Consider the following 72,089-nt stretch of genomic DNA (forward strand, 5'->3'; position numbering starts at 1 on the left):
AGCTTCTGTTGCTGCCTTTCGGGCTGCGAGAAACAAGGACAGCTGATGGCACATCGCCCCGGTGTGATGTCGTTTGATGGGGATGGCATGGAATAGTGGGATTGGAAAATAAATTATGCTATTATTGGAAATTGGCAACTTGTGTGCGATTTTTGTTTTCAATGTTGCTTCCTTTATGCATTCAACTAGTAATCTTAAAATATAATTTATACTTAGTCCACACTCCACAGACAAACATATTTTCGTTAAGAATTTTTTATCACTCCTCAACACTGTTTACCCGCAATCCATATTTGATTTTGGAACTGTTTATCTCATTTTAGAGCTCATGTTCCATTTTTGTGAGAATAGACAGCTGTTATTTGTCTGCATGAATTATTCAGTGTAAATATCAGAATGATGTTTTTGTTATTTCTGCGAAGCTTTAATTTGTCACTGGAGGCTGGTGAATTGAAATTAATTTTGAAGCATTTTTGCTTCCCCAACCATTTTTCATGTACCTATAAGTTATTCATTTTGAACTTTTTTTAACTTACTTATTTGATGTTAAGGTCAAACTCTTGGATATACCTGAAAATAGAAAAAAAAATATTAGATTAATTCTCGTACGGGTTAAATCAATCACTTATTTGCAGATGTATTATCAAAAAACCAAGTTAAATTTTCTTTGGGGTGGTTAAACTTGAAAAACTCGGTGGAATTTGGCTTTTGAAAACGCATGAAAAAACAAAAAAAAAGTAAATATAAGATAACTTATTTTTCAACCACGTGTGATCCTGACACGAATAAAAAACTTTTGTAGCAGACTTCGTTGTCAATTGCCTTCGATTTGAACCATTGCCAGAGAAAGAAGAAACTTAAATTGATTTCCAAACCCCAGAATAAGCTTCATTGATTGTGCCATCCTGAGCCTGATGGAATTGGCTGCTGCCGGAAACGGTAAACCCACCGAGGGCAATAAAATAGATAAAATCCTGCAGCTACATCCATGCTTCCATTGCAAGAAAGCTGGACCCGAAATCCTCACACGGCTTCAAGCTTCCCGGTTCTTTGTGTGACCTTATGGGCACGAGCCAGGCCAGAAGCCTAGCAGCATCATTCATTTCGATACGGTGAAGAAAAGCCATTTTCCCCGGAAAATAAAGCCGCCAAAGGATTACAAGCTTGAAGCGAACCAAATAAAAGTGGACGTAAAAACAAGCTTCACAAGAAAAAAAAATCGAAACACTACCCACTGGTTACTAGAAAACGAATGGGCTTCGGTAGGTTCCGTTTGCGAAAAAGTGCGCCTATGTTCCCCAAATCTGAATCCCGGGATGGTTGTAGGATGAAAACTCATTTCACAGTCCCATTGATAACGAGATCGTTTCGGGTGTGTGCCATGAATAGCTTCCTGCTGGAACCACATAAGGCAGTGTAGACTGTAGGCAGGTATGTAGTTGAATGAAAATATCATGATTTATTTCCTATGGTCAGCTGGAAAAGTGCGTTTCGGACAGTAAATTACACTTTGTTGAGCACAGTGAACAAAAATGTGGCGGAATTTAACAGTTTTATTTACAATCAATCTGACTGGTTCCAGAGTCTAAAAAATCGGAATTTTTATATTTTTACATATGACATATTAGAAGAAACCTTTTTAATAGAACATTGAATATTTTTATACCTCCCATAACTTTTTGTTGTTGTTTTTTCTACCAAAAACACTATGAAAATTTTAGAATCAAGTGTTTCGATCCTAAATTAGCACAACAAATTTTCATTTTGAATGTAAAACGAATTTTTTACCAGATAGGTACAGGAACTGCAATAAAAGAGAAAAAACACAAACCTTATGTACTTCCCAAGCAACCAAAAGTCTCGTTTAAAAGTTCAAACACAACTTAATAAGCATAATCAATGTGCTGAAGTTCGTTTTATTTAGCCAAACATTAAAGTATTATTGAAACTTTGAAGTTCCATTAGAGATTGAAACGACCTTCTGTTCAGCTCATAAGTAATCGTTTAATCAGCTGAATCAAAAAAAAACCTCTTCTCTCTTATTTTGGCCCCCACCAGCCCATGTGATGCTGCCGGTTTCTCGGCATCCGTTTTCAACCATCTCATCACTTAAATTCATCTCACTTGATTGGTTTGTTTTTGACTTTGTTCGATACATGCCACGAGGCCACGCTCAGATGTTGCCTTACCAGCAACTAAAATTCGAAGTGATAATTAGCTTTCCTAGAATACCTGCAACGGCAGCCAGCTGCCAGCAACGTAGACGCATATAAGTTATTGCTCAGAAACATTACGAAACGGTATATAAATTAAACAACCTTTAAAATATCGGTTTGAAAAAAATTTGAATTCCATGTTAATAACTTTAAAAATTATACAAATTCTAGAATTCTTTATCTAAAAATAAATTATGAATTTGATTCAACTGACTTTCAATGTGTGATAATTTCGTGGTAAGTTGGATGAAATTTTTCATAGTGGAAAATTTACGTTTTTCAAAAACAATCCTTTGTGAGTTAGCTTTAAATTGTTTTGAGTTGGAATTTCAATATAAATTATACATTTCAAAAACTTCCAAGCGAAAAAAAATGATTTGTTGATTATATGCTGTTTAGTGATGTTCGCTCATATTCATGAAATGGCGGACAAGCGAGATAAGTCACGTAAAAGGCTATTTAAGGAACTTTTTGGAACTTCAAGTCCATAGAAGGCTATTTGAGACCCAATTTGTAATTTTTATATTTTATGGATGCAATTGAATTGTTAAAAAAGGCGATTTGTGGAAAATTCTTTAAATTTCATGCTCGCATTCAAGAAAATTCGGTAAAGGTTCTCGTTGGAACCTTTGTTCAGCGAAATTCAAAATTTTGGGACACGCGTTTAAATAGATATGGGACTTTTAGTTGCTTGGGTTGTACACCAAAAAAGATATGAGGCCCTCAAAGCCAAAGGAGTATTTATACAAATATCGTCGGTTTTGAGGTAATAAGGCCAAACTACTTTTCATAACTAATCGAGGCTAGCTCTGCAATGATTTTTCTCGTGAAATATGGCCAAAAGGTGTTTGGTTTAACCTTTCCGTCGATCGATAACTTTAAAACGAGTCCCGTATATTTTAATGAGTTTCCTGTGGTTTCGTGTAGAAGTGTTTCAATGTGCTTGAGAATATGGAATGTACGATTTCACCTACTGAAATAACTTCACTGGGAGTGAAAGCATAACGAATATGATAAACGAACCTAGATTTTTACAAAACTGCTGCATTTAACATGATTCATTTTCAGTCAATCCAGTCAATTTTTATTTTATTTATAAATGTTGATTGATGTCTCCAGGAAAAAAACAGCTTGTAGTTAGTAGTATGTTATTCACGGAAAATAATATTAAAAATTAGTTTAAGTACGTAAAGAATAAGATCAAACCATTGTAATTTCAAACTCAAATCTTCTAAAATTTGATGATTCACTTAAATTTATAAAAAAATGTTCCGGGTTTTGATTAAAACTATTTGATTTGTAGCAGGGAGTTAAGTATGCGACAAGTTGTAATGGTAACCCTTATGATATCTATTCAAAATTTAATTATGTACACTGCCGGCCAAAATTTTGGGATCACCCGCTAAAAAACATGCAAATTTTGATCGTTCATATCTCAGCCTTCTTAGGACATATTGCAAATCTTCTGAACTCATTTGAAAGATAATGAGCAATAGCTATTTCGGAGTTATTTTGCCCAGAAATAATGTTTTAGTTATGCACCTAAAACTTAACCTAAAGTTAGAGCACTTTCGAAAAAACGCACTCAATCATCAAAGCCGATCATCTCGCGATAGGGTGGACCAAATTTCAAAATTTGAGTTGAATTAGAATCCTTATTCTATACTTCTCAAAACACAATTAAAAATTTTTTGCAAAAATTTAAGAAAGTACTTTTAATTAATAAAATAGACACTTAAGTTATCGTCCAAAAGTTTGGGATCACCCCTAGTATGGTGTATCGACCAAAAGTTTGGGATCATTTTTTCAAAAACATGTAAATTTATCTCATTCATATCTTTCTCATCTAACATCGTATTGCAGATCTGAAGGGTGCATTTGAAAGCTTAGGAATTGTTGTTTTTTCATAAATTCATTAAAAAATTATATTTTAAATCCATAACCATAAAAAATTTACAGTCATATGTGTGAATTTTCAAAAAACAATTAATTTCAAGTAAATTGTTTATGGTTATCACTTTAAAATATAATTTTTGTATGAATTTATGGAAAAACAACAATTCCTAAGCGTTCAAATGCATTCTTCAGATCTGCAATACGATGTTAGATGAGAAAGATATGAATGAGATAAATTTGCATGTTTTTGGCCAATACACCATACTGAGGGGTGATCCCAAACTTTTGGACGATAACTTAAGTGTCTATTTTATTAATTAAAAGTACATTCTTAAATTTTTGCACAAAATTTTTTGATTGTATTTTGAGAAGTATAGAATAAGGATTCTAATTCAACTCAAATTTTGAAATTTGGTCCACTCTATCGCGAGATGATCGGCTTTGAATATTGAGTGCGTTTTTTCGAAAATGCTCTAACTTTAGGTTAAGTTTTAGATGCAAAACTAAAACATTATTTATGGGAAAAATACCTCCGAAATAGTTATTGCTCATTATCTTTTAAATGAGATCAGAAGATTTGCAATATGTCCTAAGACGGCTGAGATATGAACGATCAAAATTTGCATGTTTTTAGGCGGGTGATCCCAAACTTTTGGCCGGCAGTGTAGTTATTAAAAAATGTTAGCTGAATTGAATAATTTCAATACGAAATCACAGGAGCTAAAGATAATAGGATTTCAACCCAGATTGCATAACACTAGTCAAAAGTGTTTCCTGATTATATCCTTTTTACCCAATCCACACAAAAAATTGTTTTGCTAGGATGCAGAGGTGACCTCGGTCCTAAAGCATGAATTATTATTCTTTCAATCCTTTTTCTCTTTTTTCCTCCTATCCATTGACTACTAGGACGTGGCCGGCGCCGTTATTGATGTGTAAAGAGAGAGAGCATCAGTTTTGTTCATTGTGAATGTGCTGTCACTCCCAGATACCATTCATTTGACCTCTGGACAAAATTGACGGCCTCGGTCAATCACGGAGTAGCAACCATTGGCGATGTGGAATTCGTTCTACTGAGCCACGCCTGCGATCATGGAATTTGAAATGCGTTTTTTTTAATACCGATAAAAATACAATTAAAGGTTGACGATGCTTATAATGAACTATTGATTTAGAATATTTTAATGTTGCATTTCAAGTTCAATGATTTAAGGTGGATGTGAGTAGTCAATCAAGCTAAGCTAAGCTAATAAGGCCAAACTACTTTTCATATCACAAACTATGTATGGTAATATCTCTCAGACTTTTAGGATTATTTTAACATATTCTGACGTTCGAAAGAAAAAAAAAGCAAATTTTCGAAAAATATATGAAAAATGACCACACATTACAAATTTAAAGCGTGTTTTCACGAAAAAAAATTTTTTGCAATTACCTATACCTAAGCTTGCCAGATTGCCCGGTTTTATCCGGGTTTACCCGGATATTTGATGCAAAATTTTGAGAAAGTCCGGTCCGGCCCGGTTGCCCGGATATCGTGAAAAAAGTCCGGATATTGCCCGGATTTATTCACAATTTTCACAAAGAAACCAATAAAAATCAAAGTTTTTGAGTAAGTTTCAGCAAAATCAATTAACGGTATGGAAATTTTCAACGGTTGTTTCAAATAATTTCGCTGATTCACTTTTATAAACCTTTAAATATTTAAGTGTTCCAAACAGTTTTTGGAAGTCTGCAATTACATTAATAAAAAATTAATTTCAATTTTTTTGCATTTTTTCTTTGCTTTTATATATAATAACACCTAAATTTTGCCCGGTTTTTGCCCGGTTTTTGGATTTGAAAAATTGAAATCCATGCCCGGATTTTGCCAGGTTTTTTTGAAAAAATGCCCGGAATTGCTAGGCCCGGACGGGAGTGGGAAAAATTCTGGCAACCTTACCTATACCCATTTGGCTCATACTAAATGTTAGTGGAACTTTTTTTTTCATTTTTTTTTTATTTCAGCGATTTTGAATGCATATGAAACAAAATATCACAAAAACTGCATTGCGTAGCTCATTAATTTGTTGATTTATACAAACTTGGCAAAAACAAATAAAAAAACACAAACACATACAGGATCTCTATGAAACTTGATGTTTTCTCGAAAAGATTTCTATCACTTAACGCTAAGCATACAAATTTCGAGGATATCTTCCGAGGATTGCATCCTCATTGCAAGGAACAATCTAAAAAATATATCTTGTATCGAAAAAACCTTTCCATGCCAAATTGGATTCCATTCGCTTGATTAGTTTTCAAATTATGCCAAAAATTTTGATTCAGGGCTCCTCTCCCCTTATCTTGTATTCATTGGAAGAAAGTGATGTCCAAAATAATTTCAAAAAAACTATTTTTAGTGTTTTCATCCTATTTTAAGTGAAATTTGGTTCCATTTATCTCTAATAATCAAAAGAATATTTCTCGTACCCAAATACATACCATCCATTGCCAAATTAGGTTCCATTTGCATGATCGGTTCTCGAGTTATGCAAACTTTTTTTTTTGTATTGGGGATCTCCTCCATCATTTCCAGTAAAAGTGAATATACCTTCACTTAATGATCATAAACCCCCATGCCGATAGACTTTGACACTCGACTAGTTTAACTATCATAAGCCAGGTTGTCTCCTGTAGAAGAATGTAAAATTGTGGGCTTAAGCCCTACCGGAAGACGAGGTGATTTTTTTTCGCATACCTCTCAACCTCAACTTTCTCCTAATCCATGGGTGGTTAAGCTTTTCATTAAAATATCCTTATTTTCAAGCTAGCGGATATTACAAAATGAAATTATAGTTGAAAATTCCACTTCATTCGCCAGTGGGTTCTTCATGTACATTGAAGAAACAATGTTTGCAAAATTCGGGGGTTTTTGATGGGTGAAAACCATTTGGCTCGCGGGCCATAAGGTTTTCCGAAACCTCAAGATCTCTAAACATTTTATCTTTCAATACCTATAAATAACGAGCCTCCAGGCGGATCCATGATGCGAAATTTCTTTCAAAAATCTTATTTTCTGCTGTCAACTAGCTTCAAAATATGTATATTTCGGTGAAAACCTTGGCCATCTATTATCTCATCTATTCTCTGAAATTTCAATTTACACAGTTGGATTCTATATTTTAACTTTGAGCATACATGTGTGCAGTTTTTCACAAATGGTATACTTGAAATGCGATATTCCTTAAAAATTTTCATAATAATTAAATGAATAAAAATACAGTTGTATTTTGGTTTCACCTTTTTGAATACTTATTTTGGATATTTTTTGCACTTTAAATCCCAACATATCATCTTATCACAGTAAACATTTTAACCAAATAATAATCCCTTACTCATGACGGTCTTCAATTTTTGTCCTTATTTTTTGGTATCAGAATTTGCCGAAAAGAAAAACCAGAATTTTGTTTTTTTTTCTTAGCAATTTACTATAACTTTATAACACTTGCTGCATCTTTAAACTCTAAGAGCAAGTTCACTGGTGTTGGGAAAAGTGGTAAAAATTTTGTCACTTTTAGCACATTTTGAAAATTTTGCCATGCAAAAAAGAAATTCAAGATCCATGGCCTTCAAGTTTTTTAACAACACGTGTTGTAGTATCGCATTTTGTGGTGCAAAAATTGCAATATTTCTATCATATATGACTGAAATAGAAAGAGTGTTGTAAAAAAATTACACAGTCAAAGATCTGGAAAATATTTTTGCCTGGCAAAATTTTAAAAAATTGCTACAAGTGTCAAAATTTCTACCACTTTTTCCCAACATGAGTGAACTTGCTTCAACTGTTTTAAATTTGAGTTATTGCACAACTCTATTTTTACACTGCAGAACGTCGTTGTGTTTAGTAAAAGAAAAAGAGACAATTTTGCTTTCGAGTCCCTTTAAATTTTTTTTGAAAATTCAATGTTTTCCTCAAAATCAAATGGAACGAAAAATAAAACTTATGTTACATTTTCCTCGGAAGTCAAAGTTATTCACAGTCAAAATTTATTCTGAAGTCTTAAACATAAAGAAAAAATTTGGAATTTGTAGACTTGGAAAACTCAACATTTTGCTAACTTATGTTTTGAAATGATTGACGGCATGTTACATTTTTTAACAAAGAATGAAAGAATTGCCAATTTTGCCATATGCGTTGTAAAGTGCCAGCATTCTATACATATTTGTTAGCTGGAATGGCTTCACGCTGCGCAAACTGCTGCGTCCTTCGTTGGGCGATATCTGGGAAAGCATATACGGCGAATAATACCTTTCACTTGCTAAATCCTTCAAAAACAAACCTGTCGATTGATTTTCTACGATTTTAAAACGATTTTAATCCGACCAACATGCATAAGACACTGTAATCCGGCATTGTTTCTTGCCATCCAATGTTTCTCAGTGCGTATTTGAGGAATTTTTGTGGACTCTTTGTAATCTTTTAATGCAAACGTTGTAATACGGTTGCCAAACAATACTTGCCTACTCAATTGTTTTACGAACTAATCCAACATACATTTTCACGATAGTAAATGGGTTATTCAATTCATGAAAAATTATGCTGATTATTCCAAACAAAGAGTTTTTTTTGGTTACCACTTCCCAGTAAACAGGAAATCGTATCAGAAATGATAATTTATGTTGTTTACAAAAGTGTTGCAAATTGCAATTCCAGCTGCATAGTGAAAAGATCGTTTAAAATGTCGTCTGAAGTCTGTTTAAATCGGATATGATAAAACGCTCACCATGTTTGTAAATATTGAAATGATTGTGCTCCCCCGAGGGTTTCAAGTGAGAAATACATCGCATTTTCTCTCTGCAACCAGAAGTGCATCCAAAATGGCATTGCTAAAATTCAGATGGGAGTTGAGCAATATTAACCAAAAAGAGAACTAGAAATTATTGTCGCTGGCAACGATTGGAAGACTATGAGAGCAATATCTTGCGCTCTCTTGCATTTTTTCGATAGGTACGAATAAGGAGTCGAATAACACGTAAAAGGTGTAGTTTTCGTCAATTTTGAAAGAAATCAAATTTTTGTATGTATATTGCCTTCACTTAGGTAAATCCTGTATTTTCTTTAATTTTCATACGATCATTTTATAATGTGTTTGGATAAGCATAATAATACAATATGTTTGCTAGGATGTTCTATATGTTTTGTGAAATTTAATTCTCTGTCTAATTCGACTCCAAGATCTTTAACCAATGTCTTCCTGGTAGTTATCAAGCTATTTTCCAAGCGATACAACGCTACACTTGGAAACGTTAATTTTTAGTCCTTGGCTTTTACAACATTCTGAAAACCGGTACAGCGAATCTAGAATTAATAATAATCGAAATATAAAACGATACTTTTCAGCATTTTCCAGCATGATCTTCAGTGAAAATTACACGAATATACTTAAGTTGTATTACTGAAACTATGAGTTATTGGTGAATGTGTAGCGATTACGATTTTCTACACCGGAAAGAAATTTGAAATTCTTCTTTTGTCACTTAAAATTTAAGCATCAATCCAAATTCACAATCAATTGGAACAATTTGGACAGAAGTTTGCATGCAATACACTTTCATACATTTTGAAAAGTACAAAATTGAAAATTAAATTATTTAAATCTAAAGAAAACAAAAATGGATACATTTTCAATCTTCTACCGTTTGACTTTCACTCTTTAATTTTCAAATAATTAATAAAATTTTACATTAAAACACCTTAAACTCATTTTTATTCCCTTCTTCGGGATTTTGGAAAATTTAAAGGAAGGAAGAGGGAGGGGGGTTAATGGGTGACAAAAGATGAATTTTGTATTATTCCAGGCCTTTTACTAAAAATCTCTCTTTTTAATAAAGACTAGTCCAACGTTGTCCAGATTAGAAAAACGCTAAGTTAAAGAAAAATCCAAATTCAGCTTAAAACTCACAGCACTACACCTGTCATCTTCTAGAGCGTTGTAGAAACATTAAATCTTAAAATTAATATTTATTTTCAATATTTCAAGTGTTCAAACCGTGTAAAGAATCAATAAGTTTTAAAATCGATTGTTTGAAAAGTCGATAGGCGCGTATCCCCGACATCAAATGAAATAAAAAGTTTTACTCTGTCAGGAAGCAAAAAAAAACTTCCATTCACTCATTGCATAATATTTCATACGAAACGGGAATGCATTTGACCAACAAACGAACGAACGCGGGAAGAAGAAAAAATCGGCAGACGCATTCAGAATGATCAAACCGAACAGGATAGAGTTCGCATAAATCTTCATTATAAAAGCGCGCCTCGATTTCGGATTCCACCCCGGCCATTCAAATGGCTTTGATGATGAAGGTGGGGGAAATGGGTGCACGTTAGGGAGTATTCAAAGTTGCAATTTTTTTTCTCATTCATTCGGTTGTTGCCAAAAAGCGCGGCCATCTCTACCTCCCAGGAACAGGCGTTGTTGTGTTGTCAGCCACTTCCACACCACCATTGGGGAGCGATTTTTTTTCTACTGTTTCTCTCACGCGGTTCGAAATCACCTGCCCGAATATTTATCTTTTTTGTGCCGTTTGAAGGAACCATACATTTTGGCTACTGTATGGCACCGTTTCATCCTGGTGGTCTGCACTGCCCGGACAGTAGTTGGTGGGTATAATCACCGAAATGGTTTTTTTTTTCTTCGCTAAAACCGGGTGAAAACTCCCTCGCACCAATTGGGTTGGATCCTGCGGAGCTTTTCAAATTGACTATACATATGAAAAGACTTTCCGGCGGGACGAATGGGGTACACTCCCAGCTTTGGTGTGATGCGAGAAAATGCAACAAAAAAACAAGTTAAAAATTTGGCAGTTTTCCACTTCGGAATGAAAAAGGCCCCGAATGATTAGCAAAAAATAAAATAACGTCCAAGTGGAAATTTAGATATTCACAGTAAATATTGCGGGTAAATTGCTGATCGGTTGGAAGTGGGAGGAAGAATATTCATATACAAAACTTTAAGCAAACGTACTCGATGTTTGGCAAGTTGATATTTATGACATGTGGAAAATCAATTCCGGAGTAGACGAACTTAAAATTAAAATAATTTGCATTTCAACAAATATTACCATTTCAATATAACTCTCCAAGAGCCTTCCAAATGTTTAGCATTAGCCATGATATCTGAACTTGTCTCCTACAAAAAATCGGACTTAGGACGATGACATACCGTCAAACGGGGCAACACGCAAAAGCAGGGTTAGATGCAACATTTGTATACCACAACGCTCATTAAATTTTTATTTCTATATACTGTAATAAAGTTATCATCGAATGATAACAAACTGATTATGACATAGTTTTTAACATCGTGAAAGAGTTTTATAGAGTTGTTAAATAAATATTAAAAAATCGAGCAATAGATGTACAAATTTTTAAATTTTTCGATGCCGTAAAAAACTTTACCTAGTATGACGAATTGGCTTAATGATATCACCTACAAACTTTATATTGCTTTCGTTATCCTAACTAAATGTATAAATTATTTTCGGACATTAACAATTTTTTTTTAAATAAATATTTTTATAATTCAGTTAGCTGTCTGGGGCAAAATGCAACAAATTGCAAATCAGAACTAAATCTCATAAATTAGTGTTCCATATGCTAAGATTCTATTATGCGTTTGTTAGCATTGAAATTTCATCCATCCTAAGGTTTATTTTCATGATTTCAGCTTATAGAATATTTTGAAGTATTTTTTACCCCTAAATGTATGCAGCAGATTACCAATTTTTTCTGTGCAGAAAAAAAACCGTAAAATTTAATTCGAACAGAACCAAAAATTACTACAATTGGTGCTTTATGCATTATGACATCATAAATGTATCAAAAACTTAAAAATTTCAAACGTTTTCATTTGATTTTTTATTAATAACAGAGTTTGTTGAAACATAGCCCTTTTTCTCAGTAGGGTGAAAATTGCATGTTTTTGTTAATTTAAAAGTAACTGGTGGAACCAATTACTTTTCCTGATTACGTCAGTTTGGTGTCCCATCAACCTTAAAAATTTTGATGTATTAGAGGTATGATTATCTGTAAGCATTAAGATTTTAGAAGCCATTGAGGTTGAAAATTGTTGCATGTTGCCCCAGTTGACGGTATCCTGACTTTTATCAGAAACATCTTTTTAACCCTTCGAAGCAGTTCTGGTTAGAGTGTCTTAGTGTTACTTTTATCAAATCAAAATGCACACCTTTTTGTCTAAGACAGCAAATGTCTATCGTAAAGCATTCGTTAGTTATAAAGTTTTTTTTCTATCAAAAAGATGCACTTTTTGTTTATTTCTGGAATTAATCCAGAGACGTTATTATTCGAACTCGAGAAATAAAATGCAAAGTTTGTTAATTTTCAATACAAAATATCATATTACTTCCCAACCGGGAATTCGTGGAAGTGAAAATAATTTGAGAGTTCCCGGATCTCGAGAAGCGCTTAAAAATCGCGGGAATTTTCGTAGCCAATAAAAATGCTGAGCAACTAAGAGCTAACACGCACTAAATTGGATACAAGGATCAGATTAAGCAAGGTAAATAATATATGGCTTAGACCAATTTTTTTTTAATTTCAAATTAATTTTTAAAAAATAATTTTTTGGTTCGAAAACTTTGTGTAAATGTGAAAAACTGCAAAACCAAACCAAACGCTACGAAAAGAATCTCAATGTTCTAATTTGCTACACTCATCATTTAGAACTTCCGTTTTGTAAACTGTTGACAATAGCAAAATCATCGGAAAAAATGACATATTTCGAAACAAAAGGATAAATATCCGAAAATTAACATGATTTGATGAATAACATGATGTTGGAAAATCTTTCTAAATAATTTTAAAATTTTTGCATCAACAATCAGTCAGGTTGTCGGTTTAAGTACTTAGTTTTAATATCTTGGGTTTTATAATAGCTAAGAATTTTAGAGGCATTAAAAAAGTTTTGAATGTTTAAAAAAAATGAAAACACTCAGGTTGAGTGACCTTACTTTGGACCTAGAGCCTACTTCAGTCCTAAAATGCCAAAAATAGGAAATATTTAATTTCGAGGGCATGGGATTTAGAAACCCCTATGCAAACAATAAATTCTTATTCTTCCTACATCATTTCATTTAATTTTTGCCTAAAAAAAATTCTTTAAAACTTTTAACAGTTTTAAAAATTATAACCTTTCTTTTGTAGTAAAACAGGAAGCTCAATGCACAGTGGTCCAGAAATGAAATTTAGCGGGAAACAATTATTTGCGCTCCCGCCTTAGGTTTAAGACATTTGGTGACCAGGACAAAGTTATACAACTTTACAAAGCGCTACTTTTGGATGAAACAACTTTAGGGTGGTTCATAAAACTCTTTAGATACGAAAATTAATTTTTGACTGTAATGAGATAGTGCTGTATAATGTTCAGCAATTATGTAGAACAACATAATTGATGAAACTTTGTAGAAGACTTTGAATGTCTATCTATTACCGTTTAGGTTTTACGATGATTTTTCGTGTACAAGTTAGGGTGGTCCTATAAAAACCAGTTTTTTTGTTATAACTTTGTTGGGTATGAACTTATTAAAATCATGTGTTCGGCAAGTATTATGCGCATCTTTTGCAGAAAACAGATATCAAATATCTATTTTTGATTCGCAGTTATCATGAATTTTGTGTTCAAAAATGGCCGTTTTGTATGAGCCATAACTTCAAATGGAGCAAACCAAAAAAATCAAACTTTATTAAGTTTGAAACAACGTGTTAAAATCTACATTATATCAAAAAATTGGAGAGGTGTTTTTTGTTTAAAGCTTTTTATTTCCATTTGACCATAATTGCCATTTTTCATATAACAAACATAATGTTTCTATATCATTTTTGGCTATGTTCGACTGTGTGAGGAATTACTGTACACATCGTAACATTTATATCATATCACGATAGTTAACAAATCTGAACAACTTTTTAAAAAATGAAAATAAAAATTGGGAAAACAATCATGAAATTCATAGAAAACAAAAAAAAAACACTTATTGCTAGAATATAATGAAACTATTAAAAAACGCATTAGGGGTCACAGATCAAATGATGGCTGCATTCAAGAAGGCTGATTTTTGAATATTTTATACACTTTCTATTGGATAGTGAGATGTACGGATCTGATGTCAGGAGAGTCTTTTGAAAAAACATCTTCCAGACTAACCACACGATTGAACTTTCTGGAGTGGTTTTCTCAAAATCTTTTGTTTCTTGTTTCTCCAGCTTCTCCCGAATACATGCCTATGGGGAAAATATGATATTTAATTACTGCTGCACTAACAATTTGTGTACGGTTGGAGAAACAGGATACCAGCTACATAAATTGTTCTAAAGCACCAGCGTTTCATCAACATATACTTCAAACGATTCTATGTTTATAACGGAGCTACTGTTGATAAGAGTCAAAAACACGAAAAAGTTTTCCAAAAGCTGAACATTCAGTGCTCTGGTTTTCCTGACTCTCAAGTGGGGTTTTTCTTACAAAGACGATCTGCAACCTTCATGAACATTCCCATCGTTCGTATGTGGGCATGCAATTCCAATTTGTAATTTTCAGGCTCAGCGATGCCTTGCGATTTGCCTGGTAGATTTAAATCCTTTCCTGATCCGTTGCAAATATAGCACGCTTTTAAACTTGTGCAAGTCAAATTGTTGACAACTTTCGCATCAATCAAGATAAAATACAATTGTGATTGTAGCATATTATTATTATTAAAATTTTCTTGTTGGGTAGATTGTCATTCATTTTTTTAGTTTATGGTTTTATACATTAATATTCAAAAATATTCATTTTTTTATTTGTACCCCTCTGAATATGTTAGTTATTCAGAATGTTTACAAAAGCCATTGAATAGGCCATTGCTTTTGTAGTGGTGAAAAATTAAGAATTGTTGACTAAGGATGCGAACGCAAAGAAGGCAATTCCATGTCGCAGCACATAAGTATTTTATTTTGTTATATGAAAAATGGCAATTTTGGTCAAATTCAAACGAAAATAAAAAGCTTTAAACAAAAAACACCTTTTCAATTTTTTTATATAATGTAGATTTTAACACGTTGTTTCAAACTTAATAAAGTTTGATTTTTTTGGTTTGCTCCATTTGAAGTTATGGCTCATACAAAACGGCCATTTTTGAACACAAAATTCATGATAACTGCGAATCAAAAATAGATATTTGATATCTGTTTTCTGCAAAAGATGCGCATAATACTTGCCGAACACATGATTTTAATAAGTTCATACCCAACAAAGTTATAACAAAAAAACTGGTTTTTATAGGACCACCCTAACTTGTACACGAAAAATCATCGTAAAACCTAAACGGTAATAGATAGACATTCAAAGTCTTCTACAAAGTTTCATCAATTATGTTTTTCTACATAATTGCTGAACAAACAGCACTATCTCATTACAGTCAAAAATTAATTTTCGTATCTAAAGAGTTTTATGAACCACCCTAAAGTTGTTTCATCCAAAAGTAGCGCTTTGTAAAGTTGTATAACTTTGTCCTGGTCACCAAATGTCTTAAACCTAAGGCGGAAGCGCAAATAATTGTTTCCCGCTAAATTTCATTTCTGGACCACTGTGCAATGTAACTTATTTAGCCCACTAGAATCGGTATGAAATTTTCTTTCAGATGAATGTTCAATTATTGCAAAAATCTTGCATGAATAAACTCAAAATCTAGAGCAAAGTGAAACATAAGTGCAAGAAAATCTGAGAAATTGTAAAATGACAAAAATTTTAAAAATAGCAACTTTTGAAAATTCGTCAAAAAAACTGTGTTTCATATTTTGACAATCTTAAGATGTGGAATTGTGCAAGATACGTCAACTTTCCAATCCTCTTTTCCGGTGTGCCTCAAACTTAAATCTGCTGTGACTCAAATAATTTTGACGATTCTCTGATTGAAAAGTATGGTTTTGAAACTACTTTTTAACATTTTTTGTGGCCATGATCTTAAACAAATTCAAAAAAAAAAAATTCATCGCCAACGTACAATTTCTTAGTTTAGCTTTCTTGGACACTAAGTGATTTTTTTTTTTGCATCCCGTAGCTGATTTACAGTCTATTTTACGAAGCATGTTTTTTTTCGGAATTTTTTTCTTTGACTTTGAATAACGGAAAACTGATGTGTTGAAGGTGATTATTGTCTGATTTACACATATGTTTAATTTTTATTTAAATCGATTTAGAAACAAAAGAGATATAGCGGGTTTGAAAGAGGAGTGTCAAATTGACATTCAAGATTATTTTTTACAAATGCTTTTATTAAGGCATTTTGCTTATAAAGTTTTTATTTGCCGAGAGCATTTTTCTTAACTTTGGGTTAGTAAGAGAGGGGATATTCAAAGTCTGATTAGGATATTTTTTTACTGGCTGCAACCTTTAAAAAAAAGAATGATGCTTAGTTAAAGATTCCGAAAATCTATTGAGGGTCCCCGAAGAAATTATATCATTTGGATGCACTCGAAGAAAGTTAAAAGCCGTCAAACTTCCAATTGTGTCATATAAAAACTCAAGAGCGGATTATGGTTAAGACTTGGTTTTTTTTTGTTGTGGTAAATTTTGAGAATGGTAATTTAGAAATTTAGGTATATCCAAATCTAAATTTTATTCTTTAATAAAACAATGATGTATGGTCAACAACTCTGGAGCTTTTAAATTCAAATTAATTGATTTGCCTTTGATTTTTTTTTATTTTTAACTTTTTTATTAAATAAGAAACGAAATAAACGACATTTTAACCCTTCGTATCGAAAAAGCTCCAGAAAATGTATGTTTAAAGAGGATTTTTTCTAATTTTGTAAACGTATTTGAGATAACAACAAAAATAAACAGCAATTTTTAGCGCTTACTTTATATTTTGTTTATTACTTTCTAGTTTTGGCTCGTAGAACTTTTTTTTAATTTGTCAGTATTGAATAAAATGATTCATCTTTGATAACTTTCAAATGAAAAAACCAACATGTAAACTGAAACCTGATTTTAAATCAATATACTATCCTTCATTAAATCAATTTAAAAGAAATTGAATGGATAAGGTAACAACTTTTTCAAATGTCACTTAAGAAAGCCTTTGTGGATTTGGTAAGAAAGATTTAAATTCATTCAACAGGTTGATTGAAAAATGCGAAATTGTTTGACTTATCATTTTAAAAAAAAAGATTTCTGAAAAAAAAACGAGAAAAAAAATTCAATAACTTTTTTCTCAGAAGGCAAATTCACTCGCTGTCTTGAGAAAAGTTGACTATTGAGTCAAACAACTATTTCTAAATATTTGTGATGTTCTACAGGTTTTTTTTAACAGAAGACCTTTTTACCTTTATACCTTTTTCGAAAGTTATCTAAAAAACAAGAGCTGATAGGAAAAACTTAAAAAAAAATAAGGGGATAGGGCCCCACAATTTTCACAATCAACCTTTATATTATTTGAGCTTCGAATGTATATGAATTATGTTGCCTTGTTTAAATAGAAAATCATAAAATGAAGCATCATCAGGAAAAGGTAAAATAAATCACATTTTTCTAAAGTGGAAAATATTTGGGAGCTGATTTTGACTGATTCGGGAGCACTGAATCCAAATATGCATTTAATTTATTTATCTCAGCTCTTTTTTCTTTTTGGAGTTTCAAGACTAACATTTGGAAAAAGTTAAAAATTCAAGTTAATAAATTAGTACATTTTTTTGGAAAAAACCATAAAATGTTAGAAAGATATGATTTAAAGGTTTCCGATAAAATCAAGTCAACTTATTCGATGACTGCGAGAAATCATGAACTCTGAAAAAAATTAACATATGCTTTCGTTTTGAAGTCTACCAGTTCGACATAAACCTAAGAATTTTATGAAATTTCAAAAACAAACTGAAATCGAAATAATGTTCTGCAGTCTGAAACAAAGGTGTTTTAAATAAATAACTTTAATATCACAAACTTTAAAATGCCGCTATGTGATGTCAGAAATAGTTGTAACTGTTCTATTCAACTTTCTAAAAAATTCACGGATTAGATATATGTTCTTAAGTTTCTCTGAAATTTGAAACACTACATAAAATCTGTATCCTTCATAAAATAACAGAAAATGAAAACATTGAAAATCAGTTTTTAGTTCTTGCGTACGTTCATTATTTTATCATAAGGTTGTCAGATTGCCCAGTTTTATCCGGGTTTGCCTGGATATTTGATAACAGATTTAGAAACATTCCGGCTCGGCCCGGTTGCTCGGATTTCATTTGAAAAATGCCCGGATTGTGCCCAGATTTTTCCACTGTTTTGGCAAATCAAACAAAAATTAATAAATTGTATTGTAAAAATTTTTTATTCAGCTACCAAAACGAATTTTTTTTAGCAGATTTTGCAAAAATAATCATAAAAGGTTTTTTCGAAGCCAAAAATCTGTTTATCAGTTTTAATGAAAAAAAAAATTTTTCAATTTTTTTTATATTGATTTTTGTTGATTAATTACTGGGTTTTGACAAAATTTGCCCGGATTTTTGGTCGTCAATTTAGAAATGAAGTGCCTGGATTTGGCAGGTTTTTAAAGATAATATCCCGGTTTGTTCGGCCCGGATGCCTGCTAACTAAAAATTCTGGCAACCTTAGTTTATCAGCAATGATTGACTGGTTTCAGTAATAAAAGGTAAAATTTTAAATTTTCACTATTAATAGCACCAAAATTTGAGAAAACTATTCGATTTTTCAAATAAAAAACTTCCTTTATCATTTATCAAAACATTCTCAGCAAATATGTTGTAGTTGTATTCATATGTTGTTTTGTTAAACGTTCTATATACATCGAAGAATGGTCGAACAAAAGTAAAAAAGTAAAGCATTTATCCACCAAAAAGGAGGCAATATACATACATAAATTTCATTTCTTTCTAAAGCGATAAAAACTAAACCAATTAAATGTAAATTAGAGATGTACCGAATATTCGGTCGGCCGAATATTCGGCGCCGAATATCGCCGAAAAACCGTTAAGCCGAATATTCGGTTCACCGAATAGTTGAGCAAAATATTCGGCCGAATAGGCCGAATAGGCCGAATATCTACTAGAGACTTGTAAATTTTTCAAATATCTTAGAATAATTTAAAAAATATCAATAAGTAATGTTGTAAAAGCTACACAATCATTAAAAACTTATGGTTTCAGCAAAATACTTAAGGTGTATCCGCGTATCTTTCATTGTATATCGTACAGGAGAATGCTGAACGGTATCGTTTTATACTTTGATTATAGTTTATTCCAGATTTTCTGGATATATTCAGACTTGCCCATAAATCCAGAAAAAAATCCATATTAGTCAAATCTGGCCGGGATGTCCAGATATGTCCCGATTCCCGATATTGTTTAATTATCGTTTCCGAGTTTTTCCAAGTTCCTTTTTAATTTTTTTTTAGATTTTGGTATTAGTTTTTCAATATTTTCAAAATATACATAAATTTTCCCTTTTATTTTTTTTAATCGTTCTGAATGTCTGGCCTTATGGATATGTGTGGTTGAAATTATGGTATGCTTAAGGTTAAAGATCATTTACGTTTTCAGCAACTATCTTAAAATATCTTGTACAAATTCGACCTTCATCTAATTCAATATCAGAGAAACAATTTCAAATAGCTTAGCATCTGTTTCGACATGTTTATTCCAGATTTCACAGAAACGCAATCTCTTTGGTGATAAACGCCCTAGAAGCGACTAGTCATCTGAAGTCTTTTCAGTTATTGGTGACATTTTCAAAATCAGAAGACCCGCACTTCAAAATATCTTGTAAAACATCATCCGATAATACCATCTGGTTGAAAATAATCGACTTAAAAACATGTGGGCATTAATATGGAAGAAATAGGAAGCATTGAAATAATCGCTAAAGGTTTTTTTTTCATTGAAAACTCAATAGAATATTCGACCGAATATTCGGCCGAATATTCGTTTGGCCGAATAGTTGAAAAGGTCAATATTCAGTATTCGGCCGTTCGCCGAATACCACTATTCGGTACATCTCTAATGTAAATCTTTAATGTATCTGTAAATAAAATTCAATAATATAAAAAAAATAACAATAAAAAAAATTGGATGCAATCCGACTCCTTATTTGTATCTATCGAAAAAATGCAAGAGAGCGCAAGATCTTGCTCTCGTATGAAGTCTTCAAATCGTTGCTAGCGACGACATTTTCCAGGTCTAACATTGTTTGAAATAAATCAAATCCCATCTGATTTTTAACCCCCTAGTTGCACTACTGGTTGCAGAGAGAACATAAAGATGATATTTTCACTTGAAGTCTGCGCGGGAGCCAAAATTCCATAAACATGACGGACTTTCTATCATATCCGATTTAAACTGACTTCAGATGACATCTTAAACGATCTTTTCACGATGCAGTTGGAATTGCGATTCACAACACAATTGTAAACGCCTTAATTGTTATTTCTGATACGATTTCATGTTTGCAGGGTATGCACCAAAAATGTTGTTATCTTGTGTAGTTGAAACTAGTCATTCAATGCAATTGAAATAATCACATTTTTTGTGAAATCTGAAACTGGATTTTAACCTTTAAGTTCATCTATACCTGTATCTATGTTCTGTTAACAATATTGAAGATATGATTGGTATGTATCTGGAAACCCAGCCAAGTTCGTCAAAAATCTCTCTAAAATCATAAGGGCAATTGCTGCGAAAACTGCCGAACGATAACGAGGGCGTTGGTATTTGATACTGATTGCAAAAAGCTCTAGAGATACAATGTTTTGAATTGAATTTATTAATCCGTAATATTTTATATTCAATTATGTTGTAGATTTAAAACGGAAAAATGAGAAATTTTTATTTTAAATTTAAATGCATCTTCTTAGTTGTTATGGTCGAGTGAGTTTGATTGTATTTTATTAAGAAAAATAATGGGGTTTAGAGATGCTTTCTGCCAAAATCAAAAGTGTAGAGTGTAAAGTGTAAAGTTCAAAATTTACTTGAAGGTTAAAAAAAAAATTGAATCCCTTCATTACCCTTCCCTGCTTTGTTTAAGCAGAATGTTTCAAATTATGTTAAGTTATTTATGTGACTGCACTGCACTGTTTGGCTGTTTTAGCAGTTGTCAAAATCTACATCTAAAAATCGAGAAAACTTGATGTGGACTTCTTTTCCAAAAATTATAATTTTGGTAGCGTCAGAAATCCTTGGTCTATGCGTTTTCGATCTAAATCAGCTAATGACAGCTAGATCTTAAACTAACAATTAAAGATAAATTTTGTTTAGAAAAAAAAATTATCGTAGGTAAGATGGAAAAGAAAAAAACATAAAGGCCATCTGAAGGCGGAATTTGGAAAACTGACATCAAATCGACAAATATATTCAATATTGGCAACCAAAAAAATACTGAAATAAAGTTATTAGGCCCGTGTGCCCTTGCAAATTTCCTTTGCGATAAAGTTTTTCGTAGAATTAAAACAATGTGAAAAAACGTAAGAAAATTAGACAGTCAATAGAAGTCTTTTGCTTCTGAAACGCCTTTATTGGAGAATTGGTCACCCCAATGAAATATAACTGTTGTTCGATAAACATTAGCACGGAGGGGAAAATTCTGAAAATTAAAGTGTATAACGGCTAGGAAATGCTCTATTTTTTTTTAAGTTCGAGCGTTTTAATGTATTTTTGAACCCCCCTCATCATAGCGCATGTGCGTGACGTCCAGACATAACAAGGATTTTGTTGATAATGATGAAGTTTCGCTCCAAAACTGTGCACTGTTTTTCTTCAGATTTCGTCCGATTATGACATACGTTCTTAAAGTGAGTAAATTTGAACAGGAAAACTCGTCACGTTATCATCCCTCGAAATGGTTCCGATATATGTAACCAACGGGCTAGCCTGCTGCTCAGTCGAGCAAGAACCCCCCTCTAAGCCTCAGGGACGGCACACTCGTAAATGAAATTTCGCGATACAAGGAAACACTTTAGATTGATCGTTTGAAATCCCACTTTATTTTTCCCTAGCACTTTAGGTTGCGACACTGGGCACTGGACGAATGGGTAGCGTAAATTGGTTCTCAAGAACCGCGCGGTAAGTTCCACCCTTAAATGGTTGTTTGGTCCTACCTTGTAACCGGGCACGGTGAGCTAACGCTGGTGGCTCTCGTCTACGGTAACCTTCGACTACGGTCTGCACAGTCTGACGGTTGTGTGGTGGTTCGACTGGGACGTGGTGGGCTGGTCCGGGTGTCGGCTGTTCAGCTCCAACAGCAGACCACAGGTAGACAGGACACGTGGTACTACCGGCACCGTATTGTGGACCAAACTTCGAACTGGGCGGAGGGCGGATCTCGGACGGCGTAAAGCACGGCGGCTGGAGCTGGTCGGGATGCCAGACAAGCTACAGATCGCTGGATTGTCTGACGGACCGGGTCGTCAGCACAGCTAGGCTTTCAGACAATCACCAGGTGAAGCTGTCGGTCAGTTTCCAGCATAAAACATCGGGGCCCTAGGAACATGATGGGGGATAGGGTTATTGGTACATTGCCTGGTACGGGGCTGGAGATAGCGTTTACCTGGATGTGTTTTAGTTCCGTTTTCTGAACACTTCCGTTACAAATTCATCCACTTGTTCTGATGCTTTGTTAAGCAAGGCTCCTTGTAATGTGGATGCCTCGCGGTATGAATTCCAAGTGACGCTATCAGGGTCGGAGTACGCTGACCCCGTACGCAGGACAAAGGTTTCGAAGTCCATCCAGTAATTCCTCCCATCATGTCCCGTTTGCTCTGGGCGTATTGGTGGCTAACGCCTTCCTTAGCTCCATCTGGTGTCGACTAGCGTTGAGTTGACCCAACTGTACTGGCTGGTACGGTGTTCGGGAAATTACGGTGGTCATTCTCCCTCACGCACTAAAGCACCTCCTTGCATATGATGAATTCACGTAATTTACACAAAAGATTCTCACTAAACTGAACAGTAAGTTAACGCACTGGTTACACTCTCCCCCGGCTCGGGTGGAAAAAATATTAGCAAGCTAATATTTTTTCCAAATTACAACACCAGTTGAGTCATCGATCAAAGTGTACCTGCTGAACCAGACACTTAACAAACATATATTGACAAGTACAGTTTTTTTTAACGTTCGGCTCATTTTCGAATCCTAGAATTCTAAAGAGGTCCCGGAATGTTGGCTCGAGGAGATCACCAGTTCGTAGCGTATACATAGGTCGGGGTCATAAGGTATCATCATTGACTAGGTCAACTCCACGCTGTTTGAAGGCCTCAGCCTGTTACTGACCATCAACGTCGTGAGACTCCGGTCTCCAGCGACCCACTTCAGCTATTACTAATCCAAATCCGTGAGAATCAACTTAAAATGATAACCTAATTAAAACTACAATAAATAATAAACACCATGCTATCGTTTATGGACATGCAAAATAAATTACCATTTACTATTCTTTAAATAAAATACGTTTAACAAATTCAAAACAAACTAAATAAATAACACCTTTAAAAGTTATTGCTACCCACAGTGCGAGACATTGAATGACGTTATTTAAAAAAAACTATGATGTTTTTTTTTAGGTGTTGATCTAGTACTGCATTGCTGTGGAGGTGATTGATGCTGTCAGTAATTGTCAACAGTACGATGTAAACATAAATGAGAACGGAAGTTAAAAAGAACGGTAACAGTTCTCGGTGCTATTCTAGGTCCTATGCGCGTGGAGAAAACTTCCGTTTGGAGAACGACGATGGATGGGATTGGCCAGATCCCACCCCCACGGAAATTCTACCAGAGGCCTTCCTCGGTGGCCGTTCTAGAGGAAAAAAAAGGAAATCGGATCATGGATGACATGGAGGATTAAATTTGTCTAGCAAATCAGGTAGGTGGTGGAACTCTTTTTTCCTTGGTTAGTAAGTGCAGCAGTGCGTTTACTTTCCTTTCCGATAGCTACATAATTCGCGACATGTGTGGGAGCGTTTATTAACCGTGAGCGGGTCCTACGAAGTCATTTTTTTTTCCTTCTGTGGATAGTTTGTGGGTTAGATGCATTTTTTTATTTGATACGTGCAATACAAGGTGGGAAACTTGCATGCAAGATTTCAGACTGCAGTCTTAGTAAACCGACAGTAGGGTGGCTATTTTTTTTTTTTTTTTTTAACGAAAAGTTTACTATTGTATATTAATTTATTTAATTTATTCATTCTTTGTTGTACGAAAAGGGAGGTTTTAATTACAGGACTATTTCAACATATCACAGCTTTTGGAAGTTAACCTAGTGATATAAAAATAATTTGCCTTATAATTTTGTTGAACCACATTTAGCTATCTTAACCTGACAGTGCCACTATTTAAATGGTTTTTTTTTCTTTTGGGGGAGTTTGGGAGGATTTTTTTTTTTAATCTTTATATGGTCTTTCCAGTTGCAAACATTTCATGTTGGCTTTTAAAGAGGTATTAGGAGTAGATTCGAAAACCAGTTTCATCGAATCGTAACCTTTAGGAAATTTAAATCCTGTGGTTTTTTTTTTATTACTTGGAATTGGTAGGATTACTTATGTTACATTTTCGGCATTATGCCTTTAAATCTGCAGCTGAGAAAATTCCTAACGGTTTGCCGTTTAGGTCGGACACGCTATATGAACTTGTTCCATGCCGTGCTGTTACTACGCATGGAACGTATTGGGGTCCCAATTTGGCATTAAAAGCCTGATTTGCAGCCGATTGGCGGAAAGCTCTTTTGTATACCTGTTGACCAACATCAAAGGTTGGTGAGTATCGCTGATGCCTCAAATTGTAGGATTTTTTTGTAGCTTCGTATGCGTTTTTCAAGTGTAACATTACAAGCTCGTAGGTGCGTTTATTAACGGTTTTAAATTTTTCAGCGCGTTCAGATTCGTCGAGCTCTAATTTCGAATTCAACCGATAGTCGGTCCCTCGAGTAATCATCTCGTTTCCGAAAATCACCCTGTGTGGTGTAAACTTTGTTGTGCTATGCACTGTGTTATTGAGGATAAACTCAATCTCAGAAACTCTCGAGTCCCATTGCCGTTGGTCCAACCGAACATATGATCTGACCATTGCATTTATTGTCCGGTTCAAGCGCTCCGCTGGATTCGCCTGGCTTCTATGTCTAGCATTCGCCCAATGCTGGATCTCGTATCGAGATAGAAGATCTTGAAAGTCTTTCGACAGGAACGTACTGGCGTTGTCCGAAATTATGTATTGCGGAACCGCCAGTCTTCGGAGCCACTGCTCTTCCAGAATGCTGCATAGACTATTACTGGAAATCTTCTTCACCGGTACAAGCATGGAATATTTAGAGAATAGGTCCATGACCACTAACAAATGAGCATTTCCATGCTTGCTCCGAGGAAGTGACTGAATAAAGTCCATGCAGATTATCTGGAAGGGCATGGTGGCCACGCGTTGCTTACCCATTTCTGGTGCTGTAGAAACAGTTGAATGTTTTATTTCTTTGCAGGTAGAGCAACTACTTACATATTTTTTTATTTCCGCGTGCATTTTTGGCCAGTAAAACCGTCGTTTGATTTTCTCCAAGCACTTCTCGAAGCCAATGTGGAAATTGTCGTCATGCTCCTCTCGCATAATACGGTGGCGAGAGGACTTAGGTACACATTCTTTCCACTCAAATCGGTAGTCGAGGACATCCGATCGAGCGGAGACGAATTTGTACAATTTTGCTGAATCGACCTTGAAGTCCATGTACTTCTCCGGATCAGACTCAACAGATCTGAACAAATTCGCGTACCATTTGTCCTCTTCCACACTTACAGCTTCTACGGACCTGGATAATGCATCAGGAACAACGTTTTCTTTGCCCTTCCGATGCTTAACCTCCATGTCGTATTGCTGTAGTATTATGCTCCATCTACTGAGCCTTGACGACGATTTCCACTTGGCTTTCATGATGAAAGTGAGCGCTGAGGAGTCCGTGACTAGAGTAAATCTCCTACCCTCGATGTAACCCCGGAATTTTTCGATACACCGAAGCGCGGCCAAGCCTTCTTTCTCGGCGGCATGGTAATTAAGTTCGGCACCTTTTAGTTTCTCCGAATGGTAGGCAATTACCCGCTCTTCACCATTCTGGACTTGTGTCAGCACTCCGGCTAAGGCCACGTCGCTAGCATCAGTTTGGACGCTAAAAGGGAGGGCGAAATCTGGGTTCGCCATCACGGGAGCTGTAATGAGCTTCTCCTTGATGGCTTGAAAGGCAATTTCTGCTGCGTTGTTCCACTGGACTCTCTTCGGTTTGTTTTTAAGCAAATCGGTAAGAGGTCCAGTGAGTTCGCTAAATTTGTCAATGAACCTACGGTAGTAGTTTACCATACCGAGGAATCGACGCAGGGATCTCACCGAGTTCGGGACCCCAAATCCCAGGATCGCTTGGACGCGATCCGGGTTAGGTCGTAATCCATCGCGGGAGAGGATGTATCCCAGGTAAGGCAGTTCGCTGCAGCAGAAATTGGATTTGGCCAAATTTATGCTCAGATTCGCTGATCTCAACCTTTGCGCCAAGTCCGTAAGTCGCTGAATATGCTCCTCGAATGTGTTGCTCACGACCACTATATCGTCTAAATAGACAAAAATATAGGGTTCTAGTGCACCATATCCGAGAACCATATCCATGACCTTACTTAACGAACTGGGGCTATTGACGAGACCAAAGGGGAGTGATGAAAACTGAAACAAGCCGCGCCCGGGTATCGAAAAGGCCGTGTACTTGCGACTGTTCTCTGCCAGAGGAATCTGTAAGAAGGCTTGGGTTAAGTCGATAGTTGATAAAAATTTAAATTGGCCTAAGTGGCTAAGAATGCGGTTTTGGTGTGGTAAGGGGTACGCATCACGCTTCGTACGTTCATTTAACATCCTAGCGTCGATGCAAAGTCGGACCTCTTCGGTATTTTTCTTTTTTACCGGAACGATAGGAAGGGCCCACTCTGATGTTGAAGGTTCTATAACCTCTTCTGCCAGCATCTTATCTACCGCCAAATGGATCCTTCTTTGTATTTCCGGGCTCCAAGGGTAGGGATTCTTCCGGATCGGGTTAGCATTTATAAAATCTTCTTTTAATTCTATTTTGTGCTCCAATAAATGGGTTTTCCCTAATGGACCTGAGCCTGCTGCAAGAAACATCCGTTTCACCTTCTCCAGCTCAATGACTTGTTCATCACTAATCTCTTCCTCTTGTTTTAGCCTCTCCGGATCCTGTTCCTCTACGACATCAACTGAGTATCCAACTGTGGGCCAGATGTCGAATTTTTGCCAGAAGTCAATACCCAGGATGCATTTCCGGTTGAGATCCGGTGCCAAAACAATCGGTAAGACTTTCGTTCTATTATTGAATGTAATCGGAACCTCGCATTCTCCTAAAACCTTTAAATTTTGGCCAGAAGCTGTTTTTAAATTAAGATTCGATGGGTTTAATTTAAGTTTTAAAGATTCGACAAGTTTCTTTCCACCTACTCCTAGAATAGTCCTAGCTGCGCCACTGTCTAGAAGTCCGATGACCGAAATTCCCATAATCTCGACTTTCGCGAACGGTCTAGAGTCATCGCTCAAGGAGATGAGAACTGTGGCGATCTCTTCCCCTTCTGCTCCCCCTCTGCTCACTCGCGAATAGCCAAGATTCTGGAGAATTTCGGACGCATCGGCTTCGTGAGGACTTGTGGGATTTTTCGAAAGACTGGCTCGCCTCAAAGAGCAGTCCTTGTTGCGTTTTTTATCTCGCAGTAAGGGCACTCCCCAGTGGCGAATCCTGGAAACCCACACGTTTTGCAAAACAGAATCAGTTTCTCGCGGCAAGTCTCGAAACTATGTCCTTCAGCGTGACAGTTAAAACATACATTTCTTCTAAGAGGAATGTACGCATTTACTACACGTTGAAGGGCATTGGTTCCGCTAGGACCCGCTACGGGCTCTGACCTATTTTGCAACACGTTACTCACCCTATTCCTTCCAAAATTCTTAGGCATTTCCTTTCTCGGTTGTTCACTATTCCTTGTTCTTTGGTTCCAATTTTCATTTCGATTTCTATTAAAGGTTTTTTCAGCTGGTCTAAAATTTCTATTTCCATTTTGATTATGATTGTAATTCTGTTGTAGGTATTCATTCCTGTTACCATTTCTATTTTGATAAATTTCATTTTCTGATTCATATTCATTGGTTTCTAATTCTTCGACTGTGTTCCTATATTCCCTTCTGTTTTCCCGATTTTGGTACATTTTCCAATTAATGGAATCAAATTTCTTCCCAAAATCTTTCATTTTTGGAATGTTATCCACATTGGCGGCGAGCATCGCAATTCTAAAGTCTTCTCGTGTATTACGAAACAGACAATCAAATTTGCGACGCTCGTCCCAAGGGTTGGACATTCCTCTAAAGATTCTTACCATGTCTAGATAAAAATCATGAAATTTTTCCTTTTGACCTTGTTTCCTACTTGTAGCCTGACGCTCAAATACGAAATCAGCATCATATGGGACAAATTCAGCTTTAAGTTCGGTCACTAGGTTGTCCCATGTCTTGAGTTCGCCCAAACTATTTGCTTCCATCAACCAGGATCTTGCTTTATTCGTGAATAGATAATGGGCGCTTTGAAAGAGTTCTTCCTTGGAATACCTTTCTGAACGGGCAGTGTATTCTACATCTTTTAAGAACTCGTTCAATCTGCGTCCATTATCCATTCCGTCATAGGCTATTTTCCATTTGTGAATAGGGAGCCTATTGCATTGTGGTTTTGCTAGTTCCCTCTCATGTATTAATTTGTTCATATTTTCCGACATTTTCAAAGCGTTTTCTTTTTCTAGATCATCCCTGATGCTACTAAGCGAATTTTGCACCGAGCTGTTCCTTTGTTTTAGCCAATCGAGAAAATCTTCTGGTTTGGAGCGAGTTTCCTCGATTGCCGGAACTATCGGTTCGTTAAAAACGCAAGTGTTTTGTACAGTTCTAAACTGTGTTTCATTGCGTTGGGCAGATTGGTTTGCTTCGAGCACCGTAATGCGTTGTAGTAACTGGTTAACTATATTCGTTAAGTTACGGTTTTCTTCAGTTAGAGTTTCAATTTTTTTGTTTGAGCTTTCATTTATGCCTGAATTCAGTTGACCATTAGGTGGTAAATTGTTCAGCTCATTTGCAGTGCTACCAGGTTCAACCGTTTCAATTAGATTAGTAGAATCTTTTTCCTTTTCTCGGAGTTGATTTAGGCTCATATTAACTACTCCCAATTCTGCTTGCCTGACTTCTGGGAGAGGTGAGGAAAGGGAAAAGTAGACACCAAGTAGTCTCAAACATTCTGAAGCAATATCAGCCAGATTGCCCACATGTTTTTCGTCTGAGGTCCTGGCTCTCAGCCTTTCCAAACGAAACACAATATGGACCAATCTAGTTTTGAATAGCTGATTTGGCGCACTTTTCCTTCCTCTGTTCTCTAAGTGTAATTTTATGTTGGTTAATTTGTCACCACATACTCCTAATTCCTCTTCGATTGAGTTTTGAATTAACGAATAATGTATTTCTTGTTTTTCTCTTTCTTCTTTTAGGTGTACGCGAAGAGCACGCTCGCTAAGCTGCCTATTTTGCATCGGGCTTATGTTGCGTATGTTGAGCTCGTACTCCAACTCATCTATCGTGAGATGGGCACAGTTCATCCCATAATAGGAAAGGCGCAAATGAGCCATCTCCATATCGACAGGGCGGGTACAGACCACTATCGGGACAAATGGATGCACCTCAAATTCACGGATTGACCGAAAAATAAGTTTAACCGTAAGTTCAAGAAATTTTTAGAGAAAACAGTAATTAAGTAATTAAACTATAAAAATTATGAAATTTAATCTAATTATGGCACAAATACAGTAAACGAATGAATAAATAAATAAATTAAATTAAATAAATTAACATAAAATACAAATTAAAATCGTGAGTCGAGAATCTATAAATAAAGACAGCAATGGTAGCGCAGGTTTAAATAAGCTTAACTAAAAATGCGCACATGACTCACACTGACGTAGGATTTAGAATTAAGAAAACCAAATGCACAAACAAAAAGAACTACGACTCGGTTAATTAATATTGTTGTAATCGGCTATTACGTTTTTAATTAGGTACCAATAAACAATTTTGTTCTCTTGGTTTTTTATTACTTGCATCAAATCACTCCCACAACAATTTAAAATTTGGAGGAACAGCAAAACAAAAATAATTAAGTTAATTGAGTTTTTTTTATACACCAATAACTATTTGCTCGCAACTTTCAATTTTGCATTATTATTTTTTTTTAATAATCATATGTGTTTATATTCTATTAATATCAATTAAATTATTGTACTTAAGTTGAAACTCACGGTTTTTTATAGGTTTCAACCCTAGTTCACAAACCAGGACCCCTCTAAAACTAGTCCAATTCGTCCAATCGCTTTCGTTGGTTTTTTTTGCACAAATGCCAATAAAGTCTGAGAAGGTCTCGGGCGTTTTCCCAGAGACTTCCACGAAATGATCGTCTGCCTTCAACAAGTGTTCCCTTGCACTACAAAAATACGAAAATTTTAGTTGGGCGCCAGAGTGTAACCAACGGGCTAGCCTGCTGCTCAGTCGAGCAAGAACCCCCCTCTAAGCCTCAGGGACGGCACACTCGTAAATGAAATTTCGCGATACAAGGAAACACTTTAGATTGATCGTTTGAAATCCCACTTTATTTTTCCCTAGCACTTTAGGTTGCGACACTGGGCACTGGACGAATGGGTAGCGTAAATTGGTTCTCAAGAACCGCGCGGTAAGTTCCACCCTTAAATGGTTGTTTGGTCCTACCTTGTAACCGGGCACGGTGAGCTAACGCTGGTGGCTCTCGTCTACGGTAACCTTCGACTACGGTCTGCACAGTCTGACGGTTGTGTGGTGGTTCGACTGGGACGTGGTGGGCTGGTCCGGGTGTCGGCTGTTCAGCTCCAACAGCAGACCACAGGTAGACAGGACACGTGGTACTACCGGCACCGTATTGTGGACCAAACTTCGAACTGGGCGGAGGGCGGATCTCGGACGGCGTAAAGCACGGCGGCTGGAGCTGGTCGGGATGCCAGACAAGCTACAGATCGCTGGATTGTCTGACGGACCGGGTCGTCAGCACAGCTAGGCTTTCAGACAATCACCAGGTGAAGCTGTCGGTCAGTTTCCAGCATAAAACATCGGGGCCCTAGGAACATGATGGGGGATAGGGTTATTGGTACATTGCCTGGTACGGGGCTGGAGATAGCGTTTACCTGGATGTGTTTTAGTTCCGTTTTCTGAACACTTCCGTTACAAATTCATCCACTTGTTCTGATGCTTTGTTAAGCAAGGCTCCTTGTAATGTGGATGCCTCGCGGTATGAATTCCAAGTGACGCTATCAGGGTCGGAGTACGCTGACCCCGTACGCAGGACAAAGGTTTCGAAGTCCATCCAGTAATTCCTCCCATCATGTCCCGTTTGCTCTGGGCGTATTGGTGGCTAACGCCTTCCTTAGCTCCATCTGGTGTCGACTAGCGTTGAGTTGACCCAACTGTACTGGCTGGTACGGTGTTCGGGAAATTACGGTGGTCATTCTCCCTCACGCACTAAAGCACCTCCTTGCATATGATGAATTCACGTAATTTACACAAAAGATTCTCACTAAACTGAACAGTAAGTTAACGCACTGGTTACATATATGACAGAATCATCCAGAAGCACGTTTCATTCTTCTGTAATCATCCGTTGCGAAGGCCGGAGAATGAACCTCTTCATTTTAAGACCAAAGATAATGACATTTTCCACCCCTTTCACAGGTTTATAGAGTGCTTGAACGAGAGGTTTTACAACCGACAAACGAGATGCTTGGATTCTGAGACTCAGGACATTCTGCCGAAGTTGTTTGAAAATCGTAAACGACATCCGAACGTGTCATTTACATGAGGAAGCTACTAATGTGTATCTTTATGTTTCCTGATAACTTACACTTGGCAGCTTTGAGAAGGTTGAAAATTTACACAGGACCTGACAACAAGTTTCACACTTTGGTTGGCAAGAATCGAATATCAACGAAAGATTTTCGTTGTTGAAACATAAATATTTATTTTGTGTTTGATTTTAAATTCAAAATGTGTAAGTTGTAACGGGTTAATAATGCAAAACATTTTCTCTGTAAGACCAATATCAAAAATACATTGATTTAACTTAAACGACTGTAAATATTAGTATAATTCGGAACCTTAATAGTGTTAATAAAATAAATAAGCATAAAATTAAATTATTTCAATTCGAAAACGAAAACATTTCGACATTCATTTTTCAAGTGCCACCCTAGACGAACAATCATCAAAACCATTAGCACGCTGTTGAAGGCTTTAGATCAACCAACACACTTCCAACTTTAAACGTGTGGCTTGAGACGCCGTCTTTCGTAGACCACCGACGGCAGACTTTGTTTGCATCAGGTGAATGACCTCCTTCGGGATGCGTTGTGAACCTAAAAGTTTGGGGAAGAAAAAGATTGGTTTCTAATTTCGGTTTTGGAAGGGGAAGACAAGGGCTATCCGAGAATTCGCGAGAGAGGATTTAATTGTTTAACTTCGCGATTCGACTAAGTCGGATCGGGTAGTTCCGGTCACGAAGTTAAGCTAATCCAGTAAGCCAGATGACGAAAAGATCTCCCGACCCATTTATTCCCGGTGATTAGCGTAGACAAGATCGGTTATCTTTCGTCTTGAAAATTAGTTAGACTCGGTAAATTGAACACTTGTGATTTCCTTTTTCAGTACCCTCAGTTAATTTACCTTCTCTCGATTAGCCCACACTAGAGCTAGAAAGCATAGGTAGTGCAGTGCAAGTAGTGTTTACGACGTTTGTTCGACCTGAAGGTATGTTGTGGAGGTAATCACGCCAGTGAAATCCCGTGTAAAACGCCGCACTCTTTCATGCCAGATACAACTGCACAACCACCTAGAGGAAGTCGAGACACCACAAGGGTCATCAGCGGCACACGCCCCAGCCGAAGCGAACACCACTATTGCTGACGGCTAGCAGACACCAACACTCTAGCCAGGCAGCGATACACCTTAGTACCACCGCGCCGCGGTCTTCTCGCGACTACGAGAACCGCGGTCATAATTTTCATCGTCGTTGTCAACCGACAGCAGACCACGACGGCTAGCTAGAGTACATCTTCTCTAGCTGCGCCGTAATCGGCCGACCAAAAAGTGTAGCTGAATCACCGCAGTAGAGCTACCACCGTATGACCGTCAACTAGAGGGGTAGGCCAGGAGCGCCGCAGTAGTTCACCGCAGGACAACAAAAACGGTGAGGTAATGGCTGCCCAAAACCCCACAATAAATTGACCGAAAACGTGAGTACTCACACCAAAACAACATGTTGTTTCAGCGATCGCTTTAAACCGTTTGTCGCCCGCAACCTTTACAAAATTTATGTTGCGCGTGCGCGAGAATTTAGTCGCTCTATTAAATCGGCAGACTAAGAAATTAGTCGGACTGGCGAGCCGCATAAAGTAGCCGTATCGTCGAATTTGCCACCCGTTTTCACGTGAAACAATAACATGTGAAAACGAACATCGGACGCATCTTTGTCGTACAAATCACCTAACATCTCCACAACGAACACCACCAGCAAAGTTTTGAGGGAAGGAAAAGCTTAGGCCTAACAACACACTATAAATGTAAACAAACACAGCAGCGAAAAGCACAATAAACGGAATGTTTTCGCAGAAATAATAGTCGGCTTCGATAAGTCTCGAAAGAAACAAGAATTTAAATGCACAATTGATTGAGGTATTGGGAAAGGGGGATACAAGTTGTTCCTTTTTTTGTTCGCATTTTCCATTTTAGAGTTTTACTGCGGAGACTGGCCGCGAATCCAGTCACGATCATTCGTTCGCTAAATCGGGGTAGAGGGCGGAGTCTTGTACGACGGCTTAAACCCTGGTAGTTTTTCTTTGGGCCGAACAACAGCTAACTCCCCTTTCCTCGAATTTCTGCAGGGTTTCGTCTCGTCTTCGGGGCGGCCTCAAAAGGGCCGAAGTACGAATCCCTTTTTGGAGACCCGTCCGCTTCTTTCCCAAAATAGGGAATCAACAGGAACTCGCGACCGAGTCTCATCAGCTGGGCAAACTAAGACAGGGTAGGTGGTCTTCCATCCGGAAGTGGCGCTTAAGCCACCCACTTAAAAACGGAAGTGTGTCGGGCCTCTCGTTATAAAGTTATTTTGTTGTGCGAATTGCAATAATAAAAAAATATGAAAGATTTCCAAGAAAGATTATCGTTTCGCATCGATTCCACTGAACAAATAGTTCAATTAAGATAATTTGGATTTTTCAAAACAGCAAACAAACAGCCGCTAATTGCTTCCAAGCATACGAAAACCATGACCACCAAAATTTAAGACCACACCCCGGTAGAGAAAATAAGAAAAAAAAAACCACCCACCTATTCCATTAACAAAGTCCAAGCATTTATTTCGCTCTTTTGCGTTGCCATCGTTTCTTACCTATCTTATCGCAAGAAAAATTAAATTGTCTAAAATACGACACTCATTTTACCACCCTCCGATCTAGCAAATAGCGAGCATTTGTTGGGGGTCAAATCGTGTTTCGAGCTCTTGGTTTGCAGTTTTTGACTTTGGCTTGCAAAATTTATCGTCGAACGAAAAGAAGAACGTCAAACCTCGAAAAAAAAAGCATTCAAGAAAAGCCACTAATTTATTCATATCACAGTCATTCGCCCCCCTCGAGAGACCAACGCTTGTGAAGCATTCCAAATTCCACCTGGCAGTCGCGGTAATGAGCTGATAATTAGCTCATCTTGTCGAATGCCACGGTCCGAAATCGAGGCATCTAAAAAAAATCGGTGTTTTTTTTCTATTTCTTCATTCGATTCCATTCAATCTGCTAGTCCTATGGCATGAGTAGAGTAGCAGGAGATGGCCAAGAGCCCTCCTCCACCTATTTATTTTTCCAAAGCGAAGCTCTATTCACCAAAACACGGCTGCCAAAATTATGAACGCCTTCTTATATTTATCTAAAGAATTTCAAAATAAACACAACAACACAAAACGAATCGAAACAAAATGAAAACATCTACGTCTGCAGAGATTCGGTTGGTCCGAATAAAGTAATCAGAAAACATCAAACGAACGAACGAATGCTCTCGAGAAAACCTCCAACTAAAGAGGGCTTAGATTTTCGTCGTCGTTTTCTAAATGGCAATCTGCCTTATGGTGACCGGGCTTTTTTTTTTTAAGGATGGAGGCTCCCCCAATTGTGGGAAGAAAAGTGGAAGCGCTGGAAGTTGACCAAGTATGGAAGAGTATCTAACTTAATTTCGGTCCGCTTTTGGAACGTGTCCAAAGACTAATTTCGGAAGATTTTACCTTCTGGTGGGTGAGGTCTGGTTACTGGAGCTGGGAGCATCGGGGGAAAATAAAAACATTATACTCATCAGCTTTTCAACAGTTGGTTGTCACGGCCCCTAGGAAAGGGAAGTTTTCAATGGCGTATTGAAAATATGTCTTTGATGGTTTTAAAGGAGCGTTTTTGATTTTTCTGATGTTCAATTAAGACAAAATTTCCAAGCAAGGGAGATTTTGAAAGTCACTTTCTGTTTAAAGCTAATGCATTACTTAGAAAACATTGAAAACAAACAGTCAAGTCAAGTAGAACGATTCAAATTTTCAAGTTTCTATCATATCTTAAATCATATTTGAGGTTTTAATTCATTTCTACATAGAAAACACAAGAAAACTAAGATTTTATATCTTAGTTTTCTTGTGTTTTCTTTGTGCATAACATCTTTTACATACGATACACAAGGATGTTTATTGGAAATTGGTATATTATTGACATGAATCTGACGAGAATCCTATTAAATTCATCCATATTACTTAAGGTTGCTAGATTACCGAGATTTATCCGGGTTTTTCCAGAAACAAATACAAAATTTAGGTACAGTCCGGGCCGGCCCGGTTGCCCTGATTGCATTGAAAAGTGCCCGGATGTGACTAAATTATTTTGCAAATGAAACAATAAAAAACAACTTGTTTTACAACTTGTTTTTACAACTCGTTTTTACAACTTGTTTTTACAATTTGTTGTTATAACTTGTTAAAAAAATTAATGTATGTCTTTTGAACGAAATTTGTTGAGCAAGTTTTAATAAAATAATCATGAAAAGTTTTTTGGATGCCTAAAAGACGATATAAAATCTGTTGATGAATTTTGATGATATAATTTTTTTTTTCAATTTTATTTTTGTTGAATAGTAAATGGCTTTTGACAAAATGTGCCCGGATATTGCCAGGATTTTTGTTCGTCAATTTTGAAACTAAATGCCTGGATTTTGTAAGGATTTTATTTAAAACTTCCCGGGATTGTCCGGTCCGAATACGTACTGAAAAAATCTGGTGTCCTAAATATAACTTCAATTTAACGGTAAAAAGTCAATTTTAAAGAAGGTTTGAAAAAATAAACTTTTTCGTTGTTTCAATTTAGTATAAACATTAAAACTATAGAAACAATTCAAGTTTAATATTTTATATTTTAATATTTTGGATTTTTTTTTCCAAGCAAACAACTTTCTTTTTGAAATGCCCGACGTTATGTAGTCTTTCTTAACCCTTCATTTCATAATTTTTTTTCGTAAATCATTTCGAAACGGTTGCAAATGAAGAGTATACCAAGGAAAAAAATTAAAACAAAATACGATTTCTCATTTTTTTTTTTTTGTAAAACATACACCCTCTTAGCCGATTTAAGATTTACAGACTGAATAAATGACGTGGACAGCCTAAGATTAACATTTAACCCTCAGTACCGAGGTGGGAATTGAACCCATGCCATCAGTGGATCGGCAATTACCGTTTTACCACGCTAACCACTCGACCGCCGAGACGTACAAAAATTGTACATTTTTGTTGCAAACTTGTTGAAACGAGGGGTTTAAGTAATCGGATATATGCATAAGTAAAAGTTTAAAAATAACCATGAACATTTAAGGAGTCTGATCTAAAGTGTAAGAATTCACTTATCTAACGTTTGTTATTGTCTGATTCCTTTTTTTTTTAGTTTAAGTTTCCAATATGGGTGACAATTGATGCACGGGAAAAATTTCCTGAACACATTTTCAAAATCGACCATAAACGTTTTGAAAATTGGCCCAAAAAAATCACATGCGAAAAATTTCAGCTCAAAAGAGGGGCCTCAAAGCGCTCAAATTTTAGGTTTTTACTCTCAAAAATCACCAAAGCACTAAAGGAAATAGGAAAAATAGAAATTTAAATTTGATGCTAAATGACTAAATGACTCAAAAAACGTCAAAATCTTACGTTATTTCGAAAAAAAAATTTTTATCAAAAATCGTCTATAAAATTTTTAATACCACTAAAAGAAAATTCGTTGAAAGAAATTTAAAAAATCGAAATTTTATTTTTGATGCCAGATGACTTAGAAATGCATGAAACGTTGAAATATGGCGTTGTCCCGTTAAAAGGTTTAGCCAGAATTCGACTTTCTGGGACTTTTTATTCGTAAAATGGCCGGTTTTTTTTAAAAAACGATTAAGTCCCAGAAGTAGATTTTTAACCAATTCTTTTTTCGATTTTGTATCAGATTTTGCATTTTTAAGTCATCTTACATATTAATATTTCGATTTCCTAAATTTCTTTTGGCCCTCTATTTGGTTATTTTTGGAATTTAAATGTTGATTTTTAACAAATATGTTTTTTTGAGATTACACCACATTTTGACATTTTATGCATTATTAAGTTATTTCGCATTAAAATTTAAATTTAAATTTATCAGATTTTCTTAGGTTGCCCGTTTAGTGACTTTTGAGGGTGAAAACCCCGATACTTTGAGCGCTTTGAGGCACCCCTAAATCAAATCAGATTGAGCTGAAATTTTGCACAAGATCAGTTTTTTTGGCTAATCCACAAAATGTATATGGTCGAAACTCATCATGATGCATTCAGCTCCCACCCTAGTGTATAGTCTGCGCTGCTCTTTAAATAACAAACTTATTTTTATTATTAAAGAGCAGCAAAGACCGACAACATAAACTTTTGAATAAAAAAAAATTCTGACAATAAAAACCATTTGACATGTGAGTTTTACACACATAATGTTAATGTTTAATAATGCTTAATGTAGTTTTCGATTATTAAAAAATTACAGTTCTGCTGAGAAAGCTTCCAAAAACGGTCGAAACTATATGTTTAAATCCAAGAACAAAAAAAAAACCCCAAATAAAACGTTCAAAATCACAAACAGTCAATACCACAGGCTTAAGAAAAAATAACGAAAGCACATTAGGGGCCATGAAGAAACCTAACACGGAAAACATCTAATCTCGGCATTCTTTATCTTAACCACCACTTATAAAATCACTTTAAATAAAGTATTTTTGGGTAACTTTATGTGGTTTGCAAATTTAGATTTAAGTTATGCTTCACTCGACACAAACGTGGCATGTAAAAATGTGAGAATACTCGAAAAAATCGTGTAAATATGAGAAATAACATTGATTAGCAAGCTAGTCAAAGTATCATGTTTCCCATTAGAAGTGTTACGAGTTGAATTGAGTTTTTTGAACAGTTCGTCGCCAAGAGGGGACAAAGCAAAATACGTCTTAACTTGAAAAGTCAAAACACCAATTAGGAGGTATACATATTTTTTTAAATTATCTCAAATTGTTATCATGTTATTCTTCGTTTTCTAGCCGAAATTTGGAGCAGAAATGATATTTCCTGTTGATGTTTCGGCCTTTCAAAGTTGAACATTTTTTGAGTGGGTGACGCTTGGCGATGAACGTGATAAATATCAAGATAAACAATAAATCAACTGACAGAAAGCTGTAGATTTGGAAAAAAAGTCTTGAAAGTGAAAATGTCTCCTAAAAGAAAACAAATTAACTCAAATGAAAAGTTGAATTCCAGAAATTCAAGAAATGTTAATGGGGGTTTAAAAACTTCTAATTTTAAAATGGGATCAAGCCGTTAAAACGTTAATTAAAAATTCTGCCAAAATTCAGGCATTAGCTATGACCTAGAACAAAATTATTTGAACCTCAATCGCTGCAAGGATTTTGCGGAGCGTCCCATCAATTTATTTATTAAAATTTGTGCATCTACTTGATTCGGTGGATTAAACTACATTTTTGGAAAAAAAAATCAGGGTTTAAAGAAATAAACATCAATTTTTCAAGCTTAACGCTTGTTGTGTATGTTTATTCATTAATCTGATTTGATTTAATGAACACAGACTTAAAGGTAAAGAATTTCAGTAAAATCCGATGTTTCCTCGAAAAGATTCCATTAACCTTACACAAGGCGTACATATTTCTAAGATATGATGGCTAACAGCTTAGAAATGCTAAAACCGAAAAACCAACAGTTAGTGTTCTTTGTATGCCGTGATCGATATTCGATACCACGACCGTTAGCTCAGAAAATTTGAACGCTTTTCTCTACGCTACGGATGGCGGCTTCTGACACTTGAAATGAGTATGAAATTTTTTTTTTATTTTTTTTTTCGGATTTAGATTATATTTTTTTAGTTGAGACAAAATTTCTAAACTGGAAAACAAAATTCTTCTCGCAGGACTACGTGTGAAATCCATAATATGAATTATTTTAAAATTTATATATTTCAAGCTTAAATTTTTGTTTCAAATGATTTTTTTAAGACCAGAATCTGAAGATGGAATTAAAGAGCAATCATTTACTGAAATGCAGGAATTGAGGTGGAAATTATACTACCATAATCTATAAGCACATCGTAGGCTGGATTAAAGGGATAGGGAGGGGCGGGGGCAATAAATGGCCATTTCCCTGGGAAGCCAGCTCAGAAATACTCCGAGCAAAAAAAAATTAAATAACAATACTGCTTCAACTTTTTCTACAAAAAAAAAATCAATACTAGAAAATCGATATTGTATTGTTAAACACAACAGTAAAGGGGACCCTCGAAAAACAATCTCCGAAAAGATTGAAGCTGTTTGTTGCAAGAATTTTTAGAATCTGGGAATCTAATTTCAAATTTATCAAGCAGCAGCACCCAGTTAAAAATCTATAAAAAGTAAGCGAAACCCAAAAAAATCATCAATAAATGTCAGCAGCATTCCAATCGTTTTCAAATTCCCAAAAATCCAGTTTCAAAGAAAATTGCACAAAAAATCTAACCTAAAATTAATGTTACTATTTTTTAAATACTTAATTTAAAAAAAACCAAAAATACGAACTTGTTTCTACAATATTTGAAAAACCGGGTAAGGCCATCGTTTGCTTTACATCACTTTGAAAACCCAGGTATGTCCGAATAAATCCGGAGAATACGGTATGCTTACTCTACATTAAGAATTACATAACTTTCTCTTAATTTTTTAAAAATTACTTATTTAAGGAGTTCCTGTTGAATCAAACTACTTTTATTAGATTATGAAATATTTTTAAATCATCAAAAAAAAATTACAGCTTAAACTGCGGCTGGAATATTATTTTCTCAGCTTTTTGAAAATTTTAAGAGTGATTTTCTCAGCAAGAATATTTCGATGTTTTTGCTTATCTTCAACTAGAGTTTACAATAGAGATTCTATTCATTGAGATTCTCAAGTCTTGTGTCGTTACTTCGTTCTCAAGGTTTCTCTGAGGTTTGAAAATTCGAAATTTTGGTTCAAGGTATTGAACTGGTTTGGATTCCTAATCTAACTTTCGATGATAACAGATTTTGTGTTTACATCACATAATCTCTATTCTGTGAGGCTTTGAAATGTATATTTTGTTGTATTTAGAAGAACTTGATGAGAATCTTGTCCTTTATTTCCAATTTCAATCAAATAAAATTTTTGAAAACAATAAGTTATCACGATTTTTGTTTTGTGTTTTGCAGATATGAGTTCTAAATAAAAATTTGGATTTAAATTATAAAATTTGCAAATCCAACTTTGACTCTGATCAATTTTTCATTTGAATTCAATTTGTAATTTGTTTCTCCAATCTTTAATTGATATTTTCATTTCAATTTGAAACACTGAATTTTTGTTCTGAATGAAATCTGATTTTAGGTTTTGAAATTTGCTGTTGAACTCTTAAATCTTTATCTTCAAGGAATTTTATCGTACTCTTTTGGATTCTTAGTCTGAAAACGTGATATCTCTTACCAGTTGTCATGTGGCAAATATTTATTTTTAGCTACTTTGATTTTTTCTTTACCAGATACTTATACCTCGTAAATAGATTACAGATTGAATTTTGCATTGAACTGCTCTTATCAGAATTTTTATTTTCAATTAGTTGATTAACTGACCCAAAATATTTACACGTGATGTTCATAATCTCATATACTGAATTAATTTACCACCTCTTTTGTATGTTTGAAATATTTTTTATTCTATGAGATGACATATAAAAAATTGATTCGAAGGAGCCTCCCGCGAAAAATTCATCCGGTCCCTTCGAAGGCTTAATCTGGCCCTGTGCACAGCTAAAAATTCAACCTGCATTTCTGGATCCTTAATAAAAAACTGTTTTCAAATCCCGATTTATAAATCCGACACCAAGTGTGGAGGCTGAGTATGAAAAATGGAAAGGATTTCCATGGAAAGTAGTCCTATGATGTAATTTAAATTTGAAATATGCACCTACATGTTGAGGCTAATGACTTATTAATATAGAAATATTCTTCAGGAAAAATCTTAGATTTGAATCTTTCATTGGAAATTCTTGGTCTGTCCTGAATTTTGAATTTGAAAAGAAAATCTGCATTTAATTTAAACTAAGACTTCATATCAACTTAACAAAATCAGAACCTATATCAGTTATCTAAATTAAAGGTTCAATACATAACTTGGCATGAAAAAATAAACTTTTAATTATTATTATTAAGGACCATTTACTACATTGATATATGAGATATTTAATTTTGAAAGAAATTCTGATAATACTGAAATAAAAAATGAATTAATCTTTACTTCTTTGTATATTTAATACAATTTGCATTATTATAACTTCAACCCAATAAAATTAGATATGAGCTGCTTTAAGCCAAAGAAGTTCAAGTGCATACAAGATTTTTTCGAGAAAGCACACCTTTTTCCTAGTATTTATTAAGGTATTATCTCTAAGCTTATATTTCAACTTCCACTCAAGCAAAATGCTTTAAATATCCATGAAAATTTGTTTCAGTACGACCTTCTTCTTGATTCTATCAAGAATAATGCAATTTTATTTTGAAGAAATTTTTTTAAAAAAATAAGTAAGATATCTGTTTTCAACGTCTGGGGGATATAAAGTAATTAATTTTTTTTGTTAATATCAATTTTCTAACCCAACTTGGCTAAGAATTTACGGTAACGCTTATTCAATGAAACACTCCGAGAACAGAAAACAAGCAACTAGAAACTGCCATGTTTACCTTCAGTGGTAACAATTATGTCAGGTACCCATGGCTATTGTCAACTTGAAATGGAGCACCATCATTGTCGATCGGTCACCCTGGGTTCGTCATATTTACCATGTGAATTTACCTTCCATTCCGAGCAACTCTGGCAAACCATAATGAGACGCGGGCTTCATTCACATCTGCCCATCGGCTCGACAAATAGGTCAGCGGGTTGTCGGGAGAGTGAACAACGCGTGCCCTTGTTTCAAGTTTTACCCGGTTACTGTTGGAACCTTGCCCTGGTCGTTTGGAAGAAACATAACTTTCGGGAAAACTGCTGATGTAATGGAACGTATAGGCATTATATTGTTTCATTCATAAACCGCTCAAAATGAATAAAATGCTTTATCGGAAGCTTTTACTCCCGGGAGAGTACAATAGCGACTGTACACTTGATGAAAACTATCGGTAATAAATGGAAAAGTTCGACGGCGAGTGTGATGGAATATTTTATAGAAAAAATCGTTTCCAGTGAAAATTCTATTAAAAAAGAACTGGGAACAGTTAGGTCGCGTCAACTTCCAAAAAATTAGAAGAGGTAAGTAAACTTAGTACTCATTTTTTACCACTAGAGCAATTTTTGACGGTCGCCATCTTTAGGAAAAAACCATGTGTAAACGGATTGGGAAAATAATAAATTGATTTGCACTTTTCTCCTTTCGTTTCTCCATGGCGACCGTCAAAAATTCATTCGTTCTTATTTTCGTTGACTTAATTAACATAATTCTTTTATATTTGATAAGCTCGATCCCTTCAACGTAGTTTTTTTTCGTTTTTTGATTCATGAATTTAAGAATTTCTACTTTCCCATAATGAACACAACGAATTTCATATTATTCATTCATTTTTATAACCAAGCCTAGCAGAAAATTCTACACCGAGCTCCAAAAATTGCCGGGAAACCGGAAAGCGTTCCGAAAAGCGTGCAAACAATGATGGCGGCGCAATAATTTCCTTTGCGTATGCACCACCCTCGCAATTGTTCAAACAACCCGCCCATTGAGAACACCAAAATGCTGAGCCAAACCTCGAAAGAATAGGCCCAGCAAGTTTGGACCAACGACTGAGTACCACCTACTGGGCTAAATTTTGTGAGCTAGCTAGGTCAATGTTTGCTTCATATTTTAGGATCCGTTGTAATGGAAGCAATTGTGTTTCGACGAAACTTTTGCCTATGTTGTACTTTTGGAAGCATGATCGAATTCTCGATGTTAGCTTATAAAACAAACAAAAATCGCTGAAATTTCTAATCATGCTAAAGGTTCTTAACAAAAAAAAAATTAGTTGTGTGAAAAAAATTCTCTCCGTTTCAATAGAAACAAAACAAAAAATACCCATATTTAGAAGAGATTGCAAAAATTCAATGTCTTTTTAGCAAATATCTGTGTCCAATATGCGCTAAAAAGTGTACTGTACCAAAAATGGTATGACTGGAAAAGCACAACTGGCATAAAGACTCGAGCTCCCAGACAAAATAATGCATGATCACTACAGTCAAGCGAAACAAGAAAGAAATTTTTTGGGATTTTCTTACAATTGGATAATTTATCCCAAAAAAAAAAATTTGCGAGAATCGAATTCAGAGCAACATCTCATCTCAGCTTACCAGTCAGGTATCTTACCCAGTACACCATCTCAGTCGGTTTGCAAATGAAAGTTTACTGTCATTGTTCTTTTGCCAGTAGTGTCTGATTTGTTGATTTACTTATTGATTTGAACCACGGAATACATAATCAAATTTCTATTCCCTCAAATTCGCTTGAAATTTCAAATGGTGGACCAGACAGAAAAAAAAAATAAAACTATATCCGTCAATATATGCTTAAATTTTTTTTAAAGTTTGTTCTTCGGGATCATACATGTTGCTTCACTTTTATAAACGGTCGTCATAGAAAAATATCATTGGATTACTAAATTTAATCACAATTTTTATTATAGAGAACAAGAAACACACAGATGCGTAATTTCATGCTCGAAAAGTACTGTGCAATATGTTTTAAACGGTTACCGTCTTCAAACACCTTTTTAGTGCATCTTTGCCCAAAACAGACGGTAAAAAAGTTTTCTCTTCCATTTTCCGGGACTCAAACTTTTTCCAACTTCCTAACAGCCGCCCAACATTTTCATTAGCACCTCAAGGCACGCAAAAGGATCCACACAAAAAGCGATTGACATCGTCCACAAATCTTTGGCTTTCTAGAGTTGGAGTAAAAATCCTACTGAACCTGCTAAAAGTTCCTCTCAGAAGAACTACGACGACGACCTTTGCCGAAATGACGGCGCAGTCAAACATATTTAACATTTATGAGAAAAACCTTCCGGCAGCAGCACACGCAACATTACACTTCAAGAATTAAACCCCAGGAACGTTTTTAAGCGATGGCTCTTTTTCGAAGCAAACACACGTGTGTGGTGAGGCTGGTTGTTTTGTTTGCGTATGAATGTGTACGTGAAATTTCCGGTTGGGACATTTTCAGTGGAAAAAAGGAGGCCTCGATGCGTACGCCTGAATGTATGCCATTATGTAGCAATTAATTTTAATGAAATTAGTGCTAATTACACAGCAAAGTTGGAAAATGAGGGCACCTTTCTTCGGGGGGCTTAAGTTTTTGAGAACACTACGTAGCTCTTTGTTTGCGTAGAGTTATCAAACGAGATGAAAATGGATCTTCTCTTATTTATTTAGAGAAGCAAAAGGTTGCCTATGTTGAAAATTTGTCTAAAATGGGCTTGAAAATGACAATGTTGTCTTTAAAACTTACTTATTTTTCATCTGTTTTGAGACACGTACATGAAATTAAAAAGAAATCATAATGTTAGTATCAGACTTCTCATGTTTTTTTTCCATCACGATCAAATATTAATTTCATCAACAAAATCAAAGCATTGAAAACAAAATAAGTGAATCTACATTCAAACATATTTGACTAAGAAAATCCCAAAGTTAGGAGTTGACAACACCACCGAAAGGCTTGAGCATTTTGTCAAGTAAGACGTGTTGGCACTTCCCATTCGAAGAACACCAGAAGAAAGTTCAAACGTCTACACACCCCTGAAAGCTTCTGTTGTTGCCATTAGCTGTAATTTATATCACTCTGCTTAGCAGTTAATTAAAAGCTTTAGACTTTTGCCCCCCCTCTTGGCTTGCATTGTTTTTAAGGTTGTTGATGTTGATATCATGTGCTGGGGAACTGAGAATCCAAAACGAATGTACAAAGCACTCTGGAGCCATACATCTCTTGACTGAGCCAGCGGAGGCTTAAGCTATAAATGAAATCAACATCAACCAGCCAGTCAGCACTTAGGAATGAAAAACAGCTCCCCGACAAAGTCGACGAACCCTTTTTTCCTCGTTTCGTTCCGTTTTGTTGAAACACACAAAAATATGGCAAATTCCTGGAACTGACACGCGACTTTAGGCTTTTGACTTTTGCCGGAAAGAGCTTAAATTAGCGAATAATTTTTGAAGCTGTAGAAAAATTCAATGAAACACACAATTTACTACTGAAAGAAATGATGAAAAAAAGTCTTTCAGAAAATATAAAAATACTTTTAAATTAAGGTTCAAATTTTGACAAACAGTGTGTATCAAACTTATAACTGATGCCATTTGGAATGTAAAGAAAAAAAAACAACAACATAAACTCATATCAGCTAAACATGCTCAAAATATTGGGGTTGCGGAATGGGGAATCCTGTTTAATGGCATCCAGTGTTCTTGCAGGATTAAGACTCGGCACTTGTCTGAAACTTGAATGTTTTGCTCGTGACTTTAGGTTTGGTGTTACTTTACTTCAGCCTATGCGAATGCTGTCACGAACGAACGCAACCAAGAGAAGAATCTTTTCAAAAGTCATGAATTATATTGGAAATCTTCTTTTCTCTCATCCTATTGAAACATTCATTAAATTTGAATACAAGAATAATAATAATGAAACTATTATATATCACAGATCTTTTTATCTTTTGAAGAATATTGGCTAAAGACCTGAAAAATGAATGGAACATAATCCCGAAAACAATATATGAGGAAAATTGAGGTATCGTAGGCCATGACAAAAATTATGCTCATATGCTGACGGTCTTAGTTTTGTCTTTTTCTGTCACATTGAAAAGGAATTTCTCATGATTTATCAATAAGTCACTTAACGCAACCGATTTGCAAATCATATCATGTGGAGAATCATGGAGCACTGCGGTGTCTTGGGTCAGCAATGTTTTGACGTTTTTATACATATTCATAACTTTAAAAAATTCTGATCTGTAAAATTGTTTAATGCCAAATGAAGAGCTATGAATAATATTCTGTCAATTTAATTCAATGTGGTAGAGACGAACATAAGTCCTGTTTAAGGAACTATTTCCAAAACGTTCGCGAGCCACGTTTTTAAGACTACTTGATCATACAAAACTCTATTATATATTTTCTAAGCCAAAATTGCTTGAAAACAACTAAATTTATATTGAAATTACCGTGTTGGGTAAACTTATAAACTAAGCATGTTATTTGGTCCTTTTGGATTTTGTGGCCCAAAATTCCTCACTACTTTTCAAATTCCAAAAATAATTACTTTAAAACAGTCAAAACTCAGAAAAATTAATTTATTAAAAAAAATATTGCACATTAAATTTTTCATTGTATTTTTGATTCTGAGGAAGTTATGAAGCAAAGAAAAAAAGTGGCCCATTATACCCCATATTTCCCTACTGAAATAAATTTCTTAAAGACATTTTTATTGGTTTCAAAAGTAGATGTGATGATTTTGATAATTTCAGTTACATCTTGAAATCAGCTTTTCTCCAAATTCTTCTGTTTTTAAAATCCAACGGTTTTTATGAAAAGAAAAAAAATAATTTGGACATTTTTAAATAATTCTAGAAATACGTTTTTATAGATCCATTTATTCAAAATTTTATCAAAATAAAAGTTTGAAATCTAACAATAAATTTTCATGAAAAATGTTGTTTTAATTTCTGGGAAAAGGAATAAAAACCCCTTTTTTTAATTTTAGTTCTGATCAGTGAACTAATATTTTTTTTAATTACAAGTCATTTAAATTAAATACTTATTTTTTATTAAATAAATATGACATCTAAACCTAATCAAAAAAATTATAAGTAATTGTGCCAAAGTTTGAAAGCTGGGAAACCTACTCTAATGATGATAATCAAATATATAGTTTATTGATTTTTGTTAAAATTGTACAAACTTTTGAAGTATTATATTTTTGAAATCACAATTCAGGAGAAATCACTGACAAATTTTGCCTAAAAATGAATACTTTCGATTTTTCACCGAAAACTAAATCTAATAGACATAATTTGAAGAAAAACTTATTCGTTCATAACGTTTTTTAAAACATATGTAGGTAATAAAATTTGTTTCATGTGTATATTTTTAATCATTGAAAATATCATTTAAGCATAACAAAGTTTAATGTTTGATGCGTGAAACAATAGGGGAGAATGAGGGTATTTCATCCCTGGGGATACTTGATTCCTTAGCTATATCTCGAAACTGGAATGTTCTACAAAGATCAAATGTTCTAGAAAAATGTGCCAAATGGAGCAAAACAACTATGTTAAAAGCTCAAAAAAATTTAACAAAATAATTGTTTGAAAAAATTTCACAAAGTGTGACTTGAAAATCTTTTTTGATCACTTTAAAATGAACCTTACATGGAAAAATTATAACTAGTATATTTGTTCCAATATATCAATCGTTTGAGCGTAATATGAACTTCATAATACCATATTTTCAAAGCAATGGAAAACTGTCATGTTTTTCAATAAAAGTTTTCTAAAATGTTGTTTATGGGTACAATTGATCCCTAGATTTAAAAACGGTATATTCTTCTTCTGAATGGATCGTGATCATTGCTGATTACGAAATTACTTATATTTATCCAATAACTAATATTTATCCAACAATTGTGTACAGAAAAGGGCTAAAATAATTAATTTTTTCAAAGATATAGAAAATAGCGCCTTTAAATATGCAATGTTTTTAGCGTTGAGACAATTTTATAGAATTTTCTTCCTCTAACAGTTATAAATTGTGAATAAGACCAAACATAACCAAATAGTCAATTGACATTCTTTCTTGAGGTTCTGTTTGATTTCTTTCCAATGATTAGGGCTTTCCTGAATAAAGGATCAAGTCTCCTTCAATAGAGGATCAAGTCTCGCTTAGCTTCAAAAATATCGCAATTTTTTTACTCCCACGGAAATGGTTCTAATTTATTTACGGGTTCAAGTATGGTTCTAATTTTTGGAGCATAAAAACTTAAAGTTACACGCTGTCAGAAAATGTAAAAGAAAGCGAGTTGTTCAATTTTTCCAAAAAGATATGGTGAAAATAAGAAAACGGGATCAAGTATCCCCACTCTCCTCTACTTTTAGTTTACCGGTTAAGCATTTATTTCTCTTCTTGTTCCTTATTTTATGTAAAGTTATCAGAATAATTGTGCTTATTGCAGGTAATTGTAAAACTAATCCGTGAACAACTTCATGAAATTCTTAAAGTGTATGTCAATGTTCATAAAAAGAAGAAAACAGTGAAAAAAATAATGTGGTTTTTTATTATCTTACGGGTATTCGCCGTAAGACATCAGATCTTCCAAAAAATTCATTATGGGGTTCATTTTCACGAAGTTTAAAGTATTTTTTTCATTTTCAAAAAAAAATTTTTTTTGAGTATGTTAAACGAAAATTATGAAACAACTTTCAACTGAAGACAGCAAAGTGGAAAAAAAACTCCATTAATACCTAGTAAGGATCCAGAATTTTTTCAACACGTATCTTGGCCGGAAAAATCAGAAAATTTTATGAAAATAACTGGTAAAATCCAGGCATTTGATTTCAAAACTGAACACCATAAATCCAGGCAATATTCGGTCAAATTTTCTCAAACCTCGGAAATTACTCAACAAAAATCATAATAAAATATTTCATAAGATTTTTATTTCATAAATACTCATTGACGAATTTGGAATCGTATTTGAGGCTTGCAAAAAACCTTTCATGATAATTTTTTTTAAACTTTCTTGAAAAATTTCGTTTTAAGGGCGGTTGTTGTTTTTTTTGTATGTGTGAATTAATCCGACAAAAATAGCAGCTGATAAAAGGTCTAAACGAGTGTACTGCTTCAAGTGATTTCATTCCTTTTTGAACGTAACTGTTAAATGTTGTTACTGTATGAAATTTCCAAAAATTTAATAAAGCAACATTTTGGCCTAACACAGTTGATGATTTGATGCTTAGAACAAGACTTTAAGTTAACTGGTAAAGTATTAATTCAACTTTTTGTTCCACAATGCTATCTTTACATCTTTGTTTATTGAACGTCATTATAAAACTATTCCGTTAACATTTTCATAAAATTCTTAAAGTGTATGAAAATTTTCAAGAAAAGTAAAAACGGTAAAAAAATGTCAAAAATTTTCAAACCATTGAAGTCGCTGCTTTGCGGATATTTATAAATATTAGTTTTGTTCGATATTTCTCTTGAATTTACTAAAAAAAAACTGTGTGAACTGTTGCTTGGGCAATATTTCCAGATATTAAACTAAAAACACAATGTAATTAGAAACAATGAACCGTTGTTGTGATTTTCATAAGTCATTCCGCTAACCGTATGAGATTTATGTATTTAAAGATAGAAATCTAAATTAAAAAAAAGTTTTAATAAATATTTTGTTTACAAGATATTGCTTTTTGAATATCGTTAATATTCCTTCTTCTTATGATTTCAATAAATTTTTCTGTAAACCTCTACCAATGCACAGTGGTCAAAAATGCAAAAAACCTGATCGTTGCTTATAACTTTTTAAGTTCACATTTTAGCTTATTGGTGTCTTCGGAGAATTTTGTCAGTAAAATTAGCTCTATAAAAAAACTATTATTTTTCTGATTAATCAGCCTGATGCTTTTAATAGCAATGCGCTTCCAAACCTTTGCATCTGACTTCTGACAAAGCTAGAAGAAAACACACAGCAGAGTAGAATGCGCTATAGTTTCATAGAAATCGTTGTTTTTAATACAAACATGGAAAAGTTAAATTGATGTATCTCGTTTGGATACTAGTGGATAAAGACGGTTGTACCTGCATCTTGAAATCTTTGACTTTATTTTGCATCTAAAGCGGGCTGCCCGAAGTTTCCCGGTGTTTGAAATATTAGGCGTTAAAAAGCACTATTTTCTGTAATCTTTTTAACATAGCTCTGCAGTATGACATTTTATAACAAATTTGAAATGTTCAACAATCTGGTTTATTTTAATAAGACAAACAACTTTGTTGACCATATTATTAAACTTAAAATTAACCGAAAAAAGTTATTATTTATAAACTGATTTTTAGAGGTAAAAATTCTTATTTAGCCGATAGCTCAGAGAATAATTATTTAAGAAACTTGACATCTGAGACAAAGTTGTAAAAAATTTAGTTTTAAACAAGTTGGATGAAGATATCAAAGAACTAAATAAAACCAATAACAGAAAAGTTAGAAATTTTATCTCATTTGTAGGGGGATTAATCAGAAAAATAAAAGATTTTTATTATAGAGCTGTGAACTAAAAAAGTTATAATCGAGCAAATGGAATTAAATTTGGCATGGAACGGTATAAGGGTGCGACAAATTACTCCCTGAATATTTGGTATCCTACTCCCCTTCCTATGGGGACAGCAAAAGGAGGAGGGGACTTCCATGCTATTTTTTGTAATGCATTTGACATCGACAAATATTTCTGTTATTATTTTTGACCCCCTTCTTCCATTGGGAAGATAGGAAGGGAGGGGTGGTGCTCCCATATAATTTTTATATTGAGTATCTCGAAAATCATCCAGGCAAATGGAATAATACTTGTCCTGGATGGGTTTTTGATTACGAAAAAGATTTCTATTGTTATTTGGCATTTCTTCCTGTGGAGAGAAATAGAGAAGGGATTCTCTTGCCGTGTTCTCCATCGCTTGAGAAATAAAGAAGCAAATGGAAGCAAATGGAGAATCATGGCATGGGAGAGCATGTTGTACGAGAAATGGTAAAATGCTTAAATGAGACCTCTACATACTTTCATTGTGGATATTTGAAAGGACAAGCTTAGTCCCTATAAAAAATTGCACAGCCTGAGAACAAATCCAAATTTAATTTGGTTATACAGCTTAAGAATTCATTATGATAGGATTTTTAGAAACGATGAAATCGGTATGTATATTTGAAATTTCTTGCTCCTTCAAATACTTATAATATATTTATGGTAGTTCGTGAGCCCTTCTCGCTTTCAAAATGGAAGAGCGTGGTAAATTCATTACAGTAAACCATTCATTTTTTCACAAATGAAGAGCTTATTAAGCTTTAAAAATAGATTGAGTCTCTCCAATTTTCTTCTCATTAATAAACTCAATTTTGGTTTGATGCACAAATTTCACATGAATGGGATATTTTTTGTTTATTAAAATGCGTGAATAATTTTCTCTAGGCTTTATTGAAGCTTGAAATTCTATTTGCTTTTTTTCTGTTAAAAAAAGGTACAAGTTTATTTTCAAATTTGTAGCTTCTTATTTCATTTTTGGCATTTCGGCGAGTTGTGAAAATTCAAGGTAGAATATTTAGAAAGAACATGAAAGTATTATAGGTGGAAAGATCAAAGCTAGAGAGCTTTGGGTTCGACCCGTCCGTGTTTCAATGTGGGTAGGAATGCGATGGGTTTCTTCATCGCTTCCTATCCACATTGAAACGGCGAGCGGCAAAGAATCACGCAAGTAGTTCAAAAGCTGTTCACAAAACAAAAGCCCTGCTCACATTTTCACCAACTATTCAATTTCTTCTACCCAAAGCGCTCTATCTTTGATCTTTCCACCTATAATACTTTCATGTTCTTTCTAAATATTCTACCTTGAATTTTCACAACTCGCCGAAATGCCAAAAATTAAATAAGAATATATCCTGGCGGCGATTAAAATAAGATAACAAATTTGTAGCTTGTAATATTGCCGCAGATGTTTTCAATAGCAGACGTTAATGTATATCTTTTTGAATTAATTATAAGCTAACTTGGATTATGTATAACAAACCTTTATCAAGGATTTGATAAACATTTTTTTAAAATATTCGTCATATATGGGCTTGTGATATAGCACAGTTGGCAAATCAGTTGACTTAGATGATGTCGACGAATTCTAGCCCAAAAGTAAACATCGATCACAGTTGTACTGGCTAAGTTTTTCAAAAACTGTAGGCAAACTGCAACGTTAAAATAAAGTCTCGAATACCAAGAGATTGTAAAACTACTATTATGGGACAAAATACAACAAAACAAATAAAAAATAAATTCATTCAAATAAATCAAGGGTTCAAGTTGAAATCAAACTTAATTTATCCATGATAAAATTTCATTTTTCCGTTGCTAACTAGGATCCCTGGTTAAGAAGAATGTATTCAATGTCCTTTTTTTCATAATAATAATTTTTATAAAAATATTTTGTCTTTTTATTTGTTTGAATTACTGAAGAGTAGGTTTCGAAATAATTGAATCGATTTATTTTTATTTTCAAATGAAAAAAGTTTCCGCGTTCCTCTCAGCTGGCATTCAAGCTCGCTCCTGTAAGATATTCCAATATCGTAGCCAACCACCCTGCGTGTTTATGACACATTCAACAGTCGGAAGAAAGCATTCGGTCGTCGTCGCCGTCTTCGTCGGTGACACAGAAATGACATTAAAGGAAAATTCCGTCACCCTCACTCTGGGAAGCCAACCTCCTGCTGCAATCGGAAACCCCACTTTAGAGACTAGCTAGACCTTATATTCGAGGCGACGAACGTTTTACGTTTTACGGTCTTTGTCTTTGGGAGTCCTCCCTGGTTTTTCGTCCCGCCCAATCCGCTTTGCCAAAAAATCTACTCAAATTCAGTCCCTCTTACAACGTATTACAGATTTAAACATCTGCGAAAGTCTTCCTTAGCAGTTTTTTTTTTCCTTCAGTCTTTATTTCCTTTTGCTTCCTCTGGAGTCAACCAAGGAAGCGTTACGCGACTTAATGCATCGCGGGATGGCACATGTCTCGGAAAAAGAGCGCGACCGGGAGGCAGGCTTCATCCACCATTTTTCCACTTCCGGAAAAGACAATGGAAGTTTTATGAAAAAAAAAAATCCAAATAAAGTTGAAGGCACCCCTTGGCTTTCATCGTTTTCCGGTTTCAGTTTTGCTAGGGGTTTAGCTTACTTCCAGTTTTTTTGTTTCTTGTTTTAAACGGAAGATCACTCCACGTGACACTTTCCACTTCTTTTTCCGATATTTCTTTTTCTCTCTCTGTTGATGTGGAGTCATTCCACGGATCATGGCGAAAAGAGCAACAGCTTTTTTGGGGTTTCCTGTTGGAAAAATGATGAAGGCTTTGTTTTTTTTTCTACGTTATGCCCAGATGGTGAGTGTCATAGTGAGAATGCAAAACAGGTTAAAGGTTTAATGGCTTACTCTGGATTAAGCTGAATTTAAGTTATTTAATCCAACGTTACTCCATTGTTTCAAGATGAACTTTATTACAAAATAAATTTTGTATGCATAAATCTTAGTCATTTTTATAAACTTATATGTAACCTCAAAGGAAAATATAATCCAAAGCATTTTAAATAAAGAGTAACTTGTTAAACGTTTAAAATGAACGAAATGTGTAAAATTTGTAAAATGATACAAATGTGTAAGATGAAAAAAGCGTTTAATAATTAAAATGTATCCCACGTTTAACCATAATCCGCTTCTGAGTGTCAATATCACACTATTGGAAGTTTGGCGGCTTGGATCTTTATCCAGGCTCTTCCAAGTTTAAAAATTTCTCCGGAGACCCTCCATGAAATTATGAAATCATTAATTTTGCATCAATACTTTTTCATGAACGACCTCTGAAAGCCCACACAAAAAACTTTCTAATCAGACCATGATTTCCAATTTGCCACTCCTCGCTTAAAATCGCTTGATCTCTCTTGTTTGTATATTGATTTTTCCAAAATCTATAGTTTCAGAAAGCCTCGTGATGTTATCTAAATATGTTGTTCAGACAACATTCACCGAGAGATTGCAGTGGAGAGAGAATTTTTTGCATTTTGAATGGTAATGATCGAAATTCCACAACTGCTCAACAAATTGCAACAATTTGCAACAATTAGCACATTTTCATTCTCTCCGAACGCAGGTTTCTCTCATTTTAACTTAAACCTTCTAATTATCTCTAACAAATTGTCACCAACTACCACAAATTCAATCTAGGGATTGCAGTGAAGAGAGAATTCTTTGCATTTGGAATGGTAATGATAAAAATTCCACAACTGCTCAACGCATTGCAACAATTTGCAACAATCAGCACATTTTCACTCTCTCTGCGCACCGGTTTCTCTCATTTTAACTTAAACTTTCTAATTCTCTCTTACAAATTACCACAAATTCAATCATTGGCTGCAAAATTTGTTTGATCATTGACGATGATTCTCCGTTTATCTCCGTCCCATATTCCCCTTCAACAAATCAGTTTTCCGTTATTCAAAGTCTCAAAAAAAAAAAATGAAATAAAACACGAGATCAGTTACAAAATGTAAAAAAAAATATTTTGTGGAAAAGAAAGCTGCAAATAGGAGCTATACGTTGCGCACAAGGATACATTGTTTTGATTTTTTTTTTTAAGATTATGACCACGAAAAATGTAAAAAGTTGTATAAAAACCTTACTTTTCAATCAATTAACCGTCAAAGTGGAATAATTCATACCAAATTAAGTTTGAAAAAGGACCTTATTTTGCACATTTTGGTATCTTGAAATATAAAAAATAAGAAACACAAAATTTTTCACGAATTATGGTTATGGAACATTTTATCAATTTGAAATTTTTTAGATTGTCTAAAACTGAACCGAAGAGTCATTTTTTAAGTACTGCAGTGTTTATGCGATTCCACTACTAGACTTGGTAAGAAATTGCTTTTCTTGTACATATAATTTTATTGTGAAATTGTTCCGTTTCTATGCTCAAAATCCACTACAAAGTTGAATTTTGGTGTATGCGAATCTGAAAATTGCTATGTTGATAAAAAGTTCGAAAACTAGCTGATAGCTTTGAAAATTTATCAAAAATTTTGTACTTCAAATTTTGAAAATCTTAACACATTACAGACCAAACACGAGATATCTCGTGTTTCCGCTTGACACGAGTGCGTTTTACTGAAAAGCATAACTAAAATATATTCCATTTTATAAGAACCTTTATTCTACATTATTGTGTATAACACTTCCGAAAACTCAAAGATAGCGGACGGATTTCGAGCCAACTCGACAAAGTATCTGGCATAACCTTCTCAGAATCAAAGATACTTTTTATGTGAAAAGTCCTTACGTAGTTAAGGCACTTGAACTATGTACTTAGTTTTGCTTTTACATACTTTCCTATCGATAACACTAAAATAACAATACCTACATAAATGTGGTTTAGAAAAATAATTGATTTTTTTGAAGAAAATGTTTAAAAAAATATTTTAAAATCCTTTACTGAGAAAAATGCATTTTGAAAGTTAAACTTAATTTCTCAAAAAAAAAAAATGCCTAAAAGTTTTTCCAACAAAAACTATTTCATAATTTATCAAAATGTGTAGAATGGATAGCATGAGTCAAATGTGTAAAATATATGAAATGTTTAAAATGTAAAAATATGTAAAATGTATAAAATAAGTCAAATGTGACAAATATGTAAAAGATATAAAATATTTGAAATGTTTTAAGTGTGTAAAATGTATGAAACTATGTTAAATTTGTAAAATTTGTAAAATTTGTAAAATTTGTTATTTCAAAGTAGTCGAAGATTCCTTTGAATTCAGCTACAGTATTTGAAAGACCCAAATACTAGTATTTCACTAGCTACTTGCTAGCATCCTCAGTGGGTTATCGACTGAAGAAAGTGTATCATTTCCCTCCCTTAAATTGTCCAAGCTAGGTAGCTCTGAATTATTTGTAGGTAAAAAGAACCTTTGAATGCTCGGCAAATGTGCCGTTGTCAGTTTCTTGGGCCTACCTACCCTTTTCTGGGTGTTGTCAGGTAGATTATTATTGTTACCCGCCCTATTTTGGGCGTTGTCAGGTAAATTATATTTCTTCTTACCTAAGAACTTGAACAGCCAACTATGACCTGGTCCGTTGTCTCCGTTCAACAGATTAGCTGAATTTTGATTGAAAATTTCAATACTTTCCGCTACATCTAACTTCAGCGAACTACTGTTCAACGATCGAAGTAAAGGAACATTTTCTTGATCGATCAAATGGCCTGTTTCACAGATGTGTAATGCTACTGAAGATCTAGGATTCTGTGAAGGGAGAACTTTTTTCTTCGAATCTGATTTGGCAATTGCCAAATGTTCTTCGAATCTCTCTATTAACTTCCTTTTTGTTTGTCCAATGTATACCTTATCACAGTCAGAACAACTGATCTTGTACACACCGGATCTATGCAAAAGTTCCACCGGATCTTTTGTTGATCCTAAAATGGATTTCAATTGATTATTGGAACTACTAAAAACCAATTCAATATCAAATTTCGTTAACTTGGATCGTAATTCAAGAGCATTGAAACTATTAAATTCCATCGATCTCCGTTGAAACTCGTTTTGAATTGGAGTTAAAGTAGTGAAGGATTTTCTCTGAAGAATTTTTTGTTTTTTGTTGATGATGGCTTGAATAGAACTGGATTGGTATCCATTCTTATTAGCCGTGATGGTTGATGTGGTTAAAGAGCTCAAAAAGAATCCGGTGTTTTTTGTGAAAGCGGATAAGGGTAACTCAGTAGTTATTTTGAATAAAACTGATTACAATCAGTTAATTCAAAGTAAGATCGATGAGGGCCCCTATCGAATTCGCAGAGAGGACCCTTTGCCAGAAATGGTGAAGGAAGTGGAAAAAACACTAAAAGAGTGTGGGCCCATTCTGGGGTTTGCGCCGATCGCATTGAAAGTATCAGCCCCTATCGTCCCCAGAATCAAAGGTTTACCTAAGATTCACAAACCGGGGAATGAAATGAGGGAGATAATTTCAGGTGTAAACGCACCCACAGAAAAAGTGGCAAAATGGTTACTAGAAGAGTTCAAAAGGATGCCAAAACCTTTTAGAACTAGATCGGTAACCAACACTCTGGAATTTGTCAAGAGACTTCAAGCCTCAGGCAACATAGAGGAGGATGATATCATGGTTTCTTTTGATGTTTCAGCACTATTTCCAAGCGTCCCAGTTAAAGAAGCTTCTAATCTGTTAGAGGATTGGTTGCTTCAACAACATAGTGGCAGCGCTTGGAGACTAAAAGTGCGAAACTACAAGAAACTTGTTGACTTGTGTATGGGACAGACATATTTCAAGTTTAGGGATCTGTTCTATAGACAGACAAAAGGGGCTCCAATGGGAAACCCGTTGTCTCCGTTTCTTTGTGAACTGTTTATGGCTCACTTGGAGGAAACTCTTGAAAAACAGGATTTACTACCCGAAAAATGGTGGAGATACGTCGACGATATTTTCTGTGTAGTAAACAAAGATTTTCTTGAGGAACTCCTGGCAGCCATAAATGGTTTACATAAGAATATCAAATTCACTTGTGAAGTGGAAGAGGATAAGAAAATCCCTTTCCTGGACGTTCTCATAAAGAGAGAAGATAATCTTTTCAATTTTGAGATTTACAGGAAACCAATCAATACTATGAGGGTTATCCCGAGCACCTCTAATCATTCATTCGGACATAAGATGGCCGCTTTCCATCATATGATCCACAGAATGAATTCGATTCCTCTCTCAAAAGAAGGGCAAGAAAAGGAACTTCAATATATCTTCCAAACGGCTAATAAGAATGGATACCAATCCAGTTCTATTCAAGCCATCATCAACAAAAAACAAAAAATTCTTCAGAGAAAATCCTTCACTACTTTAACTCCAATTCAAAACGAGTTTCAACGGAGATCGATGGAATTTAATAGTTTCAATGCTCTTGAATTACGATCCAAGTTAACGAAATTTGATATTGAATTGGTTTTTAGTAGTTCCAATAATCAATTGAAATCCATTTTAGGATCAACAAAAGATCCGGTGGAACTTTTGCATAGATCCGGTGTGTACAAGATCAGTTGTTCTGACTGTGATAAGGTATACATTGGACAAACAAAAAGGAAGTTAATAGAGAGATTCGAAGAACATTTGGCAATTGCCAAATCAGATTCGAAGAAAAAAGTTCTCCCTTCACAGAATCCTAGATCTTCAGTAGCATTACACATCTGTGAAACAGGCCATTTGATCGATCAAGAAAATGTTCCTTTACTTCGATCGTTGAACAGTAGTTCGCTGAAGTTAGATGTAGCGGAAAGTATTGAAATTTTCAATCAAAATTCAGCTAATCTGTTGAACGGAGACAACGGACCAGGTCATAGTTGGCTGTTCAAGTTCTTAGGTAAGAAGAAATATAATTTACCTGACAACGCCCAAAATAGGGCGGGTAACAATAATAATCTACCTGACAACACCCAGAAAAGGGTAGGTAGGCCCAAGAAACTGACAACGGCACATTTGCCGAGCATTCAAAGGTTCTTTTTACCTACAAATAATTCAGAGCTACCTAGCTTGGACAATTTAAGGGAGGGAAATGATACACTTTCTTCAGTCGATAACCCACTGAGGATGTTAGCAAGTAGCTAGTGAAATACTAGTATTTGGGTCTTTCAAATACTGTAGCTGAATTCAAAGGAATCTTCGACTACTTTGAAATAATAGTTTCATTCAGCTAAGAGGTTCTTCAAACCTTTGATTATTAGTAAAATTTGTAAAATTTGTAAAATTTGTAAAACTTGTAAAATTTGTAAAATTTGTTAAATTTCAAAAATTTTAGAAAATTTTAAAATTTTTAAAGTTTTTTAAATTTTTAAAAGTTTTAAAATTTTTAAAATTTGTTAAATTTTTTAAATTTGAAATTTTTTTTTCAAATTTGTAGAATTTTCAAATGTGTTGAATGTGATAAATGTGTAAAATGTGTAAATGTGTAAAATGTGTAAAACGTGTAAAATGTGTAAATTGTGTAAAATGTGTAAATTGTGTAAAATAAGTTAAATGTGTTAAATGATTCAATTGTGTTTAATGTGTAAAATATTTAAATTGTGTAAAATACGTTAATTGTTTAAGAAGTTTAAAATGTTTCAATTGTGTTTATTTTGCGAAATGTTTCAAATGGTAAATATGTGTTTAATGTACTAAATGTGTAAAATGTGTTAAATCTTTAAAATGTGAAAAATGTGTAAAATGTGTTAAATCTTTGAAATGTGTAAAAAGTGTCCAATGTATAAAATGCTTAAAATGCGTTCAATGTGTAAAATGAGTCAAACGTGCAAAATTTGAAAAAATATGTTATGTGTAAGTTGTGTAAAAATTTAAAATGTGTTAAATTTGAAAAATGTTTACAATTAGATTATTGTGAAAATGTTGTTGAATTTGTAAAATGTGGTGAATGTGTAAAATGATTCAAATGTTTTAAATATGTTAAATGTTTTGAATGTTTAAAATGTGTAAAATGTGTAAAATAAGTCAAATATGTTGAGTTTGTGAAATGTTTAAAATTGGCATAATTTGCTAAATGTGTCAAACGTGTATAGTGTGTTTAATTTGTAAAATGTGAAAAATGTTTTAAAATAAGTTAAGTGTTTGATATGTTAAATGCGTGAAATGTACTTTTGGGTTTTATTTTTGACACTTTACCATTATTATGGCAATTGTGCAATGTACGAAAAGTGTAAAATGTTTTAAAAGTGTAAAGATGTTACATTTGTAAGATTTATTAAATTTGCAAAAAGTTTAAAATGTGTACAATGTAAAAAGTCCAATATATCAAAAATGTGTAAAATATGTGAAATGTATGAATGGAGTAAAATATGCATAATATGTATGGCATGCAATATACATTGCATGTTATATTTGTAAATTTTTTGAAAAATGTTTAAAATATTGATAAAGTGTAAAATATGTTTAATCTGAATCGAAAATTTAATATTGAAAATGTATAAAAAAAGTCAAAAAATGTTCAAATGTAATTTTTTTCAAATATTTTTTTTTTGTTTTTCAAATGTTTTGTTTGTTTAAAAAAAAATGTAAAATGTGAAACATGTGTATAATGTGTAATGATGAGTTGTAAATGAGTTTAGCGTAATGAATGTTAGAATGTGTTAAATTTGTAATTTTATGGAAATATCTTAAATGTTAACTGTCTAAAATTTCCAAATTAAGAACAACACATTTTTTGTTTTTTTTCAATTTCTTCATTTTCGAAATTTTTTAAGTTTTTGAATCGTTGAAAATCGTGAATTAAGTCAGTTTTACTTTGTTTATTATGTTTTTCGGAATATCTCTGCAACATGTAGATTTCTTCTCCAGATTTGCTTTAAAAGCTGTATTTTGATGTCTTTTTTTTTCATTTGTAACTAAGAAAAATTAAAGAAGTATAGATTTTTTCCTATCAATTAAACAACAGCCATTTGTGGTCATCAAACTATTTGAAGTATTTTAAAATAACACTTTTCATGGTTTTATTTCCGGCGATTTTTTTATGCTTAAAGTAAATTTTTTTCCAATTCTCCCAAGCAACAACGCTTGGAAGCTTTGAATAAAGGAAATTATTGAACTTAAAAGTAGATAAATTAACGTGTAGAATGCTTGATAATTAAATCACTATAAAAAATTGCCTTTTTATTCCATTTCACCAACATATTTTGTTCAACCCATTTTAGGATATTTTCCTTATTTTTTGTCATTTTTTAAATATATTTATACATGTTCAAAATTCTGTGTGAGTTGCCATTTTGAAAATAACTTTAAAAAAGCTGACTTTAAAAAAAATACTTTGAGGTTAAAAATTCATCAGTCAAATTTTCGTTCTAATCAACAAAATAAAAGTTTAGATCTTCATATACCCTTGACTTAATTTTTTTTCTTTAAATTATTAGTTTTACAGAAGAATATATTTTTTCTAGACAAATAGCTTCAAACAAACATAATTTATCAAGTTTATGAGACGTTTCAAATTGCTCAACAATCCAATTTCGTTCACCATTGGACGAGCTTTGCTTTCGGGGACTTTATCGCATCGTATCCAGTGTGGAAACATTCGAAAATACCGGAAAATTGATTCCACGGTCATGAATCTACACACCCGTGTGGCGAGACAAGGAAAAAGTAGACCAAAACAATGTGCTGCCGAAAATCATTCTAGCATAAGTAGCAATGGAGGGCAGGGTAAAGTACAGGCACAAACTTCAGCCAAAACACACGCTCTCACTTACCACTTACCGCGACAGGTGAAGCATAAAAAATCAATTACCCCGACAACTCACTCCAATTTGTGGGTGAATGGGGGTGAATTCGGTGGGTGGTCAAGGGAAATTATCCAAACCTCTTGTCAGGATCAAGGTGAATGGGATGGGAAATGGAGCAGGGGGGGGGGGGGGGGATATTTTGTTTTCGTTCTGCTTCTGTGAGGCCGGGAAATATGAATAATGCCCGATGGTGGAAAAGGAAATTGGCGGAAAACCATTGCATTCTTTCAGTCCTGCCGAGTACCTACCGGGAGAAATACAGACACTCACCGGTGAACTTTGCCGAACAATCAGATCCTTCAGGGGTTACCAGGGGGTTTCTATTAAAGTTAAAGATTATTTTAAAATGTTAGAAACCTTCATAAAAAAAGATTAACTCATTATGTAATAGTTTTTTGTGTTTATATTGATGACCGGTTTTTTGTGTTTATATTACCGAAATTTTTTTTTAAAAACCATGAGATATCCGAGAAAAATTATCAACCACATAAAATTTTGATTATATATTATTATGTACAACAAGGAATCCAATCTCAAAAGATAGTCTAGAAATTTAATTTGTTACTTTTGGATAATTTTTGTATCAATTTCAACAAAACTGTTATCAGCTACAAATACTCTGAGGTTAATACTTGCCCTACAATCTGTGACATTCTAGTTTTTAATAATATTTTTTTTCATACTCACAGATGGTAACTTCTGAAAGTTCGATTAAACGTAGGTTTTACTGGAACTGGAACAATATCTCATCGTGTCGATCTGCTCGCCTGAACGCACACCTACTAAACCGCTCCCTTGTACCCAACACCAATTTTCTCGAGCCAAGTCTGCTGGAAAGTGGAAACATCCCATAAACCAGGAAGAAGAATCAAATCGGAACCGAGGCGAAAGTACACACCGTCGCCCTTCAGGAAGTCATCCCCCCTTACCTCTGGCGGAAGCGCTTTTCAAAATAGCTGTAACATCTACACTAGACGGTCGAAAAAAAAGGAGCAAAAAAACCGGAAACCAGAGCCACTGACTGGCGCAAGACTCATCGCTAGTACGTGTGGAAAATTAGATCGGTTCTTTTGATTAGTGCTTTGTTGTGGGGATAATGCGGAAGTCCTCTCTTCCAAAGCAAGGACCAGCAAGGAGGAAACGGAAGGGGGCAAGAACATGGCTGCGCGGTGCCAAACCGTGCGTGTTTCCTTTGTTTGGGAGACCGGGTTTCACCGTGAAAATTCCGTGATTCTCTCCGGTTGGGTTTGTGTATGTTTGGAAGTACCAACCCCAGACCCCAAGTCAGAATAATGGAGCCCCGGTAACGAATTTCACTTTTTCCGCAGAGTTTTCTGTGAACAATGTGAAAATATCCCCGCATGTACCAGCAACCTTTTGCGTATTGCGACCGGTTCCGGGTTTTTCTCTTCATATACTATACTGTTTACTAGAATTCAGAACCCGGTGTGCCATTCGCTTTTTGATGCTATTTTCGGTTTGATTTATGACTGTAATACAATAAGGCCATAAATGAGCTCTTTGAAACATGATTCAATTATTTCTGTTTAGAAATGCCGAATGAATGTGTATGCTGCATGTATGGAGTGAAGGTTAATTTGTTGAATTCTGTGGAAAACAAGATAAAATACAATTAGTCTTCACCCCCTTTAATAGAATGAAATATTATACAAAAATGACAAAAATGACAAAAATGACAAAAATGACAAAAATGACAAAAATGACAAAAATGACAAAAATGACAAAAATGACAAAAATGACAAAAATGACAAAAATGACAAAAATGACAAAAATGACAAAAATGACAAAAATGACAAAAATGACAAAAATGACAAAAATGACAAAAATGACAAAAATGACAAAAATGACAAAAATGACAAAAATGACAAAAATGACAAAAATGACAAAAATGACCAAAATGACAAAAATGACAAAAATGACAAAAAAATGACAAAAATGACAAAAATGACAAAAATGACAAAAATGACAAAAATGACAAAAATGACAAAAATGACAAAAATGACAAAAATGACAAAAATGACAAAAATGACAAAAATGACAAAAATGACAAAAATGACAAAAATGACAAAAATTACAAAAATGACAAAAATGACAAAAATGACAAAAATGACAAAAATGACAAAAATGACAAAAATGACAAAAATGACAAAAATGACAAAAATGACAAAAATGACAAAAATGACAAAAATGACAAAAATGACAAAAATGACAAAAATGACAAAAATGACAAAAATGACAAAAATGACAAAAATGACAAAAATGACAAAAATGACAAAAATTTCAAAAATGTCCAAAATGTCAAAAATGACAAAAATGACAAAATGACAAAATGACAAAATGAAAAAATGACAAAAATGACAAAATGACAAAATGAAAAAATGACAAAAATGACAAAAATTACAAAAATGACAAAAATGACAAAAATTACAAAAATTACAAAAATTTCAAAAATTACAGAAATTTAAAAATGACAAAAATGATAAAAATGATAAAAATGACAAAAATGATAAAAATGACAAAAATGACAAAAATGACATAAATAACAAAAATGACAAAAATGACAAAAATGACAAAAATGACAAAAATGACAAAAATGACAAAAATGACAAAAATGACAAAAATGACAAAAATGACAAAAATGACAAAAATGACAAAAATGACAAAAATGACAAAAATGACAAAAATGACAAAAATGACAAAAATGACAAAAATGACAAAAATGACAAAAATGACAAAAATGACAAAAATGACAAAAATGACAAAAATGACAAAAATGACAAAAATGACGAAAATGACAAAAATGACAAAAATGACAAAAATGACAAAAATGACAAAAATGACAAAAATGACAAAAATGACAAAAATGACAAAAATGACAAAAATGACAAAAATGACAAAAATGACAAAAATGACAAAAATGACAAAAATGACAAAAATGACAAAAATGACAAAAATGACAAAAATGACAAAAATGACAAAAATGACAAAAATGACAAAAATGACAAAAATGACAAAAATGACAAAAATGACAAAAATGACAAAAATGACAAAAATGACAAAAATGACAAAAATGACAAAAATGACAAAAATGACAAAAATGACAAAAATGACAAAAATGACAAAAATGACAAAAATGACAAAAATGACAAAAATGACAAAAATGACAAAAATGACAAAAATGACAAAAATGACAAAAATGACAAAAATGACAAAAATGACAAAAATGACAAAAATGACAAAAATGACAAAAATGACAAAAATGACAAAAACGACAAAAATGACAAAAATGACAAAAATGACAAAAATGACAAAAATGACAAAAATGACAAAAATGACAAAAATGACAAAAATGACAAAAATGACAAAAATGACAAAAATGACAAAAATGACAAAAATGACAAAAATGACAAAAATGACAAAAATGACAAAAATGACAAAAATGATAAAAATGACAAAAATGACAAAAATGACAAAAATGACAAAAATGACAAAAATGACAAAAATGACAAAAATGACAAAAATGACAAAAATGACAAAAATGACAAAAATGACAAAAATGACAAAAATGACAAAAATGACAAAAATGACAAAAATGACAAAAATGACAAAAATGAAAAAAATGACAAAAATGACAAAAATGACAAAAATGACAAAAATGACAAAAATGACAAAAATGACAAAAATGACAAAAATGACAAAAATGACAAAAATGACAAAAATGACAAAAATGACAAAAATGACAAAAATGACAAAAATGACAAAAATGACAAAAATGACAAAAATGACAAAAATGACAAAAATGACAAAAATGACAAAAATGACAAAAATGACAAAAATGACAAAAATGACAAAAATGACAAAAATGACAAAAATGACAAAAATGACAAAAATGACAAAAATGACAAAAATGACAAAAATGACAAAAATGACAAAAATGACAAAAATGACAAAAATGACAAAAATGACAAAAATGACAAAAATGACAAAAATGACAAAAATGACAAAAATGACAAAAATGACAAAAATGACAAAAATGACAAAAATGACAAAAATGACAAAAATGACAAAAATGACAAAAATGACAAAAATGACAATAATGACAAAAATGACAATAATGACAATTATGACAATAATGACAAAAATGACAAAAAATGACAAAAACGACAAAAATGACAAAAATGACAAAAATGACAAAAATGACAAAAATGACAAAAATGACAAAAATGACAAAAATGACAAAAATGACAAAAATGACAAAAATGACAAAAATGACAAAAATGACAAAAATGACAAAAATGACAAAAATGACAAAAATGACAAAAATGACAAAAATGACAAAAATGACAAAAATGACAAAAATGACAAAAATGACAAAAATGACAAAAATGACAAAAATGACAAAAATGACAAAAATGACAAAAATGACAAAAATGACAAAAATGACAAAAATGACAAAAATTATAAAAAATTACAAAAATATAAAAAAGGAAAAATACAAATTCCCTTAATTAAATCGTAAATGGCTCACCACTTCTATTTAAAGCGTGTTTTCTTAAATTAATTTGACCACTCTTTGTTTCGAATGCATTATGTCATTTTCTTATATTGTCTTTTAGATATTTCCCTCATCTTGAAAAGGGGAATATTTAAAGTTTGAGGTGTTTAATTAAAAAAAGTTATATTTTACAATTTTGTTCAATAGACATTGTTTGCTAGATTGCGAAATTTGCGGAAAAGCGTAATGTTCTAAAGATTGTATGATTGGAAAAGCACTACTGGCATAAAGACTCGAGTTCACAAGCTAAATGATGATTGACTCTCATAGAGATTTGTGGGTGTGGAAAAGTAAAAAACAACTGAATCGGACACCTTTTGCACCAAAAAGTGAGCTGGATTAGCGAAAGCGTCCAATTACTGAAAATTGTGAATTAAAACTTTTTATTTTGACAGATACTCAATTTTTAATAACTTGTTGATGAATCAACAAGAACCGACTATGAGTGAATAAATTTGTTTTATTTTATTAACTTTATCTGCTGAGCTGATTTCTAGTAATTTTCGACCCGTTAAACTCTGGACTGATAAGAAGAGGCGCTCCTTGCATTTTATCACCAAGCTCAGAAGCTTAAAGTCACCTTTCACATCCTTCAACGAAAAAACACAATCTCCATCTCTCGTTCAAGCGAATCTGCCATAAAAAGCAATGCAAGGTGAAATAATTCCATTGTTTTATCGCTAAACCAACCGACCATCGAGAGAACATTGCACATCTCTCAGGACAAAATTGCAGATCAAGAAGCAAAAAAAAAATTATTACCCAAAGCACCTCCACCAAGTCTAGCCAGCCAGCATCGAAGAGGGGTCCCTCCCTAGGGAGGAAAGAAAACTCTTTGCTTATTCGGTACACTTTGAACCGAATCGAATGCTGGAACCAAACACAGACAGCCAGAAAGGGAAAAGTCAAACGATAAAAGTTAAATAAGTGAGCCCCCTGTACTACCCCCAGACCAGAGCTAGAGGACACCAAAGTCTGAAGTCTCGGGTCATAAAACGTACGACGACGACGATGGAAACGACAAGGACGATAACAGCACCAAGGAAGGTACAAACCCAAAGTTTCACGGGTTCCCTCGTTCTTTCATGGTCGATACCCCAGTGGAGATTGAAATAGATTTTTGATTGAATATTTATGATTGCTCTTGGGGAATGGCTTCAGCCTTTTCTTTTTGATTTTTTTTTTGCTCTGTACCGGGGACCTCTGCTTCAAGTTCCATTCGATTGCTGCTTATAAGTGAGTTGGGCGCAACAGCATGAAGCGGGAAATTTTATTTATTGAAAATAAAACGATTCGTAGCGGCCAACGGCAATGTTTGGTTTACTTCCAAGGAATTGAAAATATTGCCTTCAAAATTTTAGTTCAGAGTTTGACTCAACATTTCTAGAGATATAGTGTTTCCCGACTTACAGGAGATATTAAGGGTGTCCACGATGAAATTGCCACAAACAAAATTAAATCGCTAAATTCGAGTTTTCATCCGATTGTCATTAAATTTTGCAGGAATTGAAAAAAAGCAATTAAACTTCATTTTACCATTTTACTTGTATTTTATTTACAGTCTATATGCAAATGCCCGCACCTTGGCCATAATCCCAGCCATAAGATTCTGCTCATCCTCAACCGTTTTTTGCATGTAAACCCATACTTTCTTCAGTTCCTCGACTGTCACTACCTGAGGTCGTTAAAGAAGGTACTGCTTCATAATCGCCCAGTTCTTCTCGATGGGGTGGAGCTCCAGAGTGTTGGGAGGGTTGAACATTTTCGGCACAAAACTGACCTTATTGTCCGCGTTTCAGCACGTCCTGCAGTCCAAATCCGGCCAGAGGAATGATGGAACGTTGTGGGCTTTTTTTTTTTCTTTTTTTATTGAACTAAAAAACTAAAAAATACATTTTCTCACTCTTATTTACTCTTGTTATTACTCTTATTTATGACTTATTTTGTAGTCCTTTTTCATTAAATATATTATTTCAAATTTTTCTTGTGGTTCAACTGAGATAATTCCTTTGAAATCAGTTTAAGTTTTAACACGTTTCATATGAATGTCGTATGGGATCCAAAAAAAATGACAAAGGAAGACGTCATTCAGGAAAAAAAGTAAATCACTTGCAAACTATTAGACGTAGGTATATAAAACTCCCAAGATCAAAACTGTGAATTTATTCATCATCTGACAAAGGATCATTGGATACGAAATCTAATCACCCAAATTTGCGCAACAGAAAAAGAGGAAAACCTAGGGAAGGTGCGAATTCAATTAAAATATCACATTTCTCCCTGGTTGTACAATGTTAATTTCGCGAAACGCAAAACGTGCAGTTTACTTTGTACCGAGAAGGTACCTACCTCTGATGGGCCTAACAATATTCGCTAAACAAACAACACAAACCGAGCAGATCGAAACAAATTTCTGGGCACGTCAGTTTCGCTGAAAAATCGCTGCATTGCGAAGCAATTTCACCTTCATTTGTTTCAAATCAACCGGCTTGCAAACTGAAACGCACATCCACTGGCGCGCACACACACATATTCAGGTTCAGACACATACACATGCAAACATAAACAGTCGCAGCGCCCCCACGCTTTATGATTGGATTGAGTTCAATCACGCACATCCTCCACTCTTTTTTCCTACAAAAGTACGGTCTTCTGTTACAGTTGCTTATCTGTTTCGTTTACTGGAATGTGCGTGTAGAAGGACCTTCTTTTTTTGCTGATTTAGTAGGTTCAGATGCGTATCAGAAGGATACATGGGTATGTTTTTTTTATCAAATATTTATTCGTAACATTTCAACTTAATATTGCTGTTGTAATTTTTTTCGGACTATGGATATAGGAAGTTTTTTAAGCCTTGATAAAGACGTTTAAATTATTTTGTTTTTGGAAATTGTCGTGACTTTAACGATTCTTATGCAACTCAGGGATTTACTCGGACATGCCTATCACTTAAAAGATGATACGGCCAAATGATCAATATCAACTTGATGTATTTCTTTCAATTTTGCATTTAAAAAACCTGAACACCCCTCTTTTTGAAGGTGTGTGTGTGTAGAATGTTGCTCCAATTTTGATTTTGGAATTCACTCTTAAGTTGTCAAAATGCCGTCCAAGGAAGAAGAGCAGCGTATCAAAATTTTGCTCGCGCATCGCGAAAATCCGAGCTACTCGCACGCAAAGCTGGAAAAATCGCTAAAAGTTGCCAAATCAACCGTTACAAATATAATTAAAGTATTTGGGGAACGTTTGTCGACAGCCAGGAAGTCTGGATCGGGAAGAAATCGAAAACCGGAAGGCGCTGAGACGACAAAGAGAGTTGCCGGTAGTTTCAAGCGAAACTCTAACCTCTCTCTCCGAGATGCCGCAAATAAGCTGGGTGTATCGTCTACAATCGTGCATCAAGTTAAACAACGAGCCGGACTATAGACTGACAAGAAGGGTGTGACTTCAAATCGCGATGATAAACAAAATACGACGGCCAAAGCGCGATCCCGGAGGCTGGACACGACGATGCTGAAGAAGTTTGACTGCGTGGTAATGGATGACGAAACCTACGTCAAAGCCGACTACAAGCAGCTTCCGGGACAGGAGTTTTATACAGCAAAAGGAAGAGGAAAGGTAGCAGATATTTTCAAGCACATGAAACTGTCAAAGTTCGCGAAGAAATATCTGGTTTGACAAGCCATCTGTACCTGTGGCTTGAAAAGCAGCATTTTCATAGCTTCCGGGACTGTCAACCAAGAAATTTACGTGAAAGCGTGCCTTTCCTGCCTTTCCTGAAGAAACACGGTTGTTCCGTACTGTTTTGGCCGGATTTGGCATCTTGCCATTACGGTAAAAAGGCCATGGAGTGGTACGCCTCCAACAACGTGCAGGTGGTTCCCAAGACCAAAAAAAACGGCTAAAGACGATTAGCAGTTCAAGGCAAATTGGCTTTCTGCGGCGAAGAAGGTGGACAAGGTGGCTGTACAAAATCTGATGGCAGGGGTTAAGCGAAAGGCCCGGCAATTCGGATTTGGAAAAGCGGAAGCCTAACTGAATATTTTTCCTAAATTTTATACTTATTAAACTTGAAAAAGAAATTTAATTTGATTTTTTAAATAAACGATTTCACCGATTTACACGCGTTTTCCCTTGACCAAATTTTGACCGTATCACCCTTCATATCAATGACTGACTTTGTTTTGCTTAGTGCTGCCAAAATAACAAACTTTGGTATAGGAATTTAAATCGTGTACATCCTTCATATCTGTACCAACACGTGAAAAGGATGTATCTCCAAATATGGCGAATCGAGAAAAACGAGTTTGAAGAAAATACAACCCATTTTAAATCGCTTATTAAAAATCACTTGAAATGTTTGCATTTTATGAAAGACAAACGATGTTTAGAAGCATCCCCTATATGTTAGAATAGAGAAATATCAATTTTTATGAAAAAACGACGCGCTATCGTAGATAGAACCTAGCTCACGTATTATTTCGTCTCCCTTGTTTATACACCCTTTGCTATTTTGTCATTTCTAGCTTTAGTTTTAAACTCGCGTTCATTTGTAACTATGTTTTTATGTTGAATAAAGTGTCAAATCTTTACCAACACATAAAAAACATCTATGTCCATATATGGCGTATCAAGAAAAACGCGTTTGAAAAAAATACAACCTATTTTAAATTCCTAATTAAAAATCACTTCAAATTTTTGGTTTTTATGAAAGACAAACGATTTTTAAGAAGCATCCCATAATAGAATAGAGGAATATCAATTTTCATGAAAAAACAATGCGCTATCGTAGATAGAACCTAGCTCACGTAGTATTTTGTCTAACCTGTTTATACACCCTTTGCTATTTTCTTATTTTTAGCTTTAGTTATAAGCTCGTATTCATTTGCAACTATGTTTTTATGTTGAATAAAGAATCGAATTGGTTATTTTGACTTTGTTTGCTGAGTAGTAGCGAAAAATTGTTCCGGAGTAAAGGATGTATATCCATGTGATGGCAGTTCTGGTTTCAGAATGTTTATAGATCCTTTACTCAAATTGAGTTTTCAATGTAATGGAATACTTTTTTCTAAAAAGGGTTTTACCGTTAAGTAGGGCAACTGTTGGCCTATCATGAGGCACTGAAAATGGTTTTTGTTTACTTTTGGAGATAGATCCTTTTCACGTGTTGGTACAGATATCATCTATATATTCCTTCTCACATCTATTCTCAATATAATCTTTTATTTCCTGACTTTTTTCCTGATAAAGAATTTCATTTCTTAAATATCTTTCATCTAAGCTCAACATTTCATTCTCAGCAAAAGCTTTTCAAATCTTAAAATTTTAATTTATTTTTTGCATATTTTTCATCCAATCCGAAAATATTCTCATCACCAGCCTTTCCAATCTGTGCTTTTCCTGTCGCTTTGTTTTTGTTTGCTTGAGCCGGAAAAATCAGAAAACATTCTAAGCAACAGACTTCCCAAACTGTGCTTTTCTTGTCGCTCTGTCTCTGTTCACAGAGGCGAATCTACAAACAAGTCTCTCTAATAAAATAAAT

This window comes from Uranotaenia lowii, chromosome 2, assembly GCF_029784155.1.
Source record: "Uranotaenia lowii strain MFRU-FL chromosome 2, ASM2978415v1, whole genome shotgun sequence".
In the NCBI taxonomy this organism is placed as follows: Eukaryota; Metazoa; Arthropoda; class Insecta; order Diptera; family Culicidae; genus Uranotaenia; species Uranotaenia lowii.